The following is a 72,089-nucleotide window of genomic DNA, read 5'->3' on the forward strand; positions in this document are numbered from 1 at the left end:
TAGGTAATAACTTCTGCTTTCAGCCATAATATGCTCTTATATCAATACAATAGTTTATAATCTTTAAATAGATGGATTATGTAGAATTACCAATGCAACAATCATATAACAAAAAGGTAGTGTAAGATTCCTGGCAAATATTATACAATATCAAAAAGCAAAAATATAATAATGTTTGCTAGATTCAAGAAAAACTTCATGGATTAGTGACCTTGAATAAAGTTTGGAATTAAAAATTGGAGAGAATAAATAAAAATGATTTTCAACACACTACTGTGTCACACGTTTGTAGTTAAAAAGGATTTATGCTGAAGTTTCTTATGAGCTTAAGGAGATTTTGGGCTGAGACAATGGGATTTTCTAAATATACAATCATTCATCTGCAAACAGGGGCAATTTGACTTCTTCTTTTCCTAACTGAATCCCCTTGATTTCTTTCTCTTGCCTGATTGCCCTAGCCAGAACTTCCAGCACTATGTTGAATAGGAGTGGTGAGAGAGGGCATCCCTGTCTTGTGCCAGTTTTCAAAGGGAATTTTTCCAGTTTTTGCCCATTCAGTATGATATTGGCTGTGGGTTTGTCATAAATAGCACTTATTATTTTGAGATACGTTCCATCAATACCGAATTTATTGGGCGTTTTTAGCATGAAGGGCTGTTGAATTTTGTCAAAGGCTTTTTCTGCATCTATGGAGATAATCATGTGGTTTTTGTCTTTGGTTCTGTTTATATGCTGGATTACATTTATTGATTTGTGTTTGTTGAACCAGCCTTGCATCCCAGGGATGAAGCCAACTTGATCATGGTGGATAAGCTTTTTGATGTGCTGCTGGATCCGGTTTGCCAGTACTTTATTGAGGATTTTTGCATCCATGTTCGTCAGGGATATTGGTCTAAAATTCTCTTTTTTTTTTGTTGTGTCTCTGTCAGGCTTTGGTATCAGGATGATGTTGGCCTCATAAAATGAGTTAGGGAGGATTCCTTCTTTTTCTATTGGTTGGAATAGTTTCCGAAGGAATGGTACCAGCTCCTCCTTGTACCTCTGGTAGAATTCAGCTGTGAATCCATCTGGTCCTGGACTTTTTTTGGTTGGTAGGTTATTAATTATTGCCTCAATTTCAGAGCCTGCTATTGGTCTATTCAGGGATTCAGCTTCTTCCTGGTTTAGTCTTGGGAGAGTGTAAGTGTCCAGGAAATTATCCATTTCTTCTAGATTTTCTACTTTATTTGCGTAGAGGTGTTTATAGTATTCTCTGATGGTAGTTTGTATTTCTGTGAGGTCGGTGGTGATATCCCCTTTATCATTTTTTATTGCATCTATTTGATTCTTCTCTCTTTTCTTCTTTAATAGTCTTGCTAGCGGTCTATCAATTTTGTTGATCTTTTCAAAAAACCAACTCCTGGATTCATTGATTTTTTGCAAAGTCTCAGGATACAAAATTAATGTGCAAAAATCACAAGCATTCTTATACACCAGTAACAGACAAACAGAGAGCCAAATCAGGAATGAACTTCCATTCACAATTGCTTCAAAGAGAATAAAATACCTAGGAATCCAACTTACAAGGGATGTAAAGGACGTCTTCAAGGAGAACTACAAACCACTGCTCAGTGAAATCAAAGAGGACACAAACAAATGGAAGAACATACCATGCTCATGGATAGGAAGAATCAATATCTTGAAAATGGCCATACTGCCCAACGTAATTTATAGATTCAATGCCATCCCCATCAAGCTACCAATGAGTTTCTTCACAGAATTGGAAATAACTGCTTTAAAGTTCATATGGAACCAAAAAAGAGCCCGCATTGCCAAGACAATCCTATGTCAAAAGAACAAAGCTGGAGGCATCACGCTACCTGACTTCAAACTATACTACAAGGCTACAGTAACCAAAACAGCATGGTACTGGTACCAAAGCAGAGATCTAGACCAATGGAACAGAACAGAGTCCTCAGAAATAATACCACACATCTACAGCCATCTGATCTTTGACAAACCTGAGAGAAACAAGAAATGGGGAAAGGATTCCCTATTTAATAAATGGTGCTGGGAAAATTGACTAGCCATAAGTAGAAAGTTGAAACTGGATCCTTTCCTTACTCCTTATACGGAAATTAATTCAAGATGGATTAGAGACTTAAATGTTAGACCTAATACCATAAAAACTCTAGAAGAAAACCTAGGTAATACCATTCAGGACATAGGCATGGGCAAGGACTTCATGTCTAAAACACCAAAAGCAACAGCAACAAAAGCCAAAATTAACAAATGGGATCTAATTAAACTAAAGAGCTTCTGCACAGCAAAAGAAACTACCATCAGAGTGAACAGGCAACCTACAGAATGGGAGAAAATTTTTGCAATCTACTCATCTGACAAAGGGCTAATATCCAGAACCTACAAAGAACTCAAATAAATTTACAAGAAAAAACAAACAACCCTATCAAAAAGTGGACAAAGGATATGAATAGACATTTCTCAAAAAAAGACATGCATACAGCCAACAGACACATGAAAAAATGCTCATCATCACTGGTCATCAGAGAATTGCAAATTAAAACCACAGTGAGATACCATCTCACACCAATTAGAATGGCAATCATTAAAAAGTCAGGAAACAACAGGTGCTGGAGAGGATGTGGAGAAATAGGAACACTTTTTCACTGTTGGTGGGATTGTAAACTAGTTCAACCATTATGGAAAAGAGTATGGCGATTCCTCAAGGATCTAGAACTAGAAGTACCATATGACCCAGCCATCCCATTACTGGGTATATACCCAAAGGATTATAAATCATGCTGCTATAAAGACACATGCACACGTATGTTTATTGCAGCACTATTCACAATAGCAAAGACTTGGAATCAACCCAAATGTCCATCAGTGACAGACTGGATTAAGAAAATGTGGCACATATACACCATGGAATACTATGCAGCCATAAAGAAGGATGAGTTCATGTCCATTGTAGGGACATGGATGCAGCTGGAAACCATCATTCTCAGCAAACTATCGCAAGAAAAAAAAACCAAACACCACATGTTCTCACTCATAGGTGGGAAGTGAACAATGAGATCACTTGGACTCAGGAAGGGGAACATCACACACCGGGGCCTATTATGGGGAGGGGGGAGGGGGGAGGGATGGCACTGGGAGTTATTCCTGATGTAAATGACGAGTTGATGGGTGCTGACGAGTTGATGGGTGCAGCACACCAACATGGCACAAGTATACATATGTAACTTGTGCACATGTACCCTAGAACTTAAAGTATAATAATGAAAAAAAAAAAGAGCAAAAAAAAACCACAAAGGTACTTATTAATCACTTTGGATATTTTCTGTTATAATCCATGGAATTAAGCACTTTGTAAAAGAACAAGTATGGACTTTATTCAGGCATAATCATTTTTAATTTTAGTGACATAGGGGTTAAGTAAATAAATATGGAGCCAGAGATACATGAATTCAGATCCTGATGTCACCTTTTATTACCTATAAAATTTTGCACCATTTTATATTTTTTACATTTATCAGCTTTCTTTTTTCTCATCTGTTTCATGGTATTTTTTTCCAAATACATTTTTGAAGATCAAGTTGTTTCATAATATTTTTTCTTGATATATTCAGCAAATGTATCTCATACCAAAGAACTCAACAGACCTTTGGGGAAAACATTTTTATTATCTTAAAGGATAGTTCAGAATAATTACTCCATCTAAAAGTAAAATAGACCTTTAGTTTGGGGAAATGCCCTTTAATCCCAGAGGACCACTGATTCTCCTTCCACTTACGGCTTTTCATCAAGTAGGATCTGCAGTCAGTTTTATTCCAGCTCGTGTTCATTCAGCACGTTTATTTGCATCTGGTCCTTTTAGAAGGTGGCTTTATGGATGACTGTCAGCTTTTAATTAGGATGAGTTAAGTTAGAGACACAGGACAGGAAAAGAGAGGAGAAAAAAAGGAGACACAGGGCAAGAAAAGAGGGGAGAGAGCTACATTCAAACAACGGCATTTATAGAACTATGAGAACTGCAAAAAGGTAATGCTCAGCTCTTTAAATGTCCTTTGTAAAGTTAAAAATAAAGATTACAGGTATACGCTAACAAGGAGAAATAGACCCTTCCTTTCATAACTGATGAAAGTTAAGTTACCTGTTAATTAGCTAAAATATAAGGAGCATAGGGTCAGAGATACTCCAAATTAAAATTAAAATAGCATTAAAACTGCTTGAACAAGACAGGCCATGGAAGAAGAGACAGCTGTGAACAAAGAACACCTGGTTTCCTTCCATTCAGCATTAGAAGTTGATCAATCGGAACTTCTGTGCAAAGAACATTACTTAGGAGTAAGCTGAAAAAAAATGTGTCTATTTGTTAAAGTGATCAGGTGGGCAATCATTACATTCTTTTGTCACATTAACTCTTATTGTTTGTCATGTATTTATCCTCAAACTAGTTAATCTATAGAGATAAGAAGGAGTAGAAAGTATGGAAAGACATTTAAATCTAATAATATTTAAATCAATATGTGCATATTGAATACACTTACTTAAGCATAGATATGGTTTGCTGAAAGAGCCTTCACATAATGTTAGAAAACCTTTAAAAGTCCCTGTGTGCTTGAATTTCTGGATATAGTATACCATAATTTATGGCTACACGGGAGAAAGTCTTAGATGTGTGTAGGTACAACATGAAATATGTTTCTCAGAAATAATATGTTAATTAAAAAAATTCTGAGAGCCAACAGAGATGCATGAATAGCTTTATGTTTACCTGGAAGTGGAAATCTGGGTAATCAAGCTCTTTGAACCCTCAGCTAAAGCAGTAATTTACACAGAATCAACCTTCAACAAATGGTACTGTCTCCCTGTTCTAAGAGTCCTGTTTTCTAATCATGGCAAAACAAAGCAGTGATAAAGATAAACTAAAGAACAGAAGTCTTTTTCTTTTACTATAGGAAGAGATAGCAGGGACACTTGTCTTAACTCTAATACCTATGTGTGTTGCTTAAATCGTAATAAGTAATAGAAATGTAATTTCATTTAGGAAAGTATTTGGAAGCATCAATGGAACAGTGTTCAGAACATGGTTTTGGGGTCACATGGCTGTGCAACTACTTGTGTTTTCCTTCTACTAAACATCATTTCATGCCAGTATTTGGGTTGGCTCTTGGTAATACCTAGGTATGCTACAGTTCCTACACTGAGGAAAATTTAATTTTATGAGTAAAAGAGATGTCATGAAATATATGAATAAATACAATATTCCACAATTTAATAAGCTGTCAAAGTGAAATATAAAATGTATAAAAATGCAATGAGAGCAGAGAAAATTTCTGCCTAAAGTAATTCAACAAAGAGTCATAGAGGAGATTACTTTTGACCTCAGTACTACAGGATGTGCAGTATTTTGCAAGGGGAAGTGGGGGGGGGGGAAAGATGTGGAGGAAACTAAAATTAGATGGGTATGTGAAAACGTCAGAATTTTACAAAGAAGCATGGTGCATTTGGGGAATAGTTATAATTTTGGTGTTACCCTGTGGAGAAGATAAAGAGTAGCCTGGTGAAGAGGCTAGAAAGAATTGTTTGTTTTGTTAGCTAAAATGAAAATCTGCTTATGCTGTGCCTTTGCTTAGATATTTTACTAGATCTATATTACCTGTGGAATAATGATCAAATTCCAAGGCTTGCTGTATAAATTCTTTCTCTATGTAAGATAATCTTCTAAGTTAACGTGTTTTAATTGACTTAATCATCTTTACAACCTTTTGATATCACCATTTTAATGACTAAAAACCTGAAAAATGAGATAGTGTTAGTATGATTTGGGCAACTTAAGCCTTATTGTGGAGATAAATGAAGTTAATAAAATAACATAGGAAAAGCCTATGATGGGAAAGCAAACAACCAGAAGAAAGAAAACAACCAAAAGCCAGAAGTGATAGCATTACAAGTGACAGCTGATAAATTTTAAGGTTCACTGGACTTTGTTTCTTCTGAGCTATATACAATAATTTAAAGTATTGTGTAAAAAATCATTTTATAAAGCACAGGTTAAATTGGGAAAATTTCAAAATACCTTTGGGAGTATTTCTAATCATATATTTACTCAGTATAAAGTACTCTATATTCAAACACAAATACTGAGTAATGTAAGTCATAGTTCAGTTTATGGGACACTTGGTGAGGTTTTATAAATTATAATGAAGTACTCAGGGTTCATTATTTGGAATCTCATTATTATTAAATTCAACAGATTTTTCACCAATTAATGAACAGTATACAGAGCATGCTGTAAAAGGGATAATCAAAATTTTGTAAGAGGATATAAATAACCTTGTAATTAGCCTAAACTTATTTCAAAATTATATTTCAATTGCTTTGATGTAGATGTACAATACATATTTATAAAATTGGTAGTAATACTGATTAAATTCAAGGTATGATCAGTGATAAGTGCTTAATAATAAAGAAACATATTTTAATGATTATTTAAAAGTGTTTTATAAAATAATACAAACAAGTTTAAGTGCAGAGTCCGTATAGGCATTTGCTTCAAATCATGAAAAAATTAACATTAAAAATTCATCAAAGTGTTGGTAGGTTATAGTTGACTATGCATTTAACTTCTATGACAAGAGCTATTGAGTTTGACATAACAAAACAGCTTAACTTTGCAGTCATGAAGAAATATGTTAGATTTTTTGTGTCTCAGCCACGTTTTTTGTAATGTCATTGCATCATCTGTAACACCTTCAGCTTCTAATTACTAAAATTGAAAATATGATACTTAGCTTGCATTGGTTTTCCAGCTAAAAATTAATATAGGTAGATTTTAGGAAAATATATTTTTCATGTTAAGAGAAATTAAATATTACTTTTATCCCTTACTTCACATTAAAAAATCGATATAAACTGAACTCACCCTAATAGCGTAAAAATCAAGAGATGCCAGGTGCATTGATCCATCTTGTGACTAATAGGTTCAGATACAAATAATGAAAATTAAGAATCACAGGACACACTGGAGAATATATAGAAGTAGAAAATTAGGATTTCTTAAAACCAGGCTTAAAATAATTGGGCATATAAGATGGGAATGTTTCCCTTGAAAAAGAGAGAACTTAGTGAATACGTGACTTACTCTCCTGTTTGGGGAAGACTGCCATGCAGAAGATATGCAGTCTGTAAAACTCCAGAGGAAAGGGCCGATATTGCCTCCCAGATCCTAGGGACAGGTTCTGTGACAGCACTAGGAAAACAAAACACGTACTGGACTGTCTAAGAAATGAACAACTATACCTGACAGCACTCAGACATCAGCTAGAGAATTATATTTTAGGATGATGTTAAACAGGAATTTGGAATTATAAGATTTTTTCCATTTGTAAAATCCGATGTTTCTATCAAAAGCTCATTTGTCCTATGATTAAATCAAATAGCAAATCCAAAAACTGTCATAAAATTTTTATTGTACATTGATTGCTAACAAAGTTTTTTTTTCTTTTAAAAGTTTTATGAGATTCATGACAATTTACAATTACTACTTTCTATCTGGTTACATAGTTTTTGCTTTGTGTCATGGTATTTTTCACTCTAAAGTACAAACTTGAAAGTATTTCAATGTGGTATTTTTGTATCTTCAAATTAGTTTTTCATTTGTTTTCAGATTTGGTTGTAATGACCTTGGCAGAAAACATTTGCCTTAAAATAGAGAAATCCAACTGCAAAGGCAGAAGCAGCAGCACCATGGGACCAGCCAATACATCCCAAATATCACCAAACACCTTCTTGCTGATGGGCATCCCAGGACTAGAACATCTGCATGCCTGGATTGGGATTCCCTTCTGCTGCATGTACATGGTGGCCTTGATGGGGAATGTGACCATCCTGGCCGTGGTGAAGGCAGAACGAAGCCTCCACCAGCCTATGTTCCTGTTTCTGTGCATGCTGTCAGTCACTGACCTGGTCCTCTCCACATCCACGCTGCCCCGCATGCTCTGTCTCTTCTGGCTCAGAGCCCGTGATATCACCATTGACGCTTGCTTGGCCCAAATGTACTTCATCCACAGTGTTACTGCCATGGAATCGGGCTTCTTCCTGGCCATGGCCATTGACCGCTATGTGGCCATCTGTGACCCACTGCGCCACGCCACCATTCTCACACACAGTCGCATTGCCAACATTGGAGCTGCTGTGGTCCTCAGGGGAGTGGTCGTCTTTCTTCCACATCCCATCCTGCTCAAACAACTGCCCTACTGCAGAACTCGAATCATTGCACACACTTATTGTGAGTTCATGGCTGTGGTGAAACTGGCGTGTGAAGACACAGGGACCACCAAGCGCTACAGCCTCAGTGTGGCCTCTGTTATTGGGTCCTGTGATGGCTTTTTTATTGCTGTTTCCTATGTTCTAATCCTCAGAGCTGTATTTCATCTTCCATCACAGGAAGCAAGTCTTAAAGCTCTAGGCACATGTGGTTCCCATGTCTGTGTCATCCTCGTTTTCTATTCCACAGCTGTCTTTACCTTCCTGACCCACCGCTTTGGCCATAATGTGTCTCCCCAAATTCATATTTTCATTGCCAATATGTACCTTCTGGTACCACCCTTTCTTAACCCCATTGTTTATGGTGTTAGGACCAAGAAAATTCGAGACCATGTCATTAGTTCTCTAAGGATAAAAGTTGCTCGACTAAGCTAAAATTGTTTGTAGAGATGGCAGAATCACAAAGGAGGAGGGCAAATGATTGATCCCTTTCTCATAACTGACATTAAATGTCACCCAAATAAATCAGACATTTAATCAAATTTTAATGGGGAAGAATGGTCATATATAATAGAAACTCCCCAATTCTAGTGCATCCAGTTAGGTGTTATATATTTTGTGTGCAACTGGGTCTTGGGGAGCTTACTTAGAACTTGAATGGGAAAGGAATCTCCTTCTACTCTTTGCTACTAATGAACTTTGGTATAACTATGGGTAGTAATTTACTTTCAAATAAGAAGCGATTGAAAAAGGGGAAAAATCCATGGAAATATTTAAAAATTCCCATAAAGAACCTGTTACTGATAAATTCATGATAACTGTCAATATTCTGAAGAAGAGGGAATGTAACTGGCTTCACATTCCCTGCATACATCAAATAATTTTGTATGAGTGCAAAAGAACTGACACATGGTACAAGTTGCCAAACGGTAAAGGTGGAATGATCAACATTGCAATAATCAAGTCAACATATCTTTAAATAATCTACCGCTCATAGAATATTATCTCTTTACCAAAAATAACTTGTGTCTGCCACTGGTTTGTTACCTGAATTAAGATACTATCCTTTAAATTTTTATCACAGAGTCTCCTGAAAACACAAGGAGCTTTATGCTTGACACTACATTTTTGGGACATTGCCTAGAGCTTTGTCAGGCCCTCTGAACTTGATTCAGATATGCTGGCCATCAGCAACATGCTACCACCTTTTGTTGAAAGAAAATATCTATTACAAAGCAGTCACTTTAAGTGTATTGGTGATTATACTACTGGAAATATTAAAAATAAGATTATTATAGATAATATAAATTTTTTTTAATGGAAAAATCTGGATTTTCTTTTCTTAAAAATGTAACTCATTTCTTTTCTTTTTGGCTAGTACAAAATTAAAAATACTTCAGATACAAGCAATAAATACACACTAAATTTTATTAAACTGTTGTTCTCTTTTTAGTGATTTACAATTTTTAAAATATTATTTTCACCTTCTTTCTTTTCTCACTGTTTGCTTCCTATTTAATCTTAAGCCTTCTTTAAGGTAAATATCTCGGCTTCCTTTCTATATCCATCTTGTTTAGACACTACTAAATACCACTGTTTAATCTTTTACCATTTCTCACTAGGACTACTTCAAGTTTCGCCTGAAGTCTTCAAGGCATTAGCTTGTAATTACTATTTTCAGTGCAGCACCTACATTAACAACAGAGTTATCTTCCTAAAAATTTGTGTGTGTGCATGTGTGTGTGTTTGTGTGTGTGTGTATATATATAAAAAACTTGGTCATATTGGACCCATGCAAGATCCAGGATGGCAACGAACACCTATATGAACTACTTTTCCCCTTTTTCCCTTAATGTTCTTCCACATAAATTGCAGTCTTTGTACCGTCCATGAAGATTCACACCTGCATTCCAAACAACATATCTCTTCATACCTTCATGTCTCTATTTAGAATTCTACTCCGTACTCCATTCCTTTTTCATACCTAGAAAGAACTAGGCTTCAAGACATAACTCCTATTTAAAGTCCTGCACCTTGTTTGAAAGATTAGATTATTTCCTTAAGTCATACTAACTAGAAATTCTTCCTACAACTGTTATAAAAAAAGTCACAGTGTACTGTAGTTAATTCTTAATAGCCCATTTTGTCAATTAAACTATTAGTAAAGTTAATGGTTAAGTGAACAGATTCTGAGGACAGAATACCAGAGTTAATTACTTATATTAGTTACTTACTGTCCTGCATATACTCAGGCAAGTTGCTGAAACTTTCTAGATCTTGCTGACACAGTAAACAAAATGAAGATTATAAAATTTACTTTCCTATAGAGTTTTTTTTTTCTTTTTTTTTAGATGGAACCTCACTCTTTCACCCAGGCTACAGTGCAGTTGTGCGATCTCGGCTTACTGCAGCCTTTGCCTCTCAGGTATAAGTGATTCTCCTACCTCAGCCTCACAAGTAGCTGGGACTACAAGCATGTGCCACTACACCCGGCTAATTTTTTTGGTATTTTTAGTAGAGACAGGGTTTCGCTGTGTTGGCTAGGCTGGTCTCAAACTCCTGACCTCAGGTGATCTGCTTGCCTCAGCCTCCCAAAGTGCTGGGATTACAGGCGTGAGCCACCAAGCCCGGCCATCTTATAGAGTTTTAATAATTAAATAAGTGAAAACATATAAGACAATAGTCCCACACAGTAAGCCCTTAGCAAGTAAACATTAGTTAAGGCTATGGATTATCATTACAAATATAATTTTGTATGTATATTGTATGCCAGACTTTGTTATACATACGCACACACGCGCGCACACGCACACACACACGCCTGTATATATACGTGTGTATATATATATATTTATCATTTAAGTTATGTAATTATCACAGCAATCACAAGAACATGTGTTAGTCTGATTTTACAGGTGAGGAATTTGAACTCAGAGAGATTAATTAACCAAAGGTTACTTATTAAGTGACACAGTCTGGATTTAAACTAACATGAAAATACATAAGCCCACGTTTATAAACTGTCTTTTTTTACTTTTTATTCCTAATACCACTCAGTATTCTATGCCCATGTGTGTTCAATGAATGTTTCTGAAGGAAAGAATGAAGCAATAAGATATTTGGAATCACTTGTCATATATTTTAGAACTCCTAATCAGGTGATAGTTTTAATTAAGTATCTGAATTAAGATTACAAGAATATTGTTTAATAATCTTTGTTAAGCTAATGGAGAAACACGACAATAACAGTGGGAACAGATCTCTCCAAGGCTAAAGAGAAGAGAACCCCTAGGGACACGGAGAACTTCAAGACTTACATCTTATTTATTTATTTATTTATTTACCATTTCCTGACCATGAGCTACCTACTCTGGACCCTCAGTCTATATTGTTTTCTTATTTGGAACTACCCTTAATCATGGAGTTTAATTATATTTACTGATATAATTACATATCAAGATTATTTACACATTAGGTTTGAAAATATGAACTATGGAATCTGTACTTTCAGGTTATCTGCCAATGAACATCAGATTGGAAATGTTCAATAACAATGAAAGTATATTCTCAAAAACACTGCATTAAATTCTACCTAAGAGATATTCAACTTTTTAATATAATCCATATAATAAAAAGTCATATTTTTGGAGTGGCAAACTGTACCAGGTCATGCTGTACTCAGAGGAAAAGGGAGCAAAAGAGAAGTCCATGCCTCAGGAAGTTATACTGATTCAGGAGGGGGGCATGGAAGTGCTGGGCACAGAAAGGGGAAGTCCCTGGGGAGGGCTCCACCCTTGGGCCTGTACCCATGGACCTAAATGAGAAAAGGCACTCTTGTGGCAATTTCTTGCCCTAATGTTGCATTTTTCAAGATCACTCTGGCCTGCCATGCCCCTATCTTGTTACGGGTATTACATGAATAATGGTGGGGGTTGGGTTTCTAGTGTGCCCGTCACCCAAATATTGGACAGAGTACCAGTAATTAAGTTTTTAACCCTTACCTGTATTCCTCCCTCTTTTGGAGTGCCCAGAGTCTGTTTTCTACATCTTTATGCCCATGTGTACCATTTGTTTATCTTCCACTTATAGGTGAGAACACACGATACTTGATTTTCTGCTTCTGTCTTAGTTCACTTATGACAATGGTCTCCAGCTGCATCTATATTGCTGTAAAGGACATGATTCTGTTCTTTCTTATGGCTACATAGTGTTCCATGGTGTGTGTGTGTGTGTGTGTGTGTGTGCGCGCGTGTACATATGTAAAAAAATTACCATCAGGGTGTTCACATCCCACCACCTTCTCTAACCAAATAGTTCCCAACATTTTCTTCCCCTTTCTAGGTCTACTCACAAGTTTAGTTTCTTATTCCTGCAAGAAGTCCTTTTGAAACTCAGTTCTCCCTAACCCTAGTATTATACAACATATTTTTTCCCCTAGGACTCCTCTCTTGTACTTACTTCAGTCACTCCCGTGTTTCTTTTTTATTTATCTTATTCACCAAACAATGGTAATTTTTCAATTATTATTTCACTTAGTACATAATTCTTTTGCCATTATTTTTGGTATGTGCTAATTCCATCTAAAAAACCAAGACTCTTAATTTAAGTGTAAGTTTTACTTATGGAAGCCCCAAAGTCACTAGAAATGAAAATGACTATTGATTTTGAAGTAAGTTATAGCAATTTGTGTGCCATTATAGACACAAGCAACTCTGTCTTGAATATAATCCTTCCATGGCTCCAGACTTTCTTTAATTTTCATCCTAAATAATTTCTCAATTTGTACTCCTCCCTCTGGAGTTCCTAAACCAAATCAGCGTACCTCCTACAATACACTAACAGTTCTACAGCACTTCTGAACATTTGCTGCTATCCACATGTGCTATCCTCAATGATTTACTATGGGATTTGTTCCCCGAATATCCAAGCTATGAAAAACACGTTGGTTAAGTAAAAGGCCACTAGGGATGAAGGACAGCCAGGGAAAACCAACATAAATCTGCCTCAAGCCCACACACCTTCATCTTATCCTGGAGATCCACAGATCTTCCTCATACTTCAAGTGGATTTTGTTAGTCTTTGAGTCATTGTGATCAGACTCACAACTATCTACAGGTATTACTCTAGGAAAAGGGACAACAGAGGGTGGGGGAAATGTTAGAAAACTCTGAAGTGCAAAAAGTCATATAGGAAAAGTCTTTTCAAATCTTCTCAACCAAAATGCCACAATCGCTAACCCTTGTAAGACCATGGTTAGTTTCTGCAGTGCTTAGAATGACTAATAACATTATTTAGAAAATTATAAATATCTTTGAATTTTTACCTAATGTTGCCTTTACTTTCAGTTAATATTGATACGGTTGTTGCTGGCAATTACTTCTGATCATTCAGATCAAAATTTGCCTTTTTGCTTTCAAAGTTCCAATGTTATCCTATTACTACTACCAGATAATATTTATCCATAGTATTCCTGATAAGTGATCATTAGTTTCCATTTGAAAACTCCACTGATGATGAGCTTCTAGTTTTACAAGAAAGGCTTTCTGTTTGTTTTTGTAAAATCCTATGTTTGTGATAGAATCCTGTACTTTATTATTAAACTAAAATGTATATATTTATTCATTTATTATTTTACTTTTTAACACCTTTTATTTGGCCAGGTATCTACCTCTGGTGATATATATATACACACACACATACACATACACACACACACACATATATATATAGTTGTTTTCCCTTTAACACATAAAGAATCTAAAAATATTTGAAGACAAAATGACCAGAATCGTCAAACATTTCTTATGATATCAGTTTAAGACTATCCACTTTCTTAGTCAAAGTTCTTTCTAAAAACCAAACAAAACAAAATGAAAATTATTTTTTCCACATTTCTTTTAACTTTGTACTTCACAGAAAAGTAAAAAAAAAAAAGAATTTCTAGGGCAATAAAACATTCAAAGAATTATGCTATGAATATATATGTATTTATACAATATTGGAATTTAATGACAGACTTAATCTTCACTACCATCTTTGCAATATATGCCTCATCCCATTTTGTTGAGATTTTAAAAAATGAGTCTGAAAGCATTAAATAACTTAGTCAAATCACATAGAATAAGTGGCAGGGCTGAGATTCTATCCCAGACATGTATTATCCCAAATACTTTGGTATTTTCAATACAGCAAGTTACCTTCCAGGAGACCTATCACTAAGCTATGGTGTGCCTTTGACCAAATGGAGTTGGCATATTAAAACTTATATTGAATAACTAAATTGATGATGAAATGCTCAGTAGTGTTTTTAAAAATATGCTACCCTATTTGAGGATCTTACAAATTTAGAGTAAATTAATTTTAAAAAGCTCCACTCAAAGTTTATATAATCTAACCTTAAGCATCTTAAATTTTGTTTTAAAGAGTAACACTATGGCCAAAATAAAAATATATAATTAGTTAGAAGAAACTTAAAAATGATGAACTGGCATTAAAAATTGTGAATATACTAAATTAGAATTTGGAATTCAATTGATACAGATATAAATAAAAACACTAATAATTCAAGTTCATTAACTAAAGCAAAATAGTCAACACAATATTAATATTTCTATACTTTTATTTTTGAAGCAACTTTGTGGTACACTGTTTTATTCTTTAAGGTTTTATTGGAATTTTTTTTTTCTGTTATTGTTGTTTATAGAGTTGGAATGTTTCTAACAAAATCTGAAGTCTAAAACTTAACAGTGAAATTTAATTGTAATCATATTATCAACAAAATGTCTTATTTCTATAGACATATTTTTGTATTTATTATATATTTGTTTGGTTTCAACTTTTAATATGGTGAGTATACTCTTTGATCTATGAAAGCCATAATTTGGTTAATTTATTTTACAAATAATTTGTAAATATGTGTATCTATTTAGAATAGTTACATAAGTTAAAATATTTAACAAATACAATAAATTATTATTTCTATAGAAAACTGTGTTACCATTAACCCCCAAACTATACTCTGCCTATAAAAACACACAAATATGTCAAGAAAACTATTAATTAACTTTATCTGTACCCACTCTCAAACCTGGCTTTACTGAGGTTTGAGATATCTGGAAACTTAGTATTAACTAAGTTATTATCTATAACTTATATTATATTAACTATATTATAACACGTTTGTCATCCGAAATATCTGTTATTCCTCCAGATTACCCTCATGCTTCCTAGGCATAAGATCAGCAGACTTTCTAGGTTTCCTTTGTCAAAATCAACAATTTGTAACTAAATGTTCCAGGTTGAATACCAAAGCACCAACTCCAATCCCAGAAACTGGGGACAATTAATTGGGTATGATAAAACTGGGTAGGATTAAATTTAGCTTCCTTGTCTTGAGTGAAAACTATGCTTTCTGGCTTGTTCATGTCCTTACCCCCTGTCTGTAATGTTGAAAACATTGTCCTGCAGTGGACTGATACCTAGAAAAAATTCCTAGAGAATTGTGAAACTTGAATGTTAAATAGAATCAGAGCTACAGGAGAATCTAAAAAACTTGAGTTGATATATCCTTATTGAAAATTTATCTCTGAGACTGCATGTCCTTTTTGCAGAAGACATAGTCAAGGATCATTCCTCTCTCCATCCCAAGTAGCTGAAACATTCGTTTGATCATTAGTTTACACAAAATAATCATGAGTTTCACCACCATAAACTACTGTAAGGACCATCATTTTATAGGTGCAAATGATCAATGATTCCAAAACATTCCTTGTTTGTTTGTTTTTCCCTAGGAATCAGACGTTGAGGAGCTCAGGTTAGGGATGTCCTCTTGCAACAATTCCATTCCTCAGCCCTCGATATTTATCCTGGCTGGAATTCCTGGCCTTGAATCTTTCCATGGCTGGTTCTCTGTGCCTTTTTTCTTGGTGTTTCTCATTACAGTCATTGGCAATGTCACCATCTTATGTATCACCTGGATAGAGAAGAGTCTTCATGAGCCCATGTTTCTTCTCCTGGCCATGCTGTCAATTGTTGACTTGTGCCTTGTCAGTGTCACAGTGCCCCATATGCTAGCTACCTTCTGGATGAATGCCAAGGAAATCAGTTTCAATGGCTGCCTCACACAGATGTTTTTCATTCCTTCCTTCTATGTCATGGAGTCTGGGATTCTCCTAGCCATGGCTTTTGACAGATTTGTGGCTATCTGGTACCCTCTAAGATATACAACCATCCTTGGTAACAACATGCTTGTGAAGATGGCACTGGCTATCCTGGCAAGGGCAGTGGCAGTGCTGACCCCAGCCCCCATTCTGGCAAAAAGACTGCAAAGCTTCCAAATCCCCATAATCGCTTACTCCTACTGTGCATATATGGCTGTGGTGCAGATAGCCTGTGAAGATATCTCTGACCACGTTGTCTATGGACTCATGGTTATTGTAGCATCTGTGGGATTTGATCTGTTTTTTATCATTCTGTCATATGGACTAATCCTTCATGCTGTCTTTCAGATACCATCTTGGGATGCACGGGGCAAAGCTCTCAGTACATGTGGCTGTCATCTTTGTGTCATTAGTCTCTTTTATTCTCCTGTTGTCTTCTCGGTTCTGGCCCAGATTTTAGGCTACCATATGGCTCCCCATGGGCAGATCATCATTGACAATCTTTACTTCCTGGTGCCTCCCATGGTTAACCCCTTGATTTATGGGGCCAGGACCAAACAAATGCGGGAGTGGGTACTGCGGATCCTTCACTGTTATGGAGACTAAAATGTATACCTTTCGTGGACAGGACACCTGGTGATGTTAAGCTGGAAGTCAAGTTAGGTTGAAGGTAGAGATAATTCCTGCCAGGTTTGGGGCTTCATGGGAAAGGAATAACCAAGGCAAGGGAAAAACTTAGTCAGTTAGAGTGATTATATAACTGAGACATGGTCTGTTTTGTTTTGTTTTGTTTTGTTTTGAGACGGAGTCTTGCTCTGTTCCCCAGGCTGGAGTGCAATGGCGCAATCTCTGCTCACTGCAACCTCCGCTTCCTGGGTTCACGCCATTCTCCTGCCTCAGTGTCCCAAGTAGCTGGGACTATAGGCACTCGCCACTACGCCCGGCTAATTTTTTGTATTCTTTAATAGAGACGGGGTTTTACCGTGTTAGCCGGGATGGTCTCGATCTCCTGACCTCATAATCTGCCCGCCTCGGCCTCCTAAAGTGCTGGGATTACAGGCGTGAGTCACTGCGCCCGGCCTGAGACATGGTCTTTCAATCAGGATGCAGTTATAAAACCTCCACAGCCAGAACCCTCCACAGATGCTTATGCAAGTGATAAAATAGAATAATATTTTACTGATAATTTCATTATTTACCTAATTACAACACATAACATAAATCAAAAACAGATTTTTAAATGAGATTAAAATGCAGTTTAGGCACATACTCTCATCATGTATGGGCAGAAATAATTATACAAATATTTATACTTCTATATTTTTTCTTCTGTATTTAGATTTTAGCTATTTTGCCAGCATAAAATAACATAAGATGGAAAATTATCCTAACTGAAATAAATATACATAAATATCCATGAACATATAAATGAATAATGAGCTTCTTGTCGTTGTCTGAAGAATTTTCAAAGAAAATGCTCATCTTAGTAATATATAATAGATTAGACCAGTGAGGTAGACATTTTATAAATTAAAAGAAACTTTAAAAAGCTGTTTTTTAAACTTTTATTTCAGGGGTACATGTGATGGTTTGTTACACAGGAAAACACATGTCATGGGAGTTTGTTATGCAGACTACTTCATTACCCAGGTACTAGTACCAGTATCCCAATAGCTATCTTTTCTGTACCTCTCCCTCCTCCCACCACCTACCCTCAAATAGACCCCAGTGTTTGTTGTTTCCTTCTTTGTGTTCATAAGCTCTTATCATTAAATCCCACTTTTAAGTGAGGACATGTGGTATTTAGTTTTCTCTCCCTGCATTAGTTTGCTAAGAATAACAGCCTCCAGTTCCATACATGTTCCCACAAAAAACATGATCTCATTCTGTTTTACGACTGCATAGTGTTCCATGGTATATATATACCACATTTTCTTTATCCGATCTACCATTAGTGGGCAGTTAGGTTGATTCCATGTCTTTGCTATTGTAAATAGTGCTAATGATGAACATTCACGTACACATGTCTTTATGGTAGCGTAATTTATATTCCTTTGGGTATATACCCGGTAATATGATTGCTGGGTTGAATGGTAGTTCTGCTTTTAGCTCTTTGGGGGATTGCAATACTGCTTTCCACAATGGTTGGACTAGCTTGCACTCCCGCCAACAGCATGTAAGTGTTCCCTTTTATCCAGAACCTGGCCAGGATTCATTATTTTTTGACTTTTTAATAATTGCCATTCTGACTAGTGTGAGATGGTATCTCATTGTGGTTTTGATTTGTATTTCCCTGATGGTCAGTGATACTGAGACTTTTTCTACCTGCTTTTGGCCACATGGATGCCTTCTTTTGAATCATGTCTGTTCATGTCTTTTGCCGCCTTTTCAATCAGGTTGTTTGTTTTTTTCTTGTGAATTTAAGTTCCTTAAGATGCTGGATATTAGACCTTTGTCAGATGCATAGTTTGCAAATAATTTCCCCCATTCTGTAGGTTGTCTGTTTATTCTGTTCACAGTTTCTTTTGCTGTGCAGAGCTCTTGAGTTTAAATAGATCCCTTTTGTCAATTTTTGCTTTTGTTGTGATTGCTTTTGTTATCAATGTCATGAACTCTTTCCCCATTTCTATGCCCAGGATAGTATTGCCTAGGTTGTGTTCCAGGGTTTTTATTAAATACCAACTTGTAAAACAAGAGACAGATATATGTAAATCACACCCATGTTATTAATAAACATACACACAGATATTTATTTACACAAACATATACAAATATACACACTTCTTTCAAATACATACTTCCAATCATTTTGTCTATAAATAGCTAGTTTATTCTATCTCTCTACTTGTCTCTCTCACTTTCTAATGCTATCATACTTATATTTATGACATTCATACACCTTATCTGAAATATGTATACATTCAAAAGAATGTGTATGTGTGCATATACTGGATGCACAAATTCAATTTTATTAATAGATACGCAAAAACCACTGTTAATCTTCTCACAGTTTATCTGCCAGTTTTCAGAGACATAAATTTTCTCAGATAAATTAATGATCCATCTCAGAATGCTGCTTCCACATTCTCTTATTCAACTTTTTGAACACATCTTATGCAATACTTCCTTCTGCCAGCCTTCCTTGATCTCACCCCTCTATTTTTTCTCCACTCTGTATCAGTTTCCTTTTCAGTGGTCTCCAGTGCCACCCAGTCTTTTCATAGTCACAAAACATGTCACACAGTATGATAATTGCCTTTTTAGGATGATCATTTTCTACACTAAAATGAGCATTTTATTTATTCTTATTTTCAAAGAATCTAGAATTTTCATTATATGTAAGTTTAATAAATATTTGTTGAATAAGTAAGTCCCATTTCAAATAGCCTCTCTGATGAGAAAACAGGGATCATAAAACAACACATACATTTAAACCTTCAGCCCATCCACTAAAAAAAAAATAAGATGAATAAGAAGAGAGAATAATAAAATAAATGGATATAGGCAGGGAGAGAAGAAAGGAGAGAGCTTTGAGAGGGAAGGAAGAAAGACGCATTTTGTTGTCCCAGCTGACATTCCTCTCCACTGAGAACCCTTTTCAGTGAAATCTCCTCAACTTCATTTCTGAAAATAATTTAGGATATATCCTTTCACCTTCAGTGGTCCAATGTATAACCTAAAGTATGATTCCTCTTCTCCGTTATTATAGTGGTCTTTTGCTGAATTAAAACCAATCCCAAAATGCAGAGTTTGAGGTTCACTGGACTCAGCTTACTGTTCTCACCTGATGTCCCTCAAATGGCTGCATGACAGAAAGGGGCTGGAGCTTGAGTCCCGTGAGTGTTCAGCAGGATAGACAACCAGGATGGCTTCTTCACTGTGCCTTAGTGCTGTTCCCTGTGGGCTCTCTATCTCCATTAAATTAGCCAGGTCTTCTCACACGGTATTTCAGGGCTTTAATAAATGAAAACCAGAAGCTACCGGATCAGATACAATCTACATCCAAAACTTATCCACTACTCAAGGCAGTCAAAGGATCTGTCCAAATTTCAGAGGCTGGGAAATAGATTCACTTCCTGATTGTTAAACTGTAGAATACTACATAGTTTCAAAGATATTGTAATGACCATCTTGTGTAATTCAACCTGTCATATTTTGCTCTTTGCTTACACCAATTCATATTACTTTCATATGCAACATAACTCATAACTCCCTCAAACTTCTAGGTCTCACGCCATTATGACATTTGTCTAGAATTTCATCATGTAAATTATAGTCAGATGTAGGTGAGGCTTCATGGGTGTGTTAGTTCCTGGAACATGGTTCCTCTTTCCTGAATTGCTTTTAACTAAACAGACAAGTCATCTTCCCCCAACACTGTCAACATACAATGTCAATATATTGATGGGGAAAACACATTTCAAAAGAGGGATAAAGATGCAATCTGATAATTACTGGTACATAGCATACTAAAATATAGGTAGGCACATGGTGCCAGCTTTCAAATTAAGGCCCCCTTCTGCTTCACAAAGATAATTCTGTTTTTCTGTGGTTCTTGGCTTTACCCTTTGGGATCTAGGATCTGCAGTCTGATTCATGATTATTTTTAAAAGAAGTGGCAAGTTTTCCACTCACCATTCTAAGTCTATAGGTTGGCCACACTTCAAGGATCCTTTACTTTTTCTTTCCTTTCTAAAAAATAAATAATAATATCACATAGTTTAATTATTAAACTTCCATACATGTCCAGATAAATATCTTGGTTGACCCTAACATGGAAGAGCAAGTAGCAAACTGACAAACCCAACTTTCACTTTGAATAGATATGTTACTGTAAACTATTTTATCCTAGGGATTACGAATAAAAAGCCATATAATTGTCATGCATAGTGGCAAAAGGGCTTTATAAAACATATAATTAGGCCTTGGAAGTGGAAGTATTAACAGAATGAAGAATAAGGAATAGAATTACTAATTTTAGCTGCATGTAAGAATATAAAATAAAATTTAATCTGTATCCATCCAAAAGCAAGCGATATTTTTAACCATATTATGGAGGTATGATTGACATACAAAAAGCTGTGCATATTTAATGTATACAACCTGATTAATTTGGAGATAAGTATATATCCATTAAACTACCCCAAATCTATACCATAAGAATATTTACCATGTCCAAAAATTTCTTCCTATCCTCTTTATTATTGCGTTATAAGAAGACAATATAAAAAGCTTCTGCACAGCATGGCCGGGCATGGTGGCTCACGCCTGTAATCCCAGCACTTTGGGAGTCTGAGGCGGGCAGATCACCTGAGGTCAGGAGTTCAAGACCAGCCCAGCTAACATGGTGAAACCCTGTCTCTTCTAAAAACAAAAGTAATTAGCCGAGCACAGTGGCAGGTGCCTGAAATTCCAGCTACGTGGGAGACTGAGGCAGGAGAATCGCTTGAACCTGGGAGGAGGAGATTGCAGTGAGCCGAGACCAAGGAATTGTACTCCGGCCTTGGAAACAAGAGTGAAACTCCATCAGAAAAATAAAAATAAAAAAGGAAGAAAAGAAAAGAAAAGCTTCTGCACAGCAAACGAAACAATTAACAAATGAAAACACAACCCAAGGAATGGGGGAAAATATATGTAAATCATATATCTGACATAAGGTCAATATCCAAACTTCATAAGGAATTTATATAGCACAACAGAAGAAAAACACAAATAACCTCCCTTAAAAGAAATGGACCAAGTAACTGAATTGACATTTCTCCAAAGAAGACAAATAGTGAACAAGTATATGAAAAATTGCTCAATGTCACTAACTTCAGGGAAATGCAAATCAAAAGTTAGAATGGCTATTATCAAATAGTGAAAGATAACGTATATTGGCAAGGATATGGAGAAAAGGGAACCCTTACACATTGTTAATGGGCATGTAAACTGGTATAGCCATTATTAAAAAACATGAGGGTTTCTCAAAAAAAATTAAAAATAAAACTCCCCTGTGACCCAGCAGTCCCACTACTGGGTATATACCCAAAGGAAATAAAGTCATTATCTTGAAGAGACATCTACACTCTATTGTTCATTGCAGCATTAGTCAGAATAGCCAAGACATGGAAGCAACTTAACTGTTCATTGAGGGATAATTGGGTTAAAAACATGGTATACAGTTGACCCTTGAACAACACAGATTTGAACAGCATGCCTCCACTTATGCACACATTTAGTTTTCAATAGATACAGTCAGGCCTCCATATCAGCAGGTTCCACATCCACAAAGATAAGTGCATCAAAAATGTAGTATTTTCAAGATGCAAATCCTGTGGATTGGTAGGGCCTACTGAGGGACTCGGGTATACACAGATTTTGGTATCCACAGTAGTTCCCGGAATGAATCTCTTGCAGGTACTGAGGGAGGGTGAGATGAGGGACCAATTTAGTTCTGCATGTGAATATCCAGTGTTACCAACACCATTTATTGAAGAAACTGTCCTTTCCCCATTGTATGTTTTTGGCACTTTTATCAGAGAGTAAAATAGTGGCTAGTAGAGGATAGAAAGGGGGAGATGGAGATGAAGAGAAGTTGTTTAGTGGGTACAAACATACAGTTAAACAGAAGGAATAAACACTGGTGTTTGATAGCATAGTGGAGTGACTATAGTTAACAACATTTTATAGTGTATTTCAAAATAGCTAGAAGTTTTAAAATGTTCCCAACACAAAGAAATGACAAATGTTCAAGGTGATGAACTAACTCAATATGCTGATTTAATCGTTGCATATTGTATTCATGTGTCAGATTACCATATGTATCTCATAAATATGTACACATATTGTGTATGAATTAAAATAAATAAGAAAATCCTAGATATGTTGGTTTATTTCTGCGATTTCTATATTTTTTTCATTTTTATATGTCAATAAATGGATGAATAGATAAAAAATGTGGTTTATAAAATATTATTCAGCCCTCAAAAAAGAGTTGAATTCTTCCATTTGTGACGTGTATGAACCTGGAGGACATTATACTAAGTGAAATAATTCAGACACAGAAGAACAAATATTACATGATGTCACTTAAATGAGAAATCTAATGGAGCCAAACATGTAGAAGCAGAGAGTAGAATGGTGGTTGCCAGAGGATGGAGAGAGAGTGAAATGGGGAGGTATTAGTCGAAGGGTAAGATGAATAAGTCCTAGAGATCTACTACATAGAAGAGCATCTACATTTAACAATACAGTATTATATACCAAGGATTCTTCTCATGTTAGCTGTTTCTGTCCTTTTCAGTTTAACCTGACAGTGCTGCTGACTAACAAGTAGTCTTAAAAATGCAAGCTTTTATCCAAAGTCTATGTCCTACTTTAAGAATCAATGATAGGTGCAGAAAAATTGAATGACAAAAGATGTTGTGTTCAAACTCACAAATCCCTGTAGTATTTATAAATTGTATGAATTCTACTTAAAAATTAAACACTGGGTTTTAAAAGTCAAATTTTTCTATACACATCTTATCAGAATTGTCCCTGGAAATCTTCATCAAATCCATTGGGAATCCGTTGGTTTAGGTGTGCATGTGTATATCTGTGTGTGTGTGTGTGTGTGTGTGTGTGTGTGTGTGTATTTTTTTCCTACTTTCACAAAGGTGAGAGTTTTGTTTATTGTTTCACCATCACAAAGCACTGGATCCTTTATTGTCTGGTACACAATAACAATTTTGTCTCTCTATTTAAGGTCTTCATTAACAGCTTTGTTGTGCCCATCAAGTGTCTGCCCGCTACCCACTCTCAAAGCCAATGCTGCGTGTTTTAAACTTCTGTTACTTCAGGATTAAGCTGATAACATTTTTTTCTTACATGTAAATATTGCATGTAATATGACACATTCAGACTTAGTGGCAGCTTTTCATAGCAATTTATGATTTTTTTCACAACAATCTGTACATTGCCTGAACTCCACTGTGTCGTTCTCACTTGGAATCTCTCAAGATGATGGCATGATAATAGAAACAGATATAAGTTATGGACTCTTCTAAGAACTGTCCAACCTGACTTTGTATTCACAGCTGTTGCACCTCTCAACTTTAATGGAAAAATAAAGAGAAGGGTGGATTCTTGAGGGGAGTGGCAGAGCCATATAGTAGAAGAGCCTGTGAAATGATAGATACAGTTATAGCTCGGTTGGAAAGTACAGTTTGGCCAGGTGTGGTGGCTCATGCCTGTAATCCCAGCACTTTGGGAGGCCGAGGCAGGTGGATCACAAGGTCGAGAGTTCAAGACCTGCCTGACCAATATGGTAAAACCCTGTCTTTACTAAAAATACAAAAATTAGCCAGGCATGGTGGCATGTGCCTATAATCCCAGCTACTTGGGAGGTTGAGGCAGAAGAATCGCTTGAACCCAGGAGGCGATGGTTGCTGTGAGCCGAGATGGCACCACTTCACTCCAGCCTGGGTGACAGAGCAAGACTCCATTAAAAAAAAAAAAAGTGCAGTTTGTCACTCAACTTCCTCTCTCTTTCATCATAAATAATTCTTTAATTCATACCTCCCCTCTAGGGTTCAATACTATGACTCCAACCATCTCTACCACTGCTCACCAATGAATATTTTTCTGGGTTCCCATAGCTTGGATATTATTGATCTACTGTAAATTTTGTGAATTAATTTAGTATATCTCAAAGTTTCAATACACTTTGGCTTGAATAGAGAGAGACTTTTAGAGATGCTTGACATCCAGGACACACCATCAGGCATTGCTTACTTTCCAAGACAATATTCCTTGTTCCACACAAACAGCAATTTTTTCACATAATTTTAAAAAAATAGCTTTTCTGCTGCCTCTTGCTCTATTTTGAAACAATTCTTAATCCAATCCAGACACTTTTCCAAAATCAAAGGTAGATTGGACACAGGTTGAAACTGTAAGACACAAAGAGAAAATACGTGCTCAGATATTTTTTCTAATTAAATACTCCCAACAACCATTCATTTATCAGTTCACATTCCCATCTACTAGAAATCATTATAACCACGTTGGCATCTGGTGATGAAATATATTTCAACTAGACAGGCTTTACAAGAGGTCCTTAATGAAGTGCTAATATGGATTTGAAAGAACACCTGTTACCACAAAAGCACACTTACACATATAACCTATAGGAAATATATAAAGCAACTAGCAACCAAGTTTATGTAACAACCAGATAACAAACATCATTTTAAGCACTTTATGTTTATATTCTAGGATTAAAATGAATATTTCAAGTTTCATTGTAGTATAATTCATATAAAAATTTGCACATATTTAATATATACATTTTGATGAGTTTGGACATTTGCATATATCTGTGATACCATCATCACAATCAAGGTAGTAAACATGCCCCTCACTTCCAAAAATTCTTCGTGTTCTGTGTGTGTATGTGTGTGTGCGTGTGTCAGTTAGTTTATGTTATGTCCATACAATCCTCCTTTAAGGTAATTGTTTCTGTCTCCATTCAAACATGAGGAAAATTAGGTTCAGGTAATTTAAACATTTTTATTAATCTTTTTATAACATTCAGCTAATAATCGAATCAAAAGTCAAGCCTACAGCCTTCCATACTATGGATACATTACAAGTATTGAGTTAAAGTAAAATGAACAAATAGATAAATGGATAAATACATAAACAGATCTCATATCTTCTTTGGATCCAGGGCAGGTGGGGTAGGAGAGCTGAAAATGTTCTCCACTAGTATATTCCATTTTTTGCTTAAAGAGCACTACTTTATATTGTTTGGAGAATTAACTCCTTTAGTCTATTCATCATGTATCTTTCTGCTAAAAGTCTATAGACGGAATCCTAAATCCACAAAGTATACAAAACAATTTTATTATAAATACATTTTAGTCTAGAATGAGAATTTGATCCAATATTTCTCAGTACTTCTGGTAAAGGCAGACAGGATTATATGAATAAGGATATCATCTCCCTGGAAATCTAAGGATATCCTCTACCTTTCAGCAGGAAAACAAAAAACCTGTAACCAAACTCAGCTTCCCACTCAACCAGGTGACCTGCAAGGTCTCCACATTTTGGAAAGCTGGTGTTTCCTATTATTATTCTAAACAACTGGCACTTTATTTTCAAATATGTACCATAAATCTTAGACTGCTTAATATCTGATGCCAATATATTATTTCTCTTACAAAACTAATTTCATAGGGAATGGGGATTATTTCCCTAGAACACAGTCCATGATTCATCCAGCAGTGTCCTAGATCCTGTCGTTTTCTTGATGAGTACATGAAGAAGCAGGAAAATATGGCTTCTCTTGCCAATTTTCTTCAGAAAACATTGTTTTCAGTTTTAGCTGCATTTTAAAAGATTCCCCATATACCTTCACAGTGCTCCAAAAGTTGCCTGTAGACAGTTCCTATTCACAACAGTGGGTTGTCATGACTTTGTCTAAGACCTTCCTCTTGCTTGGGAAGCATAGTCTGTCCATGAATGAAACGTGTGACAAATATTGGGAATCCAATATTTCAGAAGTTATGGAGTTTTGACTGAGCAAGGGATAGAGATCACTGGATTAAACACCCCATATTTCTAGCCATTAACTGGAACAACTTGTAGGTGTGCTTTTTATAATTTTTTCAAGGACTGCTAGCATGCAAGAAGACTGATAATTAACAGCAATAACTTGTTTAGTTTTGTACATTTTACTGTTTTTTTTTTTTTCCCCTTCACTGTCTTACTTGCTCCCTCTCCTACATGTTCTCTTTTTCCTTGGATCAGTTCCAAAACATACCACTTACACTAAAGTTCTTGGTTTGATTTGATTTTCTGAGAACTCTTATTAAGATGCCCTTATGCTATAAGCTCCCATTTGTAGATTGAGACTATCATAAGATACCTTTTGATATTAATTCTCTACTCTAAATAACAGTATAAGCGATTGGCATGACTATCACAAAGAGGGAGACAAACCACTCCAGTAAGAGGAGAGACAAATTTACTAAGATTATTGATGCTCACGTGGTGGTAGTTGTGGTGGTGTATATGCTATCAAGCCCTAGAGGCCCTGGAAAGGGAGGTCTGACATGAAAAGGAGACTAAGGAATATGTAGTTGAATTTCAGTGTCTTGACTTTTTTTCACTAATTTGTAAGTCCTTTCGAGCTGTGAGGATACTAGGAGAAAAGACACTGTTAACATGTCCTTCATCACAGTGTTTTATCAATCTAATATATTACATTTCAAAACTTTTCAAAGTATCTCCTAATGATATTTTAGCAAAAATATAAGTGCATCATGAGTTGTAACACTACATAAACAGAGAATGCGCACTTTTCAAGGACATTATGAACTATGCCATTAAATGACAACTCTGAAAAGTTGAATTGTTGCTTACACAACAAAAGAACTATATTTGTGCAGTTAAGTAAAACCAAATAATAGAAGATTGCTATATTGATACATAATCTCCTTCTGCAGGATGATTTGTATATTTTGATCACTGATCAGAGATGAGCTTGCTTTTTATAACTTGGGTGCTCAAGGATGTCAGATTCACACACACCTGCACATATCTTCTCACATTTACAAGAGTCATAATGATACTAAGTGCTTTAAGACTGAATTAAAATTATGGCAAATAGCATTTCATTGGCTGAAGTAAAATTTATTATTCAAATATCACATATGCTATGACTTCCTTTATGAGGCCTTCTTTCATTCCTTCTAAAATCTAGATTAGTTGCTTCTCACATGTGAAACTAAATCCATTGTTTTTATCTTATGATAGCCTAAATAACATTAAATTATATTTACTTTTTTTTTTTTTTGAGACAGAATCTAGCTCTGTCGCCCAGGTTGGTGTGCAGTGGCGCTATCTCGGCTCACTGTAACCTCCGCCTTTCTGGGTTCAAGTGATTCTCCTGCCTCAGCCTTCCGAGTAGCTGGGATTACAGGCACCCGCCACCACGCCCAGCTAATTTTTGTGTTTTTAGTAGAAACAGGGCTTCACCATGTTGGTCAGGCTGGTCTCAAACTCCTGACCTCGTGATCTGCCAGCCTCGGCATCCCAAAGTGCTGGGATTACAGGTATGAGCCACCACATCCAGTCTGCTCAATATTTTTATAGCATCAGTATATTGTGAACCTTTGAAATCATGAAATATATCCTTGTCACTGCTGTACATCCAAACAGTAAACTGCAGCTTGGACAACGGATATGTTTATATGAAGGAAGAAAAAAAGTAAAGAAAAGGGAAGAAAAAAAGCCAAAAATAAAAGATTAAGGCAGAAGGAATGGAGGGATGTTAGGAATTGTGTGTTTTTTTTTTTTTCTTTTCTTTCTTTCTTTTTTTTTTTTTTTTTTGAGACAGAGTCTGGCTCTGCCGCCCAGGCTGGAGTGCAGTGACCGGATCTCAGCTCACTGCAAGCTCCACCTCCCGGGTTTACGCCATTCTCCTGCCTCAGCCCCCCGAGTAGCTGGGACTACAGGCGCCCGCCACCTCGCCCGGTAAGTTTTGTTTTTGTTTTTGTTTTTGTTTTGTTTTTTTTTGTATTTTTTAGTAGAGACGGGGTTTCACCGTGTTAGCCAGGATAGGATGATCTCAATCTCCTGACCTCTTGATCCGCATGTCTCGGCCTTCCAAAGGATTACAGGCTTGAGCCACCGCGCCCGGCCAGAATTGTATTTTATTTATATATATATATGTATCTCTCTCTCCAGATTTATCTCATGTTTTCACTGCTCTTGTTTAAGGAATATATGTTCTTTAGGGGAGATCATTGTAATGTAAATATCTTACCAAAATAGCCACACCTAATACAAGGAATTTTCAGCTTAAACTTAAGTTTAAATAGGTAAATGCATGTTTTTCCTCTGACACATCACTTGCTGGATCATTTCTGGGTGTCTGGCTTCATAATGAGAATCTGAGCAACCCACATGCGAATCTCCATGGTCTTCATTCCATAGACAATGGGGTTAAGGGCAGGGGGCACAAGCAGATAGATGGTAGACAAGAGAATGTGGGCATAGACTGATACATGACCAAAACGATGGCTGAAGAAGGAAAAAAAAGCAAGGATATAAAACTCCAGAAAGACAATAATATGAGCTGTACAAGTGTTAAATGCTTTGAGTCGTGCCTCTTTTTGGGGAAGACGAAAAACAGTCTGAAAAATTAGAAAGTAGGAGATGAAGACAAAGATCACGTCAAAACCTAGAATTGCAAAAGACACAAAGAGCCCAAATGATTTGTTAATATGGACATCTTCTTTAGCCAGCTTGACTACAGCCATGTGTTCACAGTAAGAATGGGCAATAACCACAGAGTGGAAAAGTTGCAGCCGTTGGAGTAGAATGGATAGAATTCCAACAAGCATTGTTGTGCGGATTGCCACCATCAGCACCACCCGAAATAGAAAGAAAGGTGTGAGGAGGGATGTGTGCCTCAATGGATCACAGATGGCCACATAGCAATCAAGGCCATCACCAACAGGATGCCAGATTCCATGCCCTGCAAGGCATGAATGAAGAAGAGTTGAGTGAGGCAGACATCAAAAGCCATGGAATAAGAATCAAACCAGAAGATGGCCAACATCTTAGGAGCAATGGCTACACAGAGACCTAGGTCAGTGGCTGCCAATACTGCCAGAAAGATGTACAAGTGTTTGTGTAGACTGCGTTCTGTAGAGATAATGATTAGCAAAAAGCTGTTCCCCAGCAGGGCCACCAGGCACACGCCAAAGAAGGGAAACCCAATCCAAAATTGCACATGCTCTAGTCCAGGGATCCCAATCAGGGTCACTGTCTTTGGGTTCAAATATGACATGTTGGTGGATCCCATGAGTCTGGTAAATCTTTTACTCAACACTAATTCTGACACAGATTCAGAGAAAAATTACGAATGGGAAGGAGGAACACTTTCCTCACATTTCCTCTCAGAACACGAAAGACATGGATGGAAATGTGATCATGTGACTGAATCTTTGGGTATAAATTTAGGTTTATTTCAGAGTGGAGCTCTTGGCCTTTCCCAAAGCTAGTGTTTGTATTTGTGAATGAGGAATATGATTCAGTGTTGATCACCTAGAAATTGTAGAAATGGAAGCTATAATTCTAAGAGCATTGATTATGCTAGTCTTCAGTGTCTTCTCAAGTGGTCTCATAAACGGCAACATTAACTTTTTTGGCCATATTCGTCTCCAAACTCCAGACACATCTTGGATTAGGTGGAATTCCTCTGTGACACTTGAAGTCATAACACAAATCCTCAATCCATATCCCTGTCTTAGTTGAAAGCTCAGAATCTTCCGATAGTGCATGCCTTTCCCAGTCTTTTCCATTTTCTTTAGTTTAAGGAGTACAATTCTTCCCATCACATCTTAGGAATTGCCTCCACATGGGGAAGTGAGAGGCTTGTTCTTCCAATAAATATTGCTTGAATTACCTGTGTGCAGGCCAATTATTCAGGTTCTTCAAAGTGATAAGTACATTCTATTCTTTTACAAGTAGTGGCTGGGCATATTTGACTCACGGAGTTAAACCTGGCCCGTGAGTTTTCAAAGTTGATGTGTAAGCAGAATGAGATGGAAGGAGATGTAAGAAGTCACAGATCTTAGAGGAGACAGAAAATTGAGAAGATAGATAAGAGGTCAATTGGATTAAAAGAAATCATAAGTTGGGATAGGAAACAGGCCACAAATCCTAGCCTGTTGTATAATCCCTATAACTTAAATTTTTTGATAATATTAATATGTCTCAGATGTAAAAGGATGGAGTTCTGTTGTTTATAATGGGGCTCAATCTATGTGCCTTTTTTACTTTGTCGATACCTGTTGTCAGTGAAAATAATTTCTGACACCTTTGAATATATTGTTTACCTTCACATGCACCCACCTTCTGATCTTCGAACAATGTGCCTGCTCTATGTCTTTGGTAACCCTCTATTTAAAGCTTAAAACAACCTTACATCCTCTCTCTTTTTTTCCTTTTCATTAATTTTTCTACAAGCTTAAAATCACACAACAGTTTAATTTTATCTTCCTTGTGATTGTGTCATAGCCAAATATATTGACTGAATGAGAAGCACCACTCTGAATCAGATTTTTATACATTTTTTTCTTTGAAAGAAAAGAAAGGTGATTGCTTCTGTAAAATAATAGAAAAAAATTGAATGGTTCATAGTTTGTATGAATACATATGTGAGCATAACTAGAAAGCCCCCAATGTAATAAAATATAAAATGTCTTAATAGCTAATGAAGAGAAGGAAATCTTGTTCTACAATCTTCTGTAGCCACACATATCAGTAGGCTGTGTCCAAGGAAATAAAGAGATATAGATTAAAACAATTCGAAATTTTATAAAAAGAAATTTCCCTTGATGCCCATATAAAATGATGTCAGGTGAAGAGTGGTAGATTGCCTAAAAGTGATTGTGGATAAACATAAATATGTGTTGTTGAAGTGGAACAAGTTGTTAAAGGCAGAGCCTACAGGAGCTACAAAGATAATACATCCTAGATAATTATGTTTACATTGCCTGGTGATGTAAGGATAGAGTAAGCATTAGCTCCAGGTTCACTGTAATATATGATAATGCATTCATCAAATTAATTTTATTCTATGTAGTATAGTATGTTAAATGATGCAATATAAATTTAGAAATATAAAATACCATCTAATGCAGGTTCTACTATTTATCTTACTATAAATGGAGGGGGGATAATATTACTTATCCCACTAAATTATTGGGAGAACTAAATAAGATTATATATGAAATTCTCAGCACAAATTTCATGGAAAAGAGTAACTATTCAATGTCTGCTAGCTAGTGCTTGTCAGAGCCTGTGATAAACTTCTCTGAGGAGGAAGACATACTACTGACTTCTTGAGGGAATGTAAAACCAGATAGAGAAATGAGAACTTTTTTTTGAATAAAGAGTTGATAAAAGTAAGAAAGTGCCACTAGAAGATGAATTTCCTAAAGCTTAATGGTTTTCTTAGTTAGATCTCTTAGACTGTATATTCATGTAAGTGGAACAAATGATCACTGTCACAATAGAAAACTGATGTCCCCATCATGTACAGACCTCGATGGAGTCAATACACTCTACTAATTTAAACTAATTTGGTCATTTCATCTGAGGAATAATCATATCCTCCTTTAAGGTTTTACTAAGTAGATGGGAAAGGTACATATATGCACAGCTTTTTTTAAGTAGAAGGGAAAAGTACGTACATGCACACCATTTTTTTAAAAAGAGTTTATGTTAAAAATTTCTTCTGTAACAGCAAAGGTATGCATTTTGTACAATTTAGATTTCTATAATAATCAGATCAGAAAATGTTCATTCCTGGGCTTGGAGGGAAAGAGAAGGAGAAAGAAATAAGAGGATTTCTTAAATGGAGGTGGAGTGAAGTATAAGACAAAAGACAAAAACACAAGGTGTTAATGTCTCTGATACAGAGAAATTTGAATTTCAGGAGATGGAACATGAGCTGTGATCAATGTGGCAGTAGGACCAGACAACAAAGCTACCAAAAACAATAGGTTGCTCCTATCTTTGAAGTTCTCTTGACATTTAGAAACTCCTCTGCTCAAACTACACAGACAGAGACACACAGACCCATCCCTCCATGCATACTTTTCAAACCACAAATTATCTTTTTATTAAAAAATTTTAATAAACCAATCAATGTGTATGTAACTACTTTGTATATAAAATTTGGAAGGGGATGCTGGAAACCTTATTCATACCCTGTTGTTGCTACTAATTAACCGGAGTGTGTCCATTACATTTCCTCCACATGCAATTAATAATATGGTACTAAATTACCTTTGCATCTCTTCCATCTTTAAATGACATGAATCTAGTTCATCTCTCATATTGTTTATAAAACAAACCAAGACACTGCCTGTGGGCAGGGGAGAAGAGAAAGAAGATGGCCATACCAAAGAAAGGTTTGTTGTTGAGAGGTACAGGATAAAGTTAATCTGACTCAATAATCCTCCTATTTCCTCTTAAAATTTGCTACAATGAGAAACTCTTAGCAATGAACAGGTCCCAAAGCAAAGAGAACAAACTCACCCAGATAAATAGACAGCTAGTTGAAACGTGAAGACAATGGATTAAACTGCTCTTTCCTACCAGATTTTGGATTTGGAAAGATATGAATGAATAACTAAGTGTCTTTCATCATCTGCCCTTAACTGTTTATCTTCCTGGATTTTCTTAAAGTCTGAGCTGATCCCAGGATGATGATGCTGACTTTGCCCCTAGAGAGGTCATTACCTTTCTGAAACTCAACCTTACTTTGTGTCAGAAAGATATCTATTGCTTAAAAGCACATAGCAAGAAGCTGTTTCCAAGGAATAGGAACCAGGAAATATCAAATCATAGGATCATTTGAAGTGTGGGAAAAATATCTGAGAAATGGAGAATTTGTAAACTGGAAATGCCGAAGACAGTCATTTGGTCAACTTTCTGGCCTATGGCAAGGTTTATAATGTAAGGAAACAAAATAGTACCTTTTATGTTTGCAAATATAATGATACAACAGCTGCAACTCATATAGCTTACAACTACTATTACCATTAGTACCACTATTATTACCACTAAAATTATTTGAAACCATCATAGCACTTTGCAAGGTTTTTAAAATCACATTTATTAATACGATTTAGTCCAATTTGCGAATGCATCATTCTCTACTTCGGTCCATTTTTGACACCACTTTGCACCCTCTCTTTGGCAATATTTATGAAACTTTGAAGTGACCATTTATGCAACTCTACCATCAAAGTATTCTACTCAAGATCTCTAGGTGATGAGTTTCAGAGAATTTCGGGTAATACTTCAAATATAATGTTAGTTTTATAACCCCAAATTTACTGTGATATATTCCTTTGCCATTGAATCCCATTAATTGTGTGCAATATTGTTTTGATTTACTTAGCGTTTTCTTCTTTACTCTTAGATGCAGGACCTGGTGTGTCAGCTGAAATATGGTGTTACATAATCTGTAATGAATTACACTTAAGGTTGTAACTAAGGATGAACCAATTCCTTAACCTCAACCATCAGGTAACGTTTCATTTGTTAGTTCTAGGATTAAACTCGTAGGACTGTGTAAGAAACTGATGGCTGTGTGTCCCAGAACAATATATACCTTACACACTCAATATTCACTATAATTAGGAGATAGCTTTTTCTTCCTTACTTTTTATTGTTTTTTTTTTTCCCCTTCTAGATCTATGTCTAAGCAATTTCTCCACAAATAGGCTTCAAAATTGATCACATCTGTTTTCCTTTCTACTCATCTTTTTAAATCTATTCTGCAAATATCTGGCCTTCTTTATTTTGTCCCTTTGTGGTACACAGCCATTGTTAAGCATTTTTTTCTTCTTCTCTCTTTATCAATTACTTCACGATTAGGGATCCATCATTTTTCTTCTGTTGTGTAGCTTCAAGTATCCCTCTCTATCTGTCCCTTCCCTAAACAGATAAGTATGTTCAGTCTTGAAAAATGTCATCTATTGAAACCAAAAGAAATCTAGAGAACTATCTCACTCTTTTCACTACAGCAAAGGTTTTGAGTCTGTCTTTGATTTCCTCTTTTCCTTACTTCCCATTACCAGTCTTTTCATTCTAACATTACATTGTTTCTTTTTTCTCTGTTAAATTTACTCTTCCTCACCTTATTAAGTTCACCTGTGTTTATAGTTAACAACCTATGTGGATAATATTTTTTGTCTATAGGAAAGTTAAATATTCAAAACTTGTTATACAATTAGCATCAAAACAGTACGATTTATTCTAGGAGTGCAAGGCTTATTGAATTGAAATTCCATCAGTGTAATCCAACATATTAAGAAAATTAACAAAGGAAGCACTTACATAATCATATCAATAGATGCAAAAAAATGAAACAAATCAATGGCAGTCTTGATAAAAAAAATTTAAAAATACACATTTAATCATAAGAAAAATAGGAGTTAAATAGGCACTTCAAAATGTAAAGGGCGTATAGGAACACTTACAGTTAACATCATATTTAATGGTAAAAGACAATGTTTGTTCTCTACGATTAAGAATAGCATAAGGATGTTTATTCTTACCACTCCAATACTATGTCATAATTGAAAACCTAACATATGCAACAAGGATAGAAAAATGAATAAAATCCATTCAGATTGGAATGGGAGATCTAGTCATCTCTATTTGCAGATAATATGATTGCCTACATGGAAAATATCAAGGCATCTACAAACATTCTCCTGAAACTGACTGAGTTCATCAAGTTACCAGGATAAAAGGTCAATGTACAAAATAAATTATATTTTAATATATTATCAATAAAATGCAAATCAGATTTTAAAGTATATTTCCAATAGCTAAAAAAGTAACATCTTAGATAATAACCTACAATCTATGTGTAGAATCTGTCTGTTCAAAAATACCACCCACTAAAAAAGGACCTAAATACATGGAAATATTTACCAAGCACATGGATTTAAGACACTACACACACACACACACACACACACACACACAATGTGTATTATCTATGAATTGACCTATAGATTTAATACAATTTAATGTATCTATATATTCTACCTAAATTATATGTACAGTGTACATTATTTCCTTTTCACTGAATAGCATTTTTAGATAAGCAAAAATTCTTATTTTTTATACAGTCCAATTTTTTTATCTTTTTCCCAACGTTTATGTTTTTGTATTTGATTCATGATTCATTTGCTTATTCCAAAGTCATAAATAAATCCTCCACATTTTCACTTATAGCTTTATCGTTTTACCTTTCACGTGTAGATATAAACTAAATCTAGACTTGACTTTTATTTTCAGGGGTTTGAGATTAGAATCGTGGTTCATTGTGCTTCATATAAATATTTACTCAACATCATATGTTCAAAAGAAAAAAAAACTGTTCTTTACTGCATTGTGTTATAACTTTGTCCTATTCAGATAATTGTTCATACATGATCTATTTTATAGATTATACACTTTGCATTAGTCAGCTATTTTTATCTCTGCTTTAAGTCTATAGTAGGCCAGGCGTGGTGGCACATGCCTGCAATCCCAGCACTTTGGGAGGCCAAAGCAGGATGATCGCTTGGGCCCAGGAGTTCAAGACCAACCTGGGCAACATGGTGAAACTTCATCTCTACAAAAAATACAAAAATTAGCCAAGTGTGGTGGTGTGTACCTGTGGTTCCAGCTACTTGAGTAGGGAGGCTGAGGTGGGAAGATAACCTGAGCCTGAGAAACCAATGCCTTGATGAGCCGTGACGTTGCCACCGAATTCCAGCCTGGGTGACAGAGTGAGGTCTGTCTCAAAAAAAAAAAAGAAAAATCTATAGCATAATAATAATCATAATTTCAAATGTAAGACTGAGGTAACTTACTATATCTAGTAGTAGAAACATTTTGATTAGTCATCTGATGACCTGAAGTTATATTATAGTGTAGGTGTGTAGCTACATATAATACAAATATTCTCTACTGAGAATACAGAATGCCTGCTTAGATAAAAGCTTCATAAAAAAATGGAAAATATTGTAATAATGTACTTGCTATTGCTAATTGATACAACTTACCTAGAGCTTTTATGGGCATACTCTGTGCAGCTTCCTGAACTTTGAGAAGTTCAGGCAAGATATTATGTACAGACAGGATATGAAAGAAACATTTGCTTGTATTTTGAAAGTCACTCTTCCTGAATTCTGGGCAATCTTACTCTCTTCTATATGCTTATACTCTTTGTTGTCTGAAACATTTTATTTCACAAAGATATTTGTAAGTGAAATAATAATCTACCACACTTGGAACATTTAGCAGAATAATGAATTGCTCTAGCCATGTTAATGGCTTAGTAGAGGATTAGATGAACAGGTTTGAGGTTAAAAAAAAAAATCTAAGTTGACTAAAAGAGTAAAGCACTCACTCACTTTTTATCTTATTATAAAATAAAAGTTTTATTTAATAGTATAAGTGAAAGAAATAACCTAACCATTTACTTGAAGTAACTATGTGGGTGCAGTAGTAATGACAGCTTTATTGTCCGTGAGTCAGGAATATTGCCTTACGGTCACAGAATGGTACTGTGCACCATGGAATAAAATAACTTCAGATATACAATGAAACAATTGACCTAGCTGGTGAAATGGGAAAGGTGCTTCAGGCATAATCTCCCTCCCTATGACTTAATAATTACTCACATAAGGATAAAAGCCCAGAAAAAAAGAAAAAAATCTAATGAAGGAAATTTTGCTGATAGACTTATCATCTCTACCTATGGACCATGAAATGATCCTGTCAATAAACTCAGGTATATCTAGCCTGATGTGAATGAAAATGCCACTGGGGTATATGGTGGTCAGAGTTCAAACCAAGACAGGATATTTGAGTGGAGGTGGGAGAGTGTGCCTGCAAGCCTGTAGACCAACAGGCTTTGAGTCTCATTCATACTGGGACATGCCTGAGAGTCCCCTCCATGAGACAGGTAAATCAAACTGCAAAATACCAGCCAACCAGGCTAGGATAACTGCAGGAGAGGAAGCTGAGCAGTCAGTCCTGCAGACCATATATATTTATCAATGGTTCCAGAGTCTGGAGTTGATAAGATTTTTCATTCCACCAAAGCACCAGCTAACGTAGAATCACCTGGGAATTTCTGTGTGCCCACCTGAGTGCTTGAAATTTCTTTAGGCCATCTAGACTTCAATCACAGCTGCAATAGTGATAGTATGAGTTCAACCTACATGATGTTCTAGGGGCGACAAGAATAATGTCAGTAGCGTAAGCAGAAACAATACAGCATCGTCCATGAACCTGTACAAAATTCCCTTTGGCCCTGACTCCTGCATAACTACACTCTATATTAAAATCTAAACAACATGCTCTGCCATCATGCTATCAGCTAGCAGAGAATCACTGGGGATGTAGTCACACAAAATTATTAAAATGAGAGACTTTTACTTGATGTTTTAAAAGTTCAAGCCAGAAGAATATGAACTACATTTTATTATTTTGTGACTGGAATGTGATTGTGCCCTAAGACTTGATAAAACCCCATTTGAATAATGATGTCAGTGCATTTATCGTTTTTATAAAAGTGGTAAAAGTTATGTTGTTTTATGGTTTAATGCACTATTCCTTTTGTAAATGATAGTCATTGTAAACTTGCTTGTGATACCTGACATCAAAAGGTATTCAGGGCCTAGACAAATTAATTGGCTAGATAATAAGATGATTCATCAAGTTGTGAAGAAGACATTAATGACCTGTTTGATACAAATGTGTATGATCAAGAACACTGCTTTCTACTATGTTTTTTAATTTAAGGTGTTAATCAACGTTTACAAGTGGAAGTAACGGAAATAAAAAATACCCAAACCTTTTCCTGTTTCCAAGGGAAAAATCTGTAAAAGAATAGCTTTATAGATCTAGTTCTCTGAAGACTTATACAGATGGATCCATAGCCCCATAACTGCATTACCAGGCATTATTACTTATTATAAGAATATAAAATCTGATTGGTAAATTACACCTGGACTACAAATTCTATGAAGGAATTATGTTTACCATGTGGTAATCATGTCTTTTGGCCTCACTAGTTTGGTATCCACTAATTCACCTGTACCCTCCTTGTGGGGCGCTAAGCCTATGCTCTTGAGATCTGCCAAGATACATTTTGGCTCTGGAGGGTTATAGAGCATGCAGAATCCACATGTACTATTTAATTCTCGCTCCTTTACATGTAAGATGTGACCAAGGAGGATTTAAAGCTCTCCTCAGCTTGACTAAACCTTACATAGGCTTTCCCTGATCTCCCTTTCCTTGGAGTATTACCTTAGAAAATGTATAATTGTATATGCTTTCTCAGCCACTTTAAGATGTAAACAGTTTCTGGGCCCGGTGGCTCATGCCTATAATCCAAGCACTTCAGGAGGCCAAGGCAGGTGGATTGCCTGAGTTCAGGAGTTCACGACCAGCCTGGGCAACACGGTGAAACCTTGTCTCTACTAAAAACAAAAAATTAGCTGGGCATGGTGGCACTTGCCTGTAGTCCCAGCTACTCGGGAGGCTGAGGCAGGAGAATTGCTTGAACCCAGGAGGCAGAGGTTGCAGTAAGCTGAGATCATGCCACTGTACTCCATCCTGGGCAACATGGTGAAACTCCATCTCAAAAATAAATAAGTGAATAAATAAATAAATAAATATTTTGAAAACCTCTTAGATTTTATAATCCAGGACTGTCTTTCCCAAGGACCTGGGGGCCATCTCTTTGAAATCGAATGTAGAGTGGAGTGATAGTTCGAACACAAGGAATTTGCAAGTTCATAGTGTTTTATTCATTTCAAAAACCAAGTAGCAGTAACTGAACTGAATTCATCTGTTAATACATTTTAGCATTACTATGTAAATTTTTCAAAGCATCCATTACAGATCCACATACATAAAGACTACCATCTTGTCCCACAATATAATTGATCTGTGTATCCTGAATCCAATAAAAAAAAAAAAGGGAAACCACACTTTGGACAAGTAACTTTTAATTTAAACAATTATTAACTTTAACAGGGGATTGAAATAATGAAAGACTGGTCACTAAGAAGTGAAGAGAACCCTAAAGGATATAGGATATTGGATATAAGAAGTAGTCAGTACCCATAGGGTTGAAATAGAGTACCCAAGAATGAAACTCTCCTTCCTTGGTCTGAAATCCACACCTCATTAGAAAAAATATAGATATGGTCATTGAGAAACAGAAAAAATGGCTGTGATGCTTTTCTAGTGGAATTTTCCAAGAATCTGCCCTCTAGGCTGCCAGGAAAAGCCATACATAGGTTTCCAAGAAAGCTGCTGGTCACTGGGCCTTATGTGCTTTGTGAGCACATAATACCCCTATCTTTCAGGCTGTGTGCCAAGTAACGTAGGAGCCTGTATTTGGTGAGCACCTTGCTCTACGTTGTAAAACTACTAAAACTACTTCCTGGCCAGGTGCGGTTGTCTTATGCCTGTAATCCCAGCACTTTGGGAGGCTGAGGCAGGTGGATTGCCTGAGCTCAGGAGTTTGAGACCACCCTGGGCAACATGGTGAAACCCTGTCTCTACTACAATACAAATAATTAGCTGGCTGTGGGGGCACACGCCTGTAGTCCCAGCTACTCAGGAGGCTGAGGCAGGAGAATTCTTGAGTCCCAGAGGTGGAGGTTTCAGTGAGCAATGATCATGCCACTGCACTCCAGCTTGGGGTACAGAATGAGACTCTGTCAAAGAAAAAAAAAGAAAGAAAAAAAGAAAAGAAAAGAAAAGAAAGAAAACTACTTCTTGTAATGAAGATGGGAGAAAGCTTACTTTTTTGTGGGTTAAGGCAATTAGTAAACACAGATGGCCTAAAATTCCCCAATACCAACTCTTAAGAACTCTCCCACACTTTTTTAAGTGGAGCTGTGTATTCAGATTTGGTCTGTATTTTCTCTCCTATTGCTAGTAATAATATTGAAATAAAATATAAACTGTTTGCTCATCTTGCCCTGTGTGATTTTTTTAAAATGACAGATGTCTCTTAAGGAAACAAAGAGAATAGTTTTCTTTGTGATCTATGTAGGGTGCAGGCCGCTGCAAGTACTACCCTCACTGAAGATAAATGCCTGGCATGACCCTGTTTACATGTTATATTTCAGATGCGTGTACAAATAACTCTATTATTTGCCATAGAGACTGCACTGGTTAATGATTGATTGTCTCCCAATTCTAAATTCACTCCTTTTGCCTTCTCTGCAAAAATGGACCTCAGCTTTTTAAGTTTTGTTGTTGTTTTTATAATCATATGATACAGTGCTAAACTTTCTCAATAGGTGGAAATGGTGAAACATTGCAGGAGAAGAAGACCTTGCTTCCTGGATCTTACATGATCATTGCCCAGACTAGCAGTGTGGGTGCCTTCAGTTTCCAGCAGGTTCCTGCCACTCTTGCAACTTCTTCAGTGTCCTACGTCTGCAGCTCACAAAGCACATAAGGCCCAGTGACCAGCAGCTTTCTTGGAAACCTATGTATGGCTTTTCCTGGCAGCCTAGAAGGCAGATTCTTGGAAAATTCCACTAGAAAAGCATCACAGCCATTTTTTCTGTTTCTCAATGACCATATCTATATTTTTTCTAATGAGGTGTGGATTTCAGACCAAGGAAGGAGAGTTTCATTCTTGGGTACTCTATTTCAACCCTATGGGTACTGACTACTTCTTATATCCAATATCCTATATCCTTTAGGGTTCTCTTCACTTCTTAGTGACCAGTCTTTCATTATTTCAATCCCCTGTTAAAGTTAATAATTGTTTAAATTAAAAGTTACTTGTCCAAAGTGTGGTTTCCCTTTTTTTTTTTATTGGATTCAGGATACACAGATCAATTATATTGTGGGACAAGATGGTAGTCTTTATGTATGTGGATCTGTAATGGATGCTTTGAAAAATTTACATAGTAATGCTAAAATGTATTAACAGATGAATTCAGTTCAGTTACTGCTACTTGGTTTTTGAAATGAATAAAACACTATGAACTTGCAAATTCCTTCTGTTTGAACTATCACTCCACTCTACATTTTATACAGTAATTATGACTGCCACTAAATGATGTTACCTCTCTAAATCGACATTTGGGATGTTTACGTTTTTTAGATGAAACGTTCAGTATACTTTGTGCATATTGTCTGTAGCTTTAGCCTATACTTCCCATGGTACTTGTGATGTCTAACTTTATGTGCCAGTTGACCATGCTAAGAAATGCTCAGTTAGCTGGTAAAACGTTATCTTAGTGTGTCTGTGAGTGTGTCTCTGGAAGAGATTAGCATTTGAATCAAGAACCTAAGTAAAGAAGATCACCTTCACCAATGTGAGTAGACATTATCTCATCTGTCGAGGACCTTAATGGAACAAAAAGTTGGAGAAATGCTAAATTCAGTCTTTGCTTGAGGTGAGAGATCCATTTCTTCTTACCCTTAGACACTGACACTCCTGATTTTTGGGCTTTTGGACTCAGGCTTGGACTTATCATTGGCCCCCTGATTCTCAGGCTTTCAGACTCAGTCTGAATTATACATCACTAGCATTCCTGGTTTCCCACCTTGCAGACAGCAGATCATGAGACCTCTCAGCCTCCATAATTGAGTGAACCAATTTCTATAAAAAAAAAAACCCTCTATGTATATGTGTGTGTGTGTATTATACATAGTATATATACTCCCTATGTGTTTCTCTGTGTGTATATATTTGTATAATAGATACTTTACATATATGTAAAATTGAAAGATATTATAAACAAATGGATCACTTTTCAGAATTAGGTCACTTTTCAGAATTTAAATGCATGTTGTGCTTAGAAACTCACCAATAATTTTAATCATATAGCACAGAAAAATTCAGCATTAGATGATTTATGATGCCCAGTAATAACTTTCTATAGCTGTTTTGGAATAGATGGTTCTACAGGAAATTTGAAAACCGTTAAAATAGTTATAGGCATGTAGCTTTTGGTATTTATTCATCAAGTTTTTATTTGTTATGCCACTGGATAATCCTTGATAAGCAACTATAAAGAGAAATTCACAATATAATGGCATAAAGACTGGAACTATGAAATGAGGTGTGTAAAATGAGGTATGAAATGAGGCTTACTAGGAGTAAAGAAGTCTGGATTGCTTGATCATGGGAAGACAAAGAATTATACTATAGTTCATGTGTACAGCTAAGCATTAATAAAAATAGCATATTATGAATATACAGAGTGCCTTCTCAGTGAAATATGGTTAGAAAAAAATCATCACAACAACATTTCATAACATAATAGTTTGCATTCACTTCAGAGTTGATAAAATTAAGTTGGGAAATTTAGTGTGCTCCCTGCTGCCTAGCAACTTCTAGTTCAAATGCTCACAGAAAGTAGAACTTAAAATTGGAAAGGAAAGTAAAATGTCTGTTAAGGAGAAGCTCTCAGAATTCTGATCCACTTCAATCTTTTGCCTTCCTAACAAATGAAACACAAAAACATACAATTCAGAGAGGTCTTTGGAATCATAAGAAATATCCTGTGACACTATATGATAAGTCTTTATATCTAATAGTCTACATCCCCCAATTTTGTTCTTCTTTACATTTGCCATGACTATAAAGGTGAGGCACTGAGATTCCAGACAAAATATGGAGTTGGTATGGTATTAAACATTTTATTAAAAACGTGTAAAATTGTGACAATCTAGAGGAAAAGAACACAACTATTCAAACACATTGGAAATGAATCAGTGTAGGCAGTAACAAATGAGGGGCTCTGATTATTGAGAGAATGGAGGAACAGAAGAGTAACTGCATTTCTCCAGCTCTTCCCAAAGGGTGATTCTAATTATGAACATGGGGAAATAAAGTCACACAGGTCTTCTGAATGGCAGTTCAACTAGATTATCCTGAGGTTCTACAACACATGTCAAGACAACACAAACAAGCAATCATGAAAAAGTAGTATTGCCACTATATAGTAGGTACAAATGGTGATGTTTCAGGATTTCTGACTTAGTTCTGGTGTAAATGGAAGCTATGACACACAGTGTTGATCTTTTGCATCTTCCATGACCTATTCACCAGTCTGCCTGCACACCATTAGATGTTCCTTATCTACTTCTAGAGGCCAGACAATTTCACCAGACTTAGAAATTCTTCTGAAAGAAATCTCATTTCTGATGCCCTGTGTGCATCAGTAAATAATCTTATGAGAGTATTCAGTACTAGCCACACTTCTCCTGGTACCAGAAAATGAGTTATTTATCCCTGGGTCATTTTCTTTTGTTCTCAAATGGGGTTTGTTAGAGGAGAGTTTTAATTCAAATCATTCCTTCATCAAAATCTTGAATAATCCACCATTTTTCAGAGCACGAAGTGTGGCCTTTAGAGAAGAATTGAAAAGGACTGTTCATTTCCAGAGACAGTTAAGGAAAGTTCTGTTCCTAAGTAAATTAAGGACCAGTTACATTTTCTGTTTTGGGTAGATTTGTAGAATCTAGATTTGATGTGGAAGAGGAAATGTAGAATATAGAGGCTGCAAATTCAATGCAAATAATACGAATGGAAAGACATGATAGATTAAATTAGAAGCCAAATACTAATTTGGTAGAGAGCTAATATCAGTCTTAAATTGAACACTTTTTATGTCGACCTAGATGTAGTTATAAAAATAAATTGATATCCAGCATGATAATGTGAACCTCCAGCTGTGAGCACACTCCAAACTCTCTCCATCTCTAGGAAAGTAAAGCATTCTCTACATGGTCATAAACATTTGATAGATCACTCTTGGGATCCATAATTCAGAAGAAAAATTTGTGCCACACGCTTTCGGATTATCTTGTTTTTTACACCATAGACAATAGGGTTGAGTGCAGGTGGCACAAGCAGGTAAATGGTAGACAACAGAAAGTGGGTGGAGCCACATGTCCAAAATGGTGGCTGAAGAAGGAGAAAAAGGCAAGAATATAAAATTCAAGGAAAACAAAAATATGAGCTGTGCATGTGTTAAATGCTTTGAACTGTGCCTCCTTTTGGTGTAGATGAAAAACAACTTGGAAAATCAGAACACAGGACACAAAGATAAAAATCATGTCAAATCCCAGAATGGTAAAGCCCACAAAAAGACCACATGCTTTATTGACTTGGATGTCTTCTGTAGCCAGCTTGATGACAGCCATGTGTTCACAGTAAGAGTGGGCAATAACAATGGAATGGAAAATATGCAGTCTTTTGATAAGAATGGGTAACAGACCAACCAGCACTGTAGCTCAGATTGCCACTGCCACTATCATGTGAACCAAGACAGAAGGTGTGAGGATGGATGTGTGCCTCAAAGGATCACAGATGGCAAGGTAGCGATCAAAGGCCATGGCCAACAGAATACCAGACTCCATGCACTGCATGGCATAGATGAAAAACAGCTGAGGTAGGCAGGCATCAAAGGCCATTGAGCAAGACTTGAACCAAAAGATGGCCAACATCTTGGGAGCAATGGCTGCACACAGTCTTATGTCAGTTACTGCCAGCACAGCCAGGAAGATGTACAAGGGCTGATGCAAATTACATTCCGTAGGGACGATAATCAGTAAAATGATGTTTCCCAACACAGCCACTGGGCACATGGAAAAAAGGAAAGCCAATCCAAAACTGCACATTCTCTAGTCCAGGAATGCCAGTCAAAGTTACAGTTCTGGGGTTCAAATATGCCATGCTGATGGATGCCATTGAGGTTGGTATTCTGTCTTTTCACCACTGATTCTGACACCTGTAGAAGAGTATTTGAATGGAGAGTGAAAATTTCTCAGCCTCCCTCTCATGCAACCACAGTGTGCATTGAGCAAATAAGTCAGTGCTGTGAATGGCAGTTCAGCTAGATTATCCTGAGGTTCTACAACACATGTCAAGATAGCACAAGCAAGCAATCATGAAAGAGTTGTACTACAACTATGTGGTAGGTTAAAATGGTGATGTTTCAGGATTTCGGAGTGGAAATGGAAGCTATGACACAGAGCATTGATCTTTTGCATCTTCCATGCCTCATACACTAGTCTGCCTGCACACCACTATTAGGTGTTCCTTCTTTATCTACTTCTAGAGGCCAGACAATTTCACCAGACTTAGAAATTCTCCTGAAAGAAATCTCATTTCTGATGTCCTGTGTACACTAGTACATAATCTTATGAGAGTGTTCAGTATTAGCCACACTTCTCCCGGTCTCGGAAAATGAGTTATTTATTTCTGTGTCATTTTCATCTGTTCTCGAATGGGGTTTGTTAAAGGAGAGCTTTAGTTTAAATCATTCCTTCATCAAAATCTTGAATAATCCACCATTTTTCAGAGCACCAAGTGTGGCCTTTAGAGAAGAATTGAAGGGGATTGTTCATTTCCAGAAACAGTTAAGGAAAGTTTATTTTTCCTAAATAAATTAAGGACCAGTTACGTTTTATGTTTTGGGCAGATTTGTAGACTGGAAGGAGAAATGTAGAATATAGAGGATTTTTTTTTAATTAGTTTGTTTTTAACCAAGGCCAAGAATTTTTTTTAAAGGAGAATACAAAGATATCAAATTCAATGAAAAATGAACAAGTTGAAAAGGACAGTATGTATTCAAAAGCAGAACCTGGCTAGTTGGATTAACATGACTGAGAGTGTGTGTGTGCCTCTGTGTGTGTGCGTGTGTGTGTGTTCATTTTCCCAGAGGTTAAAGATCCATGGATCACTAGACTCCTTGGGCTCTGGGTAAGACGGGTAAGACTTCATACCCTCCTTTGTATAACTGGCTCCCTACTTTCTCTTTTAAATAACTTTATGTAATATTATGAGTAATGAGCTGTGGTTTGAATTCTGAAGATCTGTTGAATATAATGCCCACGTCTTAATACCTCCCTAGTTCTACAGTCTTTCCAGATTTTGACTCATGATCCTTTTGGGGGGGATTCCATTAAATACAGTCTTGTCCCCCTTTAGTCTTAGTTTTATTTATCACTCTCTAATTTTTGAACCATTTCTCAGTTTGCTTCAAACTGTCCATACCTAAACACAGAGCCCAGTTCCTCACATAAAGAGATTTTCTCCATCTGGTAACATCCATACATCCTTAAAAAAGGAAGCCTTTTATGAATAATGGTAAAAATTTCTGTTTCTTTTTCTCTCTGGATAGCAATTTCTTTAAAAATGTCAGATGAGCAGCTGCTTTATTTTCACAGAAAGTACATGTTTGGGAGTACAAAAATAATTTGTGGTGTATTAATTCTTATATAACAGAATGGAAAAAACACTAAAATATCTTTGCTTGAGATCCTGCAGAAATACTAATGAGTGGACTGTGGATAGAACAGCTACAAATAAGGACTAAAGCAATAAACATTGTGGGCCAGGCGCGGTGTCTCACACCTGTAATCCCAGCACTTTCAGAGGCCGAGGCGGGCAGATCATCCAAGGTCAGGAGTTCGAGAACAGCCCGCCCAACATGGCGAAACCCCATCTCTACTAAAAGTACAAAAAATTAGAAGGGCATGGTGGCGGGCACCTGTAATCCCTGCTACTCGGGAGTCTGAGGCAGGAGAATCACTTGAACCTGGCAGTGGGAGGTTGCAGTGAGCTGAGATCATGCCACTGCATTCCAGCCTGGATGACTACAGTAAAACTCTGTCAAAACAAATCGCATAAACATTGTGAAAAAAAAATCCCTTTGATGCTGACATGAGATATTTGGAAGTATGTGGTAGAAGGAATGGTGAAGTATGTGGATAATGTTTCTGTTACTTACAAATGAGTTGCCAGAAATGATAGATACTGAAAGAAAAAGATCTCATAAGCTAAAACTGTTAGAATTTCTTTAATCATTCCATAAGTTTCTATTAACCTAAAAGCAAAAATAAATATTACACTTATCCCCACCCACTTTATCATAATGTCTTTCTTTATCAGATTACCTCTTAGTATTCAACAAGTGATTAAAATCAAGGGCTTGAAAATCAGAAAGATGGCCTGGCTACCAATCCTGAATCCCTCATGTATCATGTGTAGCATCTTGCCTGAGTAGCTTACACACAATTTATTCATCTGTAAATTAAGAACACTAACCCTCACTTCATTGTTAAATGAGATACTATATAGAAGAGATTAGTGTCTGAAACAATTTAAATATTCAATATATGGTAGCTTATAATTACTTAGCCAGCTCTCAAACTCCTGGGCTCAAGCAATCTGCCTGCCTTGGCCTTTTAAAGTGCTGGGATTACAGGTGTGAGCCATTATGCCCAGTTTTGTTTTATTTTATTTTTTTCTGTAGAGCCTGATATTTTGGCAAGGCAGAAACAGAAAGTAAAATATTCGGAAGAGATAAAAACAAAAAGAAGTAAAGTCTTCTTGATGATAGAAACAAAGAAAGCTGGAAGACAAGAAAAGATCTAGAGTCAAAGAGCTTTCCTCCATCACCTTGGGTGTAAGATTAGCCATTCTTCCAAACAGTCATCAAAAGATCTGATTTGAAGTAAAAAGGTGACATTCTAAAAATGTTTGCAGATTTTTTTTGGTGCGGTTAAAAAAAAAGGTAATATGATTAAGAAGAAAGTAAATATTTACAGCACTCCTCCTTTATAGGCTTCTGAGTATGTAGTAATTTAATGGGGGAAATATATACACATAAATTACCTCAAACCCACTTTCTATAAGAGACAACAGGGTATGAGCTTGATTAAGAGCTTGATGACTCTTAACTTTTTAAAATAATCTAACTGTTTTCATATAATGGGTGTCTTATTCTTACCCACTGAATGGAAGCCAAAGAAAAGAATAGACGATCTCTGACAGAGACAAGAAAGAAAAATGGAGGCTGGGAAGTCCTTTGCCCTGACAGAGAGAAGTTTGAGGTGCTGGGCAAATAAATAAGATATGAAATACTTAGAAACTATATGATTCTCTTCTCCATCCCTTGCTTTCTACATTGCTCAAACGTCTGTCTCACTTCCACCCAATGGTAGATTGCTATTAATTATTCTTTTTAATTTTCCTAAATTAGGAAATATTAGAATTAATTGGTATTCAATTGACTAGACTCTAAAACACTTGGTTACAAACTTGCTTATGTAATTAATTATTTGGAGAACAGAAACACATGAAGATATTACCTAATTACTTATGAAAATATTTTAAGTCTAAATTATATTAATCTATTCCTTCATTTTTTTATGAAAAATTATAAATACAGAAGAAACATGGACAAAAGACTCATTGAGTTAAGTAAGATTTAAAGCCACTATTCTATCAATTTTTCCTAGATGAACTGCCATCACAGCCATATCCGCTCTCAGGGGATCCCGCTTTGCACAGGGAGAAACTTACCTGCGTAGAGTTGAAGACTGGTCTATTATGTGATTAAGTTGGTTTTATCACTTGTTTCTACCAAAATTTTCAGCACATATAGATATTAATGGAAGAGTCACTGGGTTTTCCTGAAGGCCTGGACTTACCATAGAGCATCATTATCCTTCTGGTGTCCCTAGAGTGTCATTATCCTTCTGAGTCCCAGGCTTCCTTACCAGGAGCAAGTTGGTCTCAGACCTGGAATACAAGGTCATAAAGTTTTCTGATTTTTAGAAGAAAAGAGTCTCTCAGGAAACAGAACCAGGAAATATCTGGTTTTGCTCACATTCAGAGTAAGTTGATTATGGGCTCATTAGGAATGCAATCAAGTGAATATGAGAGATGGAGATTTCCTAAGAAGTAGAAATGAAGATTAATTATCTTTTCTGTTCTATCATCTGACAAGTCCTTTAGCTGCAGTGGAAGAGTAGGAGCTATTCTGCTTATAAATAGAATAGTAATACTATTATTACTACAATTACGTGATACACTTTACTCCATTGCCTTGCCCAATATTTAATAGTAAATTTAAATACCCCTTTTTCAGGGACAAGATTTCCAAGTTTTCTCTGTTGATTGAGACATCAGATATTTCTTTTTTTTCTCCTTTCTTGATAGAAATTGAGACTAACTTCAGTAACAATGTGTATCCAGTTTCATTGAGCTACTCAAAGTCTTCAGATAACAAGTTTTATAGAATATATCCATAATGTGTTTTCCCTCCAAAATATCTGGGGATATTGTAGGGAAAAACAACTGTAGGTTGTTTTTCTAACTTCAGAGTTTTTAGCCTTTCACCTATTTGGCATGTAAGGTCAATAATCCACTGATTGTAATTATGAAGCTGACAAACTGCCTTCCTCTAGAAGACTCCTAGGTAACAGTATTTTAGATTAAAACGAACAAAGTATAGATTTTTTTGGTCTGTTAGAATGTGGTTTAACTGCCTGGCACTCACTTTCCAGTCTCATGTGAGAACATTGCTGATTCCTTTATATTCAGTGTTCCAGCATTCTTACATGGTCAGTAGCTATCCAGCTTCAAAATCACTTGTCCAACCTCATTATGCATACAAAATTCATTGAGTTGTAGAGGAAAGAATAAAATATTTTTTGGACTATCAGTTGTCATTTTTTTCTTACTCTCAGTTTCCTTAGAAGTTTTTTTCCTTCCTCTTCTACCTCTTTTTTAATTTTCCTGTTGACTTGCTTGTTTGCTTGTTTATAATTCCAATTTTTATCTTAGATTCAGGGGTTACATTTGCAGTTTTGCATAATACATGATGCTGAGGTTTGGAAAACAAATGCTTTCACCTCACATATAGTGAACATAATACCCCAAACTTAGTTTTTCATCCCTTGCTTCCCTCTCTCCCTCCCTTTCTATTTATCCCCGGTATCTATTGTTCCCATCTTTACATCCGTGAGCCCTCAATGTTTAGCTCCCACTGGGGATGACCTCCAGCATTTCTTCTTCTTTTTTTTTTTCCTTTCCTTTTCTACCACTTCTTTTTCTCTTTCTCCTTCTCTCTCTTATCCTTTTACTTTTTGTCGATTTCACTGAGTCTCAAAGGGTCAAGTCTCATTAATCTACACTTAAATGGACACTGGTACATTTCACTAACTCCCCCACATTTTTCCTATAGGCATATATAAATGTTAAATTATCATTAAAATAACATAATCTCTCTTTTGCATAAAAATATTCCTGAGACTTTCCCATTTGATGACAGGTTATATTTATGTTTTTGCTCACATACCGTATTAATGTGGTTTTATGGTTTTTGCTCTCTACTGCAAGTTTCCATACAAGGAAACACATATCCACTTTATGGCCCAGCAATTGTACTATTTGGTGTTTACTCAAGAGAAACAAACATGCAAGTTCACAATAAGATTTGTATACTATTTTTATACCAGTTTCTGCACAATAGCACTACAATGAAAACAATCCAAATGTCCATCAAAAGAATAATGGGTCATAAGCATTCAGTTTGATGTAATTTGACATGTGTATACTATTGCACAACCATCATACAAATTAAGTTATTAAAAACTTCCAGTACCCAGAAAGATCCCTCATGCCCCATTCTAGCCATTCTGCAACTAACTTCCTCACTCTAGGTATCTTGATACTTTACTGATTTTTATCAAAGATTAATTTGTCTTTTCTTAATTTTATTTAATTTTCGTTTTAAAACAGAAGTTGGAGTGGATTACACAAAAACTGTAATAATGTATTTCAAACAGAGGGATTGCATTAACAAAGGAAGGAGTTCTGAACTGTAGCATACAGATCTATGTATACCCACTTAAGTAAAATTATGTATAGGAATCTGTGTGTGTTTGTGTGTGTGTGTGTGTGTTAAACATTATTTATTATACAAGAGACACCTTTGACAGATTGTTGACCATTAACAGAGGGTCAATGAAGTCATATTTGCAACTGTACAATAGAAAAATCAGTCTGAAAACTGATGTAAGAATTTGAAGATGAAAACGCAGTGAGAAAATACATTTAAAAGTGGTTGAAATCATTTAAGCAAGAGATGAGACACATATTTACTTCGATCAAAGGATGCATCAGAACTCCCCTCTTATTTCCTCTTATCTCTAGAGAATTTTGTCTTCTATTTATATGCTTCACATATAGTTCACTTAAAGATCTTAAAAATTCTGTCTACAAGTGAAGGTATGCATTGCTTTGACCATAGCCATTATCTGCATCAGAGGTGATGTTATTTTAAACAGAAAACTCCTCTACATGGTTCTGGGAGCTATAAGCCAGGATGAAGTCATGATACACAACAGTGCATTTCAGGTGCAAACAGAAGCTTTATAATGTCACATTTATTCTCTGTTGTCAGACCTGCACTCAGAAAATATCTTTCATTGAAGAGTCCTTTCTAACATCCTCTCTAACATAGGGGTCATCTGAAATGGGTCAGGCATGTAAGTAGAATCACACAATATTTGTACATTTTATGACTGGCTTATTTCACTAAGCATAATGTTCAAGTTTCATCCAGGTTGTAGCATGTGTAAGAATGTCATCATTTTTAAGGTTGAATAAATATTCCATTGTATGTATATACCGCATTTTATTTATCCATGCATTTGTTTATGGGTATTGTGTTGTTTCCACCTTTTGGAGATTATGAATTGTAGGGTCCAGCTCCACGGGGTCGATGGGTTTTTCTCCCCATGTGTGGAGAGAAGAGATTGTAGAAATAAAGACACAAGACAAAGAGATAAGAGAAAGGACAGCTGGACCCGGGGGACCACTACCACCAAGACGTGGAGACTGGTAGTGGCCCCGAATGCCAGGCTGCGCTGATATTTATTGGATACAAGACAAAGGGGCAGGGTAAGGAGTGTGAGCCATCTCCAATGATAGGTAAGGCCATGTGGGTTACATATCCACTGGACAAGGGGCCCTTCCCTGTCTGGCAGCCGAGGCAGAAGGAGAGAGAGAGAGAGAGAGAGGGAGAGACAGAGACAGCTTATGCCATTATTTCTGCATATCAGAGACTTTTAGTACTTTCACTAATTTTGCTACTGTTATCTAAAAGGCAGAGCCAGGTGTACAGGGTGGAACATGAAGGTGGACTAGGAGCGTGACCACTGAAGCACAGCATCACAGGGGTCCTGACTGATGTCAGGCCCTCCACAAGAGGTGGAGGAGTAGAGCCTTCTCTAAACTCCCTCGTGGAAAGGGAGACTCCCTTTCCAGGTCTGCTAAGTAGCGGGTGTTTTTCCTTGACACTGACGCTACTGCAAGACCACAGTCCGCCTGGCAAGGGGAGTCTTCCCAGACTCTGGTATTACCTCTAGACCAAGGAGCCCTCTGGTGGCCTTGCCTGGGCATAACAGAAGGCTTGCAATCTCACTATGTCGTCCCCTCAGCTCCTATCTCCGTATGGCCTGGTTTTTCCTAGGTTATGATTATAGAGCAAGGATTATTATAATATTGGAATAAAGAGTAATTGCTACAAACTAATGATTAATGATATTCATATATAATCATGTCTATGATCTAGATCTAGTATAACTCTTGTTTTATATATTTTATTATACTGGAACAATTTGTGCCCTCGGTCTCTTGCCTCAGCACCTAGGTGGCTTGCCGCCTACAATGAATGATGCTGCTATGAACATGGGTGAACAAAACAACATTTTGGCTATTGGGAGTCCCTTTAGTATCCGTGTGAATTTTAGAGTAGTTTTTTCTGTTTCTGAAAAAAATTATCATTGAAAACTTAACAAAGATTGAATTGGGTCTGTAGATTGCTATGGATAGTATCAACATCTTAACAATATTAAGTCTTTCAATCCTTCAACATGGGACGTCTTTCTATTTATGGTGTTTAATTTCTGGTTAATGTTTGCTTCGTGTATTTAGGAGCTCACAGCTCTGGTACATATATTTCTAAATTTTTATCTTCTTGATTAATTGGACTTTTAGTTTTACAATGTTTTTGTCTCTTGTAACAGTTTTTGCCTTTAATTCTATTTTGTCTAATATTGGTATAACAGCACTACTCTCTTTTGATGATTCACCTGTCTTAGCCTCCTGAGTAGCTGGGACTGCAGGTGCATGCCATCATGCCCATCTAATTTTTGTATTTTTAGTAGAGACGGGGTTTCACCATGTTGGCCAGGTTGGTCACGAACTTCTGCCCTAAGGTGATCTGCCCCTCTCAGCCTCCCAAAGTGCTGGGATTACAGGAGTGAGCCACCACGCCCAGCTGTTTCTTGACTTTTTAATAATTGCCATCTGACTGGCATGAGATGGTATCTCACTGTGGTTTTGATTTGCATTTCTCTAATAATCAGTGGTGTTGATCTTTTTTTCCATATGTTTCTTGGCCACTTGAATGTCTTCTTTTGAGAAGCGTCTGTTCGTCTCTTTTGCCTACTTCATAATTTTGTTGTTGTAAATTTGTTTAAGTTCCTAGTAGACTATGGATATTAGACCTTTGTCAGATGGATAGATCGCAAAACCATTCTCCCATTCTGTAGGTTGTCTATTCACTCTGCTGATAGCTTCTTTTGCTGTGCAGAAGCTCTTAGTATAATTAGAACTAATTAAATTTAATTTAACTAAACTAATTTAACTAAACTAATTTAATTTTTGCTTTTGCTGCAATTGCTTTCGATGTTTTCATCACGAAATCTTTGCCTGTGCCTTTGTCCTGAATGGATAGCCTAGATTTTCTTTTAGGGTTTTTATAGTTTGGGGTTTTACATTTAAGTCTTTAATTCATCTTGACTTAATTTTTATATAAGGTGTAAGGAAAGGCTCCAGTTCCAATTTTCTGCATATGTCTAGCCAGTTCCCCAGAAGCAATTATTAAATAGGCAATCCTTTCCCCATTGCTTGTTTTTGTCAGATTTGTTGAAAATCAGATGGTTTAAGATGTGAGGTCTTATTTCTGTGTTGTCTATTCTGTTCCATTGGTCTATGTGTCTTTTTTTTTTTGTACCAGTACCATGCTGTTTTGATTACTGCAGCCTTGCAGTTTAGTTTGAAGTTGGTGAGTGTGATACCTTCATCTTTGTTCTTTTTTATTAGGATTATCTTGCTATGTGGGCTCTTTTTTTCTTTTATATGAATTTTAAAATAGTTTTTGTTCTAATTATGTGAAGAATGTCAATGGGAGTTTAATGGAAATAGCATTGAATGTATAAATTACTTTGGGCAATTATGGCCATTTTCACAATATTGATTCTCCTTATCGATGAACTTGGAATGTTTTTGCATTTGTTTGTGTCCTCTCTGATTTCCTTGAGCAGTTGTTTGTAGTTCTCCTCGAAGAGGTACTTCTCTTCCCTTGTTAGTGGTATTCATAGGTATTTTATTCTCTTTGTATCCGTTGTAAGTGGGAGTTCATTCATGATTTGGCTCTCTACTTGCTTGTTGTTAGTATATAGTAATGCTAGTGAGTTTTGCACATTGATTTTTTATCCTGAAAATTTACTGGAGTGGAATATCAGCTTAAGAAGCTTTAGGGCTGAGATGATGGGGTTGTCTAGAAATAGGATCATGTCATCTGCAAAGAAAGATAATTTGACTTCTCATCTTCCTATATGAATACAATTTATTTCTTTATCTTACCTTATTGCCCTGGCCAGAACTTCCAATACCATGTTGAATAGGAGTGGTAAGTAAGAGCATCCTTGTCTTGTGGTGGTTTTCAAGGGGAATGCTTCCAGCTTTTGCCCATTCAATAGGATATTGGCTGTGGGTTTGCCAACATATAACATCTTAACCAATTTCCCATTTTTCCTGAGAATACTGTGCTGGCAGCAAGCTGCATATTTTTTTTCCTAAACGGGAAATGCAATTGTAACAATATGTTTTAAACTGATACCAACCTAACTTCAACTCACTTACTAAAGCTCTACTCCTTTAGTGCTTCACCTCCTATACAAACATACCATGTTTTTTTTCTGCTATGTTTTTGTTATCACATTTTATATATTGTGTATCCATTAGTATGAATTCATAATTATTTGTATGCTTTTTTTATTTCTGTAAAGTAATACAAAGTAAAGTTATGGACAAAAATAATGATGATACTAATTTTTTATTTGTCCATGTGTTTTATCCTTACTGAAAAACTTTATATTTTTATATGGGTTTCTGTCAGTCTCTAGCTTCTTTCATTTCTATATAAAATACTCACTTTTATATTTCCCATACTACAGGTATAGTGATAATAAATTACCTCAGATTTTTTTATCTGGGGATATCTTAACTTCTCTTTTATTTTTAAGGGAGAGTTTCTCACGTGTGTGGTTTCTGGCTTAAATTGGTATTGAAATTAGATTAGTGAATTAAAGGGAAAAAATGTGTTCTGGGTCATTTTACTTTCATTCAGGACTGGTCCTGGTGGGTGGTTGACATAATATTTCAAACTACTGAAGTATGGCTACATCTGCAGGCATAAACCTGCGAGACTGCAAAGGTAATTTATTCCTGAAATTATATCTATTTTCAATCATTATCACCACCAAAAAAAAAAAAAAAAAAAAAAATTCCCTCTTCTGCCAATGATTCCATAGGGGCCTGTTGTATCAAATGTTATTCTCACTTATCCCTTGAGATGACCATGCTGAAGCTGCTACATATGGAGACTATGTGTTTAGGTTGCTTCTTGACTCTGAATAAGTTTATGTATGAACTAGTTAAGGTTTTTTTTGAAATGAGAGAGGAATGGAAAGAAAGAGAATAGCTTGAATATCTATAGAAAAATTTAAAAGACATGATACTCCCTCAAAAAATAACTTCTATATTAATTTTTGGACTGAGGGAACACATATTTCTTTATTCTCCATGGATAAAATGAAGAAACAGCTAGATTCTAGGAAATATACATCTTTTTTAAAGGATTTAATAGAAATGAGGGTTCTTTCTCAATTTGAGCATATTTCTTATTTTACGGATCTATTGAAATAACAAAAACATGGCTGTCTGTGACTATTGGACTCAAATACAGGTTGGCATTTTTAGGGAGACAATATCAGAGGGATTATGTCATGAGTACTTGGGCTAAAAATTATTTTGTAAACCAGTGTGTATATCTGTGAGTGTGTGTGCTTTCCAACTCTACTCTTGCAATGTCTGTATTGCATTTATATATCCAGTGTATACTTACTGAGCACTTAGTAAGTGACAGTCACTGCTCTAGAGACTACATTATAAAATTTACCGTCAGTTAAGTGTTTACTCATTGATGTATGAGGACTCTTGTTTGCCCATATAATCTTATCCACGTAAATATCTTTGTATGCTTTGAATATCAACTATATTAGATTTTGATTTGTTATTTCATAATTGCTTTTTCATGAAACTTTATGCTTTTGTTCTTATTAATTATGTGTGTTTGTATAGATATATAGATATATCTCTAGTATATATAATTGCATATAATTATACATCTATCCTTATTTTTACTTTCGTTTAAATCCAATATGCCATTGTTTTATATTCTCCACATCCCAGTCTGAGTACTATTTATTCAAGAAGGCTTTATGTGACTCACTAAACTTGATTTGGTCTCTTGCAAGTGTTTCCACATAACTCATTTTTTCTCCTATTTGGGATCATTTACTGATTCTGGAAAGTATATTTTGAGGTAATGGTGTTGAAATTCGTATGAGTGCATATTATACTTACAAGAATTTTTTGCTACATAGTGAAAGCAGGTTCTTCTTGAGGCTAATGGCAATACTACCAAAGGTCGCTGCCTTGATAGGTGATGGGAAAGACCAAAAATAATAGAGTTTGTCTAAAACTGAAGTATTTGTGGTGACTTACAGTCTGTCTCTACTGTAACCCTCATACTCCCTGACTTGTGCTTAACCATTTTATCCCAGGGTTTCTCTGCCACGGAGACTGGACTATCTACTGGAACTATGAGAAGATATATAAGAAAGCCTCTTTAGTAAGTAACTGATAACTCTGATATCATTAGGTCAATTTACCAATCCAGTAAACAAATTACTTTGCATGTGTTATAATTTGAGCTTCTAAATCAACACATTAAAGTACACAAGAAGGGTCCATCTCCATAGTGAAATGTTCTAAGTCAGAATAAAGGAGGATGGGAAGTTGGGAAAGTAGTGAATGTGGTTAATGTTAAGAAATACCTTTTCTTGAAATCTATCTATCTATCTATCTATCTATCTATCTATCTATCTATCTATCTAGTTCTATGCCCTACTTAAAGGTTGCATGAGAGAAATGATTAAGTGATCAGAAATTTAAAAAAAAAACATGATATTTTATTTGTCAAATTAACTACTAACTCAGGGTGGCAAATTAAAGAGCAAATATGTAGATTATATTAATCCTATTTTAGAACGCACACTAAGAACTGCAATATCATATTCATGTGGGGAAGGCAGAGACTATTTATCTCAATTCTCTAAGTCAATTAAATTATGGATTATGAAATCTTCTACCTAAAGCAAAGGTACTTTATAACTCACTAAAATCTTACAAGGCTTCTGCTTGATCTCTTGTGTTTATGGAAAATTCACTTACATGAGAGAAATACTGAAGGAGAGCTCAAAGAAGCAGCATTTCAAAAACCCTATTTCATTCAAAATAATGTCTGGTTATAACTGATATGAAAGCATCCCATAGAGATTGACTTATAAATTCAAACCCATGTACCATTGAAGGGCACCTCTTATGCCTTAGGAGTAACAGTTTGCATCTTTCATATTTGGATATCTGAAGTACACTCTATGAGCTCCAATTTATGGGTGGTACTAAATACAGGTCTTCAAAATTTACTAAGCATGTATCATATTTGACACCAGATTCAACGTTTTTGGTAAAACAGTAAATATGTTAGATTTAGAGCTTTCTAGTAACTAAGATTAGGGGAACATAGAGGAAAATCTAAGAAAATGCTATGAAATAAATCATATGGGGAGCTTACAATAAAATATAGATGGAAAACATGACAAGCTATGGGATTGTTACCTATAGCATCTGTAATTTGGCAACCAGTTAATTTATACAAAAATAGGTATTTTTCAGAAAGTCCTGGTAAAAGGAAATAAAGCAGAGAATTTTTTATATTTTCATATAACTGTTAATGTAACTGACATTTTTCTGCAATGGGCAGAGGAAACCGTGAAGATATGAAGATGCTGATAAAAGGGATAAATAATCCTTTTCTCCCATGATTTTCTTTCTTGCTTCCTAAGTTTTAGAAGCCTTGGCCTCCTTGTCCTTCCTGTTTGTTCCTTCTTCATAACATTTTTTCTTAATATTTTTGTTACTAGAATACATAATATCCCAGAGTCTGAATAGTTAAAGCTCCATCATAAAGTTCCAACTTAAGTGTGACAACTGTCACTACCCAATCTAATAACCATACACACTAGTCACTATGTATCATCTTATGGTGTCTTCCTTCTCCTTGTAGAGTGTTACCTCCTTGATATATCCATGTATTTATCCCCAGTTTCTAGAACATTGTTTCTTATGGAAAAACTGCTCAGGAAATATTCGTGGGATGAAGTACAAGTATGACTCTATAGATGGAATCTTTTAGTGGAAATGAATAGACAACGTGACTTATAGGTCCCTATGATAATATGACATTTTATAAGAGTTATCTTTCAGTATTACAACAATTTGTACAGCAATAAAATGTACAACAATTTGGTACATTGTAAGTAATCATTTTATTATTCTGGTCCTAGTGAATTCAAACACTTCAGATTATGAATTTGGATAGCTTACAACAACAGATAATTAAAGATTCTTCTGAACAAAATCACCCCATTTATCAGCATATGATTGTGATCATATTATCATAGCACCCTTATTTTCAGAAGAACACATAAAGAAAGCAAAGGAAAATAAAAATATGCCTCCTCTCAACACTTCTCGTCCATCTCCTGTCACCTTCTTGCTGATGGGCATCCCAGGACTAGAGCATCTTCATGTCTGGATTGGGATTCCCTTCTGCTCCATGTACATGGTGGCCTTGGTGGGGAATGTGACCATCCTGGCTGTGGTGAAGGCAGAGAGAAGCCTCCATCAGCCTATGTTCCTGTTTCTGTGCATGCTCTCAGTTACTGACCTTGTCCTCTCCACATCCACACTGCCCCGCATGCTCTGTCTGTTCTGGCTCAGAGTTCATGACATTGCCTTTGATGCTTGCCTGGCCCAAATGTTCTTAATCCACAGCTTTACTGCCATGGAATCTGGCTTCTTCCTCGCCATGGCCATTGACCGCTATGTGGCCATCTGTGACCCACTGCGCCACGCCACCATTCTCACACACAGTCGCATAACTATAATGGGTATCATTGTCGTGTGTCGGGGAGTAGCTTTCTTTTCTCCACATCCCATCCTGCTGAAACAGCTGCCCTACTGCAGAACTCGAATCATTGCCCACACCTACTGTGAGTTTATGGCTGTGGTGAAGCTGGCGTGTATGGACATAAGTGCTACCAAAAGCTATAGCCTCAGTATGGCTTCTATCATTGGTTCATGTGATGTCATTCTCATTGCTGTATCCTATGTCTTCATCCTGCGCTCTGTATTCCGCCTGCCATCTCGAGAAGCTAGCTTCAAGGCTTTGGCCACGTGTGGCTCCCATGTCTGTGTCATCCTTGTTTTCTATTCCACAGCTGGGTTTTCAATTTTCACTCATCGTTTTGGGAAAAACGTGCCAGCACATGTTCACATTTTCATTGCAAATATGTACCTTTTGATTCCCCCTTTTCTCAATCCCATTGTGTATGGAGTAAGGACCAAGAAAATACGGGAGCATGTTCTTAAGGTGCTAAGGGTCAAAGCTGCTTGATTTTATTTGGATCACCAAGAGAGATGGTTGAAGAATAAATCTAAATGCAAGAGATGATGTAGGGAAAATAACTAACTGTTGCTACTCTCACAAAAAGAATAGTATTCATTATCTGAAAGTTCTGTTATTCACCAGATTACTGTAAGTTCCAAAAATTATAATTAAACAAGTTGTTTCAGATTTTTTATTTAGTAAATACTGAAGAGATTAACCCTCCCCTATGTATCTGTTGGATCCTCCTTTGTATTTTTTTAATATTCTCATTCCCACCTCACCTCCCCAGTCTTCAGTCTCACAGTTTCACTGATGAACAACATTCCTTGATTAGAAGGCTTAGGTTTTGTTTCCTTTAATTAAACATATATCTTCCTGATAAATGTCTAAACTGAACACATATTATATTTTGTACAATTTAGATTCCATACTTTTTCTGAGTAGTTTAATAGTTTATTGGTTAATGGTCCAGGCTTTGGAGTTAGACTGCCTGGGTCTTAGTCCGGTATTCTTCCCTGGTTAGCTTTATTTCCATTTATTTCATTTTTGCCGCAGTTTCCTAATATATCAAAATAAGTGATCATAGAACCTGCTTTATATGGTTGTGTGAGAATTACATGAGATGTGTAACTTGAAATGGCACAGAGAAAACACTCAATTAAAAAAAAAAAGGTTATTTTATTCTTCCTTCAATGACTATGATTTCCGAAGATCACCACTCTTGACTTGCTTCAAGAACTTTAGGAAATACCCATTATATCTTATGTAATATATTTGCAACTGTGTAAAATTTGTATCTTTTGATGTTTATATGATGAATATGTTTGATTCCATTTTGTTTTAGCAAATATGGCAATACTTCAATATTATTTTTCTTTTTTCTGTGGAATATTTTGCTTAATTTCATGCCATAAATTGTTTACATTATTAAAGCCTTGTAGAAAATTAGATAATACTATGGAAATGCAATAGAAGAGTGATAAGAATGCAGTGACCACTTTCATCTCTTTCGTTGACATAATTATTCATTCATTTATAATGTGTTTTCAATAAATTTAAATTGGATTAGATGGATTTAGACTAATTTTCATAACACTCTCATTTATTCTTTCATCATTATTTAGTATTTCTCTCTTAACTTTTCCTTAGAAAACATTTGCATAAAGATGTCATAATTAAGTTATTTAGAATCCTTTGATACCTGTGAAACACTGAAACAAAATCACTCGTCTTGTTTGAGTGCACAGCCATTTCAGATTTCTCTGATCATTTAGGGCTTCCAGCTTTCTTGTTTCATCATGTGAACTAAACAGATGGGGTCAAATTAGAATTCTACAGACTAAATTGTAAACAAAACAGACTATATTATGTTTGGTATATACTTATGTACTATTGCATAAAGTTTCCTTTCTTCCTCAAATACTTTTTACTGCCCATATATCATTGTCATACACTTCCCACCATTACTTATATTTTATAATGCAGCACAGTGTCAACTGAAGAAAGCCTTCCCTGATATTTCTTTTTTAAATATATATTTATATGCTAATAATAAATTAAAAAATATCTACATAATCACCACTCATGTTTCTAGCATTAAGACTAAAGGTACCTAAAGGACATTTCACTGTTAAGTGTGTAAAATTGTAGTAAAATATATATAATAGTTATCATTATAACCATTTGAAGTACACAGTTCAGTGACATTAAGTACTTTCACATTGTTGTGCAACCATCACCACCATAACCACCATACATCTCCTGAACATTTTTGGATCTTTCCCAACTGAAACTCTATATTCATTAAACATTAAGTCGTCATTCTTCCCTCCTATCATCCCTTGGCATCTACCATTTCACATACTGTCTTTCAATATGACCATTCTAGGTACCTCATATAAGTGGAACCATACAACATGTGTCCTTTTATGACTGGCTTATTTCACTTAGAAAGTCTTTAAGGTTCATCTACATTGTAGCATGTGTTAGAATTTCCTTCTTTTTAAGTTTCAATCATATTAAAATGCATGCATATATATATTTATATATAGTCTCACACACATATATATATGTGTGTGTGTATATATAGACTATGTGTGTGTGTATATATATAGACACACACAGCCAAAAGGTAGAAACAACCCAAATGTCCATCAAATGAATGGATAAACAAAATGTGTGTGTGTGTGTGTGTGTGTGTGTGTGTGGATAAATACTATTTTTAGTAGAGATGGGGTTTGGTCATGTTGGCCAGGCTGGTCTCAAAGTCCTGACATCAGGTGATCCACCCGCCTTGGCCTCCCAAAATGCTAGGATTACAGACATGAGCCACCACACCTAGCCTCAGCAATATTTTATAGTCAGTTTACAAGTATTTCACTACTTTCCTTCAATTTATTCTTAGTTTTTTTGATATGTTTGTAAATGACATTATTCTCTGACTTGACTTTTTCAGATTGTTCATGATTAGCACACAGAAATGCAACTGACTTTTGCTTGTTGATTTTGTTTTTCTTCTTTCTATGTGTACATAGAATCTTTGTGAATTTCTACTACTAAGGTAATGTCATTTGTGAACAGATATAATTTTAGTCCTTCTTTTCCAACTTGGGTGCCTTTTGTTTCTTTTTCTTGTGTAATTGCTTTGGCTAGGACTTCTAGTACTATGTTTAATATGAGTGGTGAAAGCAGGTGTTTTTGCCTTGTTCCTGATCTTAAAGAATACGCTTTTTAATATTTTGTGACTATGGTGTTTGCCATGAGTATTTCATATATGGCCTTTATTATCTTGAAGTTATTAGTGGTTTTTAATTGTTTCTTTCATAATCATTAAAATCAGATAACTATGAGGGCAATGCTATGCCAATGTTCAATGTTTTAAATAAACCGATTACTGAAACCTCAGCCAATTACTGAAACCTCTAACTCTATAGTATATTAGTCAGAGTCTAATGAGATAACCAAAAGCACTTGAATATTTAGTGTTTGGCATCCTTATTGCAAATAATTATTTACACAAATTACAGAATTGTTGAAAAGTCAAATATTTGACCGTGAAGACTCCCAGAAATTAGAAAGAAATGATTCTAATGTGACTCTAGGCCAGTGAAATAGAAAGGCAGCAGCAGTATAATCATACATTATTCAGAGGTGTGAGTCTCTCAGTGGAAACTGAAAACATAGCAGTCCCCTCTGGCAGGATTTGGAACCATGGGCTAAATGCAGTTGAAGAATATAAAACAGGAAAAATACCCTGACATCTCTTTCATCTTCTCTAATATTTGTTTTTAAGTGTCCCTATTGAACAAACTCTGCAGAAGATAGATGATCTGTTATCCTGGAAAATATAGCCTCCAAAATCTATCCTTCCTGAAATATTAGAGAAGAAAAAAATTGAGGAACATATCTGTAGGAAAGCAAATATAGTATTTACATAACATCTTACCCAAAATAAAAATAATGATGCACCTATACATGATAATGCATATCATGTCCTTGATCAAGCAAGTAAAGCTCAGGGGGATTTGGGAACAGGAAGCCAGCTAGGAAATTTCCTGTAGCTTTGTTTTTTGGAGCTAAATACAGTTTAGGTAAGTTACTTCAGGATATCTGGAGACATATGAGGATATTAATGTGATCACCCTCGTTAATTAACAGGCCAGTCTCTCCATGATGTCCTCTAGTCCCTTCATGTCTCATCACATATGTTCTAAAGAAGCATTTAGTTTACAACATCTGCATGTACTTAAGTCTAAGAAGTACAAGAAATAAAGTATCTCAAGAGGCCTGGAGTCTAGAGACCATCTCTTATTGGTTTCTATGATCAGAGTTCAGGTGGTAAAGAACAACCAGATTGAATCCCTTTAAGAAACCATATTTTGCCTGGAAAGACTGGGAAAGATTGGTGAAACTGTTTACAATGTTTAGAACTAAACAGCACTCTCATGAGAGGATATATATGTGTGTGTGTGTGTATATATGTGTGTGTGTGTGTGTGTATATATATAGAGAGAGAGAGAGAGAAAGAGAGAGAGAGAGAGAATATGTTCCTTGCAGGCCTCTTGTCCCCCAGGATAAGAAGTGTTAGGACACCTATTGTCCTTATAGCCATCATTCAGCTAAGTCTCTGGCTGTGAAGCGAGACCATCTACTTACAGAGGTAAGATAAACAGGTTATAGGCAGTAAAGAGATGGCTAGTTTGGGGGAGAAGTCAGTGCTTCCATGAAAAAGGAATATTGAAGCCTAGGATGGAAGTTGAAAACTAAATCCTAAGGAGTGAATTCTCAGCCCTCGTGGCTGTCTGAAAGGTACTTTTTGACTTTACAGAAAGTGACATAGAAAAGGACTAACTCAATATTCAAGCTGAGATTTATCTTGCCATTGGATTTAGTCCTGATATACCTTGGTCAAAACTTTATTTTTCTTAACATGCTTACTTTTACTCATACAAAAAGGATTCCTCAAATTCCATAGGTTCTTTATATTAATATATTGCTATTTCAAGCAAATTAGCAATTTATTTTATTGTATACATTTAGGGTGTACAACATGATGTTTTGATATACTTATATTGATAAACATATACACAACAAATGATCACTAGAGTCAACCAAATTAACATATCCATTATCTCCTATAGTTGATTTAATTTAATTTATTTTATGGAGAGACTGGTATGATCTTGGTTCACTACAGCCTCCATCTCCTGGGTTCAGGCGATTCTCCTGCCTCAGACCCCAAGTAGCAGGGATTACAGATGTGCACCAGCATCTCTGGCTAATGTTTGTGTTTTTAGTAGAGACAGAGTTTAACCGTGTTGGCCAGGTTGATCTTGAGCTCCTGACTTCAGATTATTCACTTTCCTCACTCTCCCAAAGTGCTGGGATTACAGGCATGAGACACCATGCCTGGCCAATTTTATTTTTTTAATGTATTTAAAATCTACTCTGTTGGCCAATTACCAATATGTAATACAACATTATTAACTAAAAATAATGATTTACTAATTTAAAATTTGGCATTGTTAGAACTTTTCCAAAGTAATTGTTTATATTTTCCAAGCCAATCATTCTGAAAGCTGATATCTGTGAGCCAATGATTTTTTTACAAAAGTTCACTTTGGAAACAAAAATCAAGTCACATGCATTGCGTGATTTTGAGGAATGCATTGTGTACATTCTCAATCTGATTGATCATTTATAAAAGAACACAAGTATATAGTAGCATGAATACTATAGTTCCAAGATTTAGACATCTTCTAAATTGGATTATCCTTTGTAAAATGATAATTTCTTACTATTGAGTTTGTAAGATTTTATGAAGAATAAGGTATTTTCTTTATTAACTCAATGATTTGTCTTCCAATATAGCACCTGCTTTGTTTACACCTCTTCCTTCTGAAATATCAACTAATTACCTTAGCTGCTTTTCAGTATTTCCTAAATCTCCTGTTCCTCCTTTCTCTAAGCACTATTACTGATAATAGACAAGAAAGGTTAAATATACAAATGGCAAGGTAGTTGTTCTTTTCCTTTTTTGACTGTCTCAGATGGTAGAAAATTATATCTCTATATTTGTCAATATATCAATTGCTATCTCTGTAATACTACTACAATGTATCTAGCCAGCTGAACAATACTTTCTGAAAAAAATCACAAATATATATGTAATATATACTCACATAGAATACTTTTCTGTCAATTATTCTTACCCAAAAAAGCACACTCACATGCATCTGATTCATTGAAAAGTGGTACTACTGAGAACATTATTCCATAGCCAATTCTATGTTGTTGAATGTACACATCTTTCCCGGTCCATAATAATAATAATAATGTTGGTATTCATGTATCTATAATATTTATGATTTTTAATTTTGACAGAAACATGGACTATCCATTGCTTACATAATGCTAGCTTTCAACAGGACCAATCTTCTACCTATCATCTTCCTACTGCTTGGCATTCCAGGGTTGGAGGCTGCCCACAAATGGATCTCTGTCCCTTTCTGCCTGGTCTACATATTGTCACTGATGGGAAATATTGCTCTTTTGTTAATTGTCAAGACAGACCCAAAACTGCATGAACCTATGTACCTCTTTCTATGTATGCTCTCTGTGGCTGATTTGATGCTTACTTCTACTACTCTTCCTAAAGTACTGAGCCTCTTCTGGTTCAATGACAGAGAGATCTACTTTGAAGCTTGCCTCACTCAAATGTATCTTATCCATTCTCTGTCTACCATGGAATCTGAATTTATCTTGGCCATGGCTTTTGACCAGTACGTGGTCATTTGTCACCCAATGAGACATTCTACTATCCTAACGCCTACAACGATTGGAAACTTAGGTTTGGTTATTGTCTTCAGAGGAGCTGTACTATTCAGTCAGTCCACATCCCTTCTTCCTGAGGTGACTTTCCTACTGCAGAACGAATGTCATCTCACATACCGACTATGAATTTATGGCCCTGATAAAGCTAGTTTGTACTGAAACCAAGATTCGTAGAGCTTACTACAGCCTAGTCATAGCATTCCTGACAGGAGGACTGGACTTCGTATTGATCATCTGTTCTTATACTCTTATTCTTCTAACTGTCTTCAACCTCCCATCCAAAGCTGCCCACCACAAGACCTTAAGTACCTGTGTCTCCCATGTGTGGGTCATCTTGGTGTTTTACACACCAACCTTTTTCTCTTTTCTTACCCATAGGTTTGGCCACCACATTGCTCCACATATCCACATTTTTGTAGCCAATATATACCTTCTTATTCTGCCCATGATGAATCCTATTATTTATGGTGTTAAAACTAAAACGATCAGGGAGAGGTTCTTTAAGTTCTTAACAATAAAAGGTTTTTGATTTTGCAAGGATATTTGATTCTCCTGAGTCATCAACAAAGATAAGGGTTTACAGAAAACATTTAAAATAAATCAGCATTCCCTTAAACTTTAACATTTCAGTGAAAGTTCTGCTTCATATAGACTGTTAAATCATGTTAAGCATATTGATTTCAGTGAGCAGTAATGAATATGGAAGATGCACAGAAGGTTGAAATATTTTAGACCAGAATTCTAAATCATTATTTATGTTTCTAAACCTGATTTTCTGTGTAGACTTTACAGCTTGTTAAGATATAACTAAACTTATATTTAAATAATTTTGAGTTTGATAATGTCTAATTCATCTTATTTTCTTTTATGAATAATTTTTGTGTTATATCTAAGAAATGTATTGCATAAATTTGGGTAATGAAGATTTTCTCCAAAAATTTCTTCTAAAACTTTTATGTTAGATAAGGTGTAAGGTTTTGGTTCAGGTTTATCTATGGTATAAGAATAACTGGAAATTCATGATTGTGAATTTGTGTCTTAAGTGAGATGATGCACCTTAATAATTCTGAACATAATTGAATCTAATTTCCCTGTTTCATAGCTAAATGTTTTAATGTCTACTCTATTTTCCTGAATCATATACACATTTTTGAAAACCAACGTAACAGCTATGAAGGAAATAAAAATATTTTAGTCCAAAATATATTTATTTAACATATTCTAAAGTGGCCCTGCAAAGCTGTCTTTTGTGGGGAATGTCTGTATCTATAGATCTATAGAGAATCTGCATTAATGCGCCTGGCCCTTCCCTTTTTGGTTAACAGAGAGTCTGATACCTTTAAAGTTCTGGAAAGAAACATTTGTCTTCTCATCTCCCTGGGGGCTTCTACCTGTGAGGTTTCATCTACATAACAACCTGTGCTAGATAAGCCTCCTCTTCTCCCTGTCCTGTAACCTGTCTTGCTATTAAAATAAGTTACTAAGGTAACCTGTTTTGCGCCATATCTGCATGCTCATTCTTGGTGCAACTTCAAGGGGGTGTTTAAGCTTCTGTACCTCATTGGGAGGCTTGGATGTTCATTCTGAAGGCTCCTTTATATGTTAAATAAATTTGTATGCTTTTTCTCCTACTAACTAATCTGCCTTGTTAGTGAGTTTCAGTCTTTGTATCGATAATCAACTTTTGTGTTTTCACTCTTTATTCTATGTTATAGCTCCCACGACAGAAAGCTAGACTCAATACCTTGAGCACATGGGGCTCTATGCTTGAATCATCTTACTGTAATACATATTTGACCTTTTCTCCTTTATCACTTACAGATTTGGTTATAAAATTGTTCCACATATCCACATCATTATAGACAACATTACTTTGTTATCCTTCTTATGTTGTACCCTACCACCTCTGATGTAAAACCCAAAAATATTGAAGAGAGGATGCTTAACATCTATACTTTATAAATGTTTGAGCCTGTATGTTTGTTTGCTTGTTTGTTTTTTAATTAACCAGCCTATTCAGCAAGACAGGTGATAATCATGGAACTATGGCTTTGTTTATATTCAAATAAATCAACATTACCTAAGAAGACAGAAACTTTCCAGGTAAACATGGAGTTCATATTAACTCTAAAAAACAAAAATAACAAACACATAGTTAATATGTGGGATAGAGTTGGTCCTCGCAAATGGAAGACATACAGTATTTTGTGAGAGGTATTGCTTTTTTCATTACAAGGTGATTTCTTCATTTGTGTTTGCCCAGCACCTACATTTGGGTTCAAAACACATCGACCACATAGTAATTCCTTTTTTAAAACAGATGTTCGATTAAGAAGGATGGAGACGACTGCAAGTCTGATTCTTAATTGATTTTACACTTCTACTTTACTTAGACACAAAAATACTTGATCACAAAACAGAAATGAGAAATCACAATGAGAATCGTGCCCTCAAGTTTTTGAGTGAATCAGCATAAAGTTGTTCCGTGGATGTTTTAGCCATTTTTAAGAGGCAATGAAATTCAGTGGAAAAAGCTCAGTCAAATCACTGTTGTATTCTGCCTGTGGTTCCCATCTGCAAGTTGGGGAGAGCCCCGTTTACCCTTATCTTACCATGTAATTTAAAAATCTGAAATGTATAGGCTAATGTGCACTTATACATTTCGATGATATTCATGTTTTTCTTTTGCATGTGCTGAGGGTTAGGAGTTCAACTTTATGCACCCATAAAATTGAAGTTTTGTGGTCATGTTCTCTTCACTGTCAGCATTTGGTTAATCTCTCATTCACTGAATATCTGACAAGTGTCTGTTCCTTCAATAAATACTCATCAAAATGGTCTGCTTTGTGCTCCAAAAGGTTAAATTAGAAATTCATATGCAACTTAATTATAAAATTTAGAAAAGTGCATAAAACTGGACATGGAGCAAACTGTCAGCACAAATGCTGAACGACAAATTTGGAAAAAGTAGTGTAAATGATTGGCAGAAAGGAGACAGGAGGATGGGAAAGCTATAGGGAGTCTAAGACTTTCATCGAATTGTTTTGTATTGTTTCCACTGTATTTGCTACAATAAGGGAAAACTAGCACAGGTAACCATTTCAAATAATTTATATTTTTATTCAAATTAATTAAAATATTCAATATAAAATTTAAAAAAAAAAAACAGATGTTCACTCATTCCCTTATTTCTTGGTAGACACAGACATGTTGGCCGGGAGTGACTGATATGCAAATGTCAATACAAGTTTATAGAGAGGGAACATTTTTTTCTCTTGCTTGTAAAGAGTTACTATTCTAGTAACTAAAAATAGAAAAGTAATTAAGGACAACGTGTGTATCTGAAAATCTTAGATATTCTTCCATTTGAAAGAAACTGGGACCAAGATTGAGGTTTAGCTTATTATATAGACTTTATTTTTGTTTATTTTAAAGAAAATGAAGATTGTGGTACAACTGTTGGAGTTTTATATAATTCACTATGTGCCATAGCAGGAATTTAGATGTTTTGCCTTGAGAATGATATATGTTTGAAACATTTTAATTAGAAAAAACTTTAAAAGGAGAAAGAACAGAAAAAGAAAAGTATAATTGTCACCTGAAAATCTAAGCAGAGCTTTTCTGTTAAATAAGAGTGTTCTTCTTCTCTGTAACTATTAACATAATTTTAATAAAGAATGCAGAACCTGTTATGTTGCTTAATATGATATGGATCATCTTAATCCCTCCACAATGACTATTTTATTGTGATTGTGCCATAGACATATTTGTTTGAAAAATTTGAACACTGAAAATGTCAAATGAAGATGGAAAAAAAAAAAATAACTTGTAAATCTACTAAAACTGTCTTTGCAAAATACGACAGGGAAAGAGATCTGGCCTAATCAACTCCTTGCTTCTAATCTCCAAGCTGTCCTTGTTCATTTCTGGGTGTAGGCCAAACTAACTTTAGAGGAAATTTAGTTTATAGTTTAACTTGGAAACAAAGATGATAACAGCCCTTTCCTGGAACATATCCCCTTCTTGCCCTGGGAACAGATTGCCTTTGTAGAACTAACAAATTAGTCACAAAATTAGAAATTTTGGTTTAGGATTCATGCAGCGAGAGTACACAAGATTCTAAACCTCCTTAATTACTCCTAGAGATAACATCACTATTGTAAAACCTAAGATTAGTGATTGAGATATTTTCCAAACCATACAGTCGAATCGGCTGGCACCATCCAGATTGACAAACTGGGTCATCTGGTCTTCTGGGCTCCACCCAGGGATCAACTCAGCATCAGAAGACAGTGTTGACTCCCTGTGATTTCATTTCTGTCCCAACCAACAGGCACGCCCCACTACCTGGGCCTTTACCCACCAAATTATCCATACTCTAGCTGGCTCTGCATGAATTAACCTTTGTCTATTTCGGTTCCTTTGTCTTGATAAATCAGCTCTATCTGAGCAGCAGGCAAAATGAACCCATTGGGCAGTTACACCACTGTACTGACAGAAAATATATGCAATAAGCATTTTGTGAGTCTTACTTTCATGAAACTATGAATTATTTTATATATGAATTACATAACTCAATAAATGTGAACAGTCTATATTTGTTTTTTAAATTACATTAGGCATTTAAATAGTTTTTAGTATCCTCCTTTCCTTATATGTTCTTAAATGCCTCTCTCAAGTTAGCCTCTATGACCAGCTTGTCTATGCTTTCATACCTTTCACCATTCTATTACTTTGTACTTGAAAGAAAATACTAGAAAAAGAGAGTATAGGAGGTTTTACAATTTGCTTAAATTAAACATATATTTTAAAAAGGATTACATATTCTAACTTACTCAAACTTTATAACTATGAATAACTTATGGATAACTTTTGTATCAGTATATAATCCTTTTTGATTGCCACAAAATATTCCATGGTATAGGTGTACTGGAACTTATTTCACTCATTCTGTACTTCCAAGAATTGAATTTATTTTTTAATATTTATTGTGTTTTTAAAAAATTTTAACAAATTTTTACTATAGTTTTAGATTGACAGCAAAACT

The 72,089-nt window shown here is 35.7% G+C and overlaps 4 protein-coding genes and 2 pseudogenes across 4 annotated transcripts; 4 read left to right on the plus strand and 2 right to left on the minus strand.

Annotated features, from left to right (window-relative positions):
* The first annotated feature begins 7,755 nt into the window (after positions 1–7,755).
* LOC103247912 (olfactory receptor 52D1-like) lies at positions 7,756–8,709 on the plus strand. Its single transcript, XM_008019902.3, has one exon. The coding sequence runs from the start codon at positions 7,756–7,758 to the stop codon at positions 8,707–8,709; it is 954 nt and encodes a 317-aa protein (XP_008018093.3).
* Positions 8,710–16,094: 7,385 nt separating this feature from the next.
* Positions 16,095–17,039, plus strand: LOC103247913 (olfactory receptor 52K1-like). Its single transcript, XM_008019904.3, has one exon. The coding sequence runs from the start codon at positions 16,095–16,097 to the stop codon at positions 17,037–17,039; it is 945 nt and encodes a 314-aa protein (XP_008018095.3).
* A 12,284-nt stretch (positions 17,040–29,323) lies between these two features.
* Positions 29,324–30,273, minus strand: LOC103247914 (olfactory receptor 52A1-like). Its single transcript, XM_038004867.1, is given in 2 exon segments — positions 29,324–29,910; positions 29,913–30,273. Coding segments are annotated over 2 exon segments (948 nt in total).
* A 14,517-nt stretch (positions 30,274–44,790) lies between these two features.
* LOC119626433 (olfactory receptor 52A5-like) lies at positions 44,791–45,735 on the minus strand (annotated as a pseudogene).
* Positions 45,736–59,770: 14,035 nt separating this feature from the next.
* LOC103247916 (olfactory receptor 52D1-like) lies at positions 59,771–60,715 on the plus strand. The gene has a single exon (XM_038004947.2). The coding sequence runs from the start codon at positions 59,771–59,773 to the stop codon at positions 60,713–60,715; it is 945 nt and encodes a 314-aa protein (XP_037860875.2).
* A 5,904-nt stretch (positions 60,716–66,619) lies between these two features.
* On the plus strand, positions 66,620–67,571 carry LOC140712389 (olfactory receptor 52D1-like; annotated as a pseudogene).
* The last annotated feature ends 4,518 nt before the right edge of the window (positions 67,572–72,089 follow it).

Source organism: Chlorocebus sabaeus, chromosome 1, assembly GCF_047675955.1.
Source record: "Chlorocebus sabaeus isolate Y175 chromosome 1, mChlSab1.0.hap1, whole genome shotgun sequence".
NCBI lineage: Eukaryota > Metazoa > Chordata > Mammalia > Primates > Cercopithecidae > Chlorocebus > Chlorocebus sabaeus.

Excerpts from the sequence above, each read along its gene's own strand:
- LOC103247913 (XM_008019904.3), top strand. The coding sequence starts at position 16,095 with ATGTCCTCTTGCAACAATTCCATTCCTCAGCCCTCGATATTTATCCTG.
- LOC103247912 (XM_008019902.3), top strand. The coding sequence starts at position 7,756 with ATGGGACCAGCCAATACATCCCAAATATCACCAAACACCTTCTTGCTG.
- LOC103247916 (XM_038004947.2), top strand. The coding sequence starts at position 59,771 with ATGCCTCCTCTCAACACTTCTCGTCCATCTCCTGTCACCTTCTTGCTG.